Source organism: Elaeis guineensis, unplaced genomic scaffold (genome assembly GCF_000442705.2).
Source record: "Elaeis guineensis isolate ETL-2024a unplaced genomic scaffold, EG11 Super_Scaffold_1000033, whole genome shotgun sequence".
Classification (NCBI taxonomy): domain Eukaryota; kingdom Viridiplantae; phylum Streptophyta; class Magnoliopsida; order Arecales; family Arecaceae; genus Elaeis; species Elaeis guineensis.
In genome coordinates, this window is record NW_027332424.1 from 2,985,861 (window position 1) to 3,057,949 (window position 72,089).

Here is a 72,089-nt window from a genome sequence, read left to right on the forward strand (position 1 = left end):
AAGTTCTTGAATGATGTTTTACAATCTTTCAACCTATCCGGATGTTGGGTATCATTGCTAGATGGTCACTTTGATTGGTATAAGAAGATTATTTTTATACTACCAGCTTAGGTTTGAACCTATGGGGTTACACTCAAAAAAAATTTCTGACTGATCATATGGCTGATCAACGATTAAAAATCATTCTAGGATAAAATAGTCAATTCGATTGATAATTAACCCTATGCAAAAATTATAATAAATTAATTCATTAATTATTGATTAATTATCAAAAGATTGATTAGTAATTAGATTGTTAATTAACTTAATTTGATTGAGCATTGAGTTTTGGATCAAATCTAATTGAATTGGATTCAATCTGATTTGATCCGATTAGGTTATGAGATGATCTAATCGCTAAGGGTGTTCGATTTCTGATATAATCAGGACTTGAGCTCGATTAATTTTTGATTTGATTAAAATTTAATTAAATCTATTTGCTACTTAATTAGATTAGGTTTAGTGGTCTAATTGGGTTTAGTCTAATTTGGTTGAGTTAAGAATCTAATTGGATCAGAAAATAATTCAAATTCGAATCTCTTGCACCTCCTTTCTCTGTGCCCTCTTATTCTTCACGTGAGAAATATTTTTATGTGATTTTTCTCATGCTCAAAAATCTTGTTCACATCTTCATCTGAGTCTTTTTTAAATAGAAATTGGTTGGTTTAAATTTGAGTTCAAATGGGTTTGAATTTGAATGAAAACTTAGAGTCCAAATTGAGTTGGACTCTCCTCTTCATGCCACCACCTTTCTCCACACATAAAGTATATTTGTATGAGAGTTTTTGCACTATTATAATGTTGGTCGATCTTTCTCTGAGTTTATAAGATAAGAATAAAATTTAATTCAAATTTGATTTGAATTGTTAATAAAGATTAATCAATATTTGAATTTGAACCGAAACTACCTCTTTCTTATCCTTATCTTACATGGGACGTCAACCCTAAAAGGAGATCAATTTTATATGAGATTGAGAGTAATTTTTGATATGAGAAACTTGAGAGTGGAGATGTAAAAAGTTGAAAGTGGGTTGGGCTTCCGTACGTGAGAAACAGAGCAAGTGTTCTTCCTCTCGGGCATGAGCTGTGGGTTCTAGGGTTTCAACTCTAGATTTTGTGAGAAGAAAATATAAGAGTGAGTCTTGTCCAATCTTTTACACCACCACCTTCTCGTAAAGCTTCATCTTCTGATCTGAAGAAGTCCGGGAGATCCGAAGAAAGGAATTTGGATCAGCCATCCAAAGCCTTCGATACGAGCTGGCACTCCCGCGAAGGAAGATCTGATTAGGACTTCGAGTGGATGATCTGTAGAGATTGGATAATCTGTGTGACTGTTTGGCATCAGTGAAAGCTTCATACCATACCTACCAACAGCAAAGATCATCGACCCATGAAAAGGTGATGAGTTCTGAACTCAACCAATATGATCTAAAGCTTAGATCAGATTTAGGGCATCGATGTGATCGATGCAGTTTTCTATTTTATATCATATTTTATATATAAATTTTTTATATCATTGATCTTTAATGGTAGTTTAGATCTAATCTAAGATATGTTTAGAAGATTAAAATATTTAATCTTTTATTATTCTGCTATAAAATTTTAAAAATACATGTTTTGAACTATCCATTTTTCTTTCAATGATCTCATCATGAGATTAATTAGTGAGCGTAATCTTTAATATAAAATATTATCATTATTATCAATTAAATTCCTACAATGTGGGGGTTGAATGCTAGTAATAACATTAAAGCGATATATAGGTATTAAGGGTGGTATTCGATGTTAACACATAAGATTATAAGATAATCTCCCATAATTCCATATGTCAAATTTTATTTTTATATTTTTTAAATAAGAAATAAAAATATAAATAGTATGATAAAAAAACTCTATCTATCTATCTATATAATAATAGTAAAGGATACATAGGTATTAGAGATGGTATTCCATGTGGACATGTAAGATTATAGGATAATCTTCCGTAATGTCATATGTCAAATTTTATTTTTTATATATTTTTAAATAAAAAATATAAATATAAATAATATGATAAAAAAATAAAAAATATTTTAAATCTATCTATCTATATAATAATAGTAAATGATATATGGGTATTAGGGGTCATATTCCATGTTGACATGTAATATTATAAGATAATCTTCCACAATATCACATATCAAGTTTTATTTTTTTATTTTTATAATCTAAATAAAAAGTAAAAGTATAAATAATATGATAAAATAATAAAAATATTTTAAATATATCTATATAATAATAGTAAAGCGATACATGGGTATTATGGGTGGCATTCCATATTGACACGTAAGATTATAGAATAATCTCCGCAATGCTACATATCAAGATTTAATTTTTAATTTTTAATATTTTTTAAATAAAAAATAATAATATAAATAATATGATAAAAATAAAAAATATTTTAAATTATTATCTATCTATCTATCTATCTATATAATAATAGTAAAACAATACACGGATATTTATCAAATGCAGCAACCTTCACTGATTTGGGAGGCCATCTTTGGAAAAAACTCTCAGAGATCCTTTTGATCTCATCATGGGATTAATTGGTGAGAGCAACATTTAATATAAAATATTATCATTATTATCCATTAAATTTTTGCAACGCAAGGTTTGAGTGCTAGTTTACAAGTACTATAAATATATTCATAAACACCATGACTAACTCATGATCAATCTTAGACCTGTGTTGCACTATCCCCTAATTTATATGGATCATGAATCGAATCTGCTTTAGTGCCACATGTAACAATCCAAAACATTATTCAAAATAGCTAGCCAGGTAATAGCTTTATTTAATGGTTTTCTTGTCATTTTTCCTGCCAGGCAATGCTTATATGTAGGCAAATTAATTTTGCTTAGTGAGCCAAACAAGCCCTCTCTAGCTACTCTATTCATTCTTTCTTATCCATGTATCCCAATCTAGCATGCCATACATTCTCATCCACATCCAAATTGCTTGTATAGGTAATTAAAAAAAACAACATTCATCATAATTATGCATAGAATATTCAATATCTAATATGATAAAATCATTAGATACATATCTAATACTGTAAAATATAGTATCCTAACAAATACACATACAACCATCATAGAGGTTCAAGCTAAACCCCATATTTAGAAGAACAACTATCAATATTAAATTTCATCAGATCTTAGATGCATAGACGACACCATGCAGGAGTAAGGTTCGGCCACTATGAAGGTTTAATGTATATTGCTTGATCCCTTTAACTTTAATTCTAGCATTATTCTCTACATATATCTATCTTGTCCCTACAAAAATCCGACAAAACCTACATACATACTTCTTTCTTTAGCTATATACTCTATGGCTCTTGAGTTTATAATCCATAAAGGATAAGATTTGGTGAGTAATACAATGCTAGAAATATATACATAATTAAAAGTAGTGTTAAATGCTACCTTCTTTTGCTCGGAGCATTCACAAACAAAATGATCCTTTTTGCTACAATTGTAATATTTCATTTTTGCTTTATCCTTCTTCTTGCCAAAGTGCCTTCCCTTTTTGAACCATTTCTTTTTGTTCTTCTTGGATCCTAATCCATAACCCTTTCCTTTTTTATTCTCTATCAATTCTTCTTGTTATATTTAGAGCCTGAGGTTCCTCTAGAACTAGTTGTAGCAATATGTGCTTATCCAAAAGTTTTAACAATCCCAAGTCATTCATCTTCCAACTCAATATGACGAGCAACATTATCAAAGATCTTGATACTATTATTGTGAGTCAAATTGACCTTCATGTGCACCTAACTATCAGAGAGGGAACGAATTATAGCCTGAACTTGCTATTCCTTTATGAGATAGTGTCCTGTTGATTTCAGCTCCCTAATCATGTTCGACATCTCCCTCAATTGTTGTTTGATGGTATGATTGGAATGTTTCTTACATATGTCAAATTTGATACTTAGTTGTCTCAGTTTGGTGACGGTAGTGCCTCCAAATTTTTTCTTTAAAATAATACACATTTCATTAGCAGTGGGATACTATTGACATTTAGGAATAAAACTGCCATCAATTAAGCTAATCAAAATACCACATGTAGTGGAATCTTTTTTTTCTATGCCTGATAAGCTTTCATATTTCTTTTATGTTGGACAATATTTTCTTGCTCAGGTTCTATCATGACATGGTTGATAGCCTCTAATGCTTCTTGTTTCTTCAGAATATACTGGATCTTAAGATGTCAAATACCATAGTTATCTTCATTCAACTTGTCATATTTGTTTAAGTTAGCAATAATATTTTTTGAAGCCATTGATAGCACCACAAAGAGATGTAATTCAAATCAATGTCTAGCACAACACATATATTCTATTACTCATGATAATTAAATTAATGACAATTTAATAAAAGGCATGGAATCGAAAGTTCACAATATTTTCAGTTATCATCCATTATACTAATGTCTAATTATCATAAATTTATCTTCATAGTGCAAAATTTTAGTTTTAGACATTAATTTTTTGTTACCTTAGATATTCTACTTAATGCAAAATCTTATAATGAGACAAACATGCATAAAATATATCACATAATTTTTACATAAAAAATATTCATACATAATAAGAAACAAATATTCATTAGTTCCTATACAGCTACAATATTTACAACCATCAAGAATAATACTCATTTAATCCTCATTCTTTGGATTTAATTGACTTAAGAACTTTATTCCTAATCCTATCTCCCACTCCTTATGCCAACAGACCATAATTCATCTTATCAAAACTAACATGGCCATAAGATCGGAGCCTACCATCCATAAACAACATAAAATTGTGTTTCACTGCACTAGTCAAACAATGATCTCATTCATTTATAAGCAACAATTTTAAATTTTTATATATCTTGCTTATTTCAACATCTTTCCAAAATTCTTTCATAATTTTAAACCAATCTTATGGTAGAGTTTCTGCCAACACATTCACTTTTATCTTTTGATATTCCTTGTTAGTATTCAATATCCATTTAAATTCATTGTCCAAGTGAGCAATATACTCAATCAAATCAAAATCTGAGACTACCTCTTCTTTTTTACACATGAGAATCAGGTTACATTCAAAAATCCTAATTATACGAGATATTTTAAGAACCTTTTTAGTCATTGTTAGATATGCTATTTATACAAAACAAATTTATATGTATATCAAAGAATTATTAGCAGAATAACTATATTTAAAATCCAAATATGTATGGAGTGTGAAAAGCTGCCAAACAAACATATGGGAATATGAAGCATATAACCAAAATAATTTTTTTTAAAAAATTGAAATATATTTTTCCATTTGTATTTAATCTATTATGACTTTTCAATGAGAAAAATCCCAAGTGGCACATTTGACTCCAGATCAGGAGGTTGCATGTTTGATTCCCCTCGGGTTCAAAATCTTGAACGCACAACGGATCCTTTTTTCTTTAATTCAACAACATTGTAATAGTTTTGCTGAGTCATCTACGATGCCATGGATTTAGGCTCTGGTCCGGGAGGGCATAGGTTCAAATCCCATAGTGGTGTGCAGTGCATCCAATAAGTTTATGTGCCTTCTCAGGGGAGACTCTAACACTAATTACCTTAAATTTTATCAAAAAAATTACCTTAATAAATAAATAAATAAATAAATAAGAAACCATGCTACTAATTGATATGTAGCTAAGACAAACTTACCCCACCAAAGATGTGTTTGATGCGTTCACAAGTCATATGTTTGCCACTATTCTAGATACTTGGATGAATAGATACAGGGTATTTGTTATGGCTAATATGTCTAGCTGAAACCTAATGCCAATGGAACGTTCAAGGCATTATTCAAGTTTTATAGGTTATACAACATATGAAAGCAGAGCACAAGACAAATAATGAAAATTGTCTATTAGTTGGTAACCTTAGGCCATAGCTTCGCAAATTGTGTTCATGTAATCCTTAGAGGCATAGGACAAATGCTTGTTAAACCCAAATCCTGAGTGATTATAAAGGAGGTTCATGTCACGCAATATCCATCTTAAGTTAATGGTAGGAAATAAGATGTTGTGTTTAGTCCAGTTCTTATTTTGAGAAAACAATACAAGAAAAGTTCATGTCCTAAAGTTGATTGTGCATCAAAATGTGTGAATATTCAATTTGAATTTAAGAATCACATTTATCCATAGCATCACTGACATGTATTAGATGTGCTAAATTTCAGTGCTACTACAAGGTTCGCATATGTTGTCCCCATATGAAGGGTAAAAGTCCTATCAACTTAAATGCCCATCATCTACTAAAGTACCTACTTAAGACTAATTATAGACAAATTAACCAGCATAAGTATAATCTATACATAGTTATACTAAATTAAAAGATTGTTTGTATATCGAATGATCTTATTAGTCTAATAAGATTTTCCTAGCGGATCTTCTTTTCACAAAATGCATAGAAAACATAGTGGCCTACTCTTGAGATATACCGAACTAGACTAATGTTTAGCTCATGCAATGAATGAGAAAAGAAGGAATAATTATTGTAATCATATCCAAGGTTTTTATTCAAAAATTTGTATTGATAAATAAGATCATGACTCAATGGCTTATAAGCAATAACTCAAGACCATCTATTTACACCTCATTTAAAATAGCTATGATAAAAAGGCCAATATACCAAGAAAGATGCAGATTGAAACATCAAGGAGGCAAATCGAGTCAATATGATGTCCACCAAAAAGAGCGAGCATTCTCACCCTAGGATGAAGCTTGAGTGGAGTGGAGTCTAGGAATAGTAGTTGGCTGGTGGTCACAATTATCCATATATAGGAAGAGTTGTCAAATTACCTGTCATATATGGAAATACTAGATCAGATGGCATATAATATTGTAGACAAATATATATCTAAGATAAGTAGTAGCATCTTACTAGTTAAGGGGAGCGACTTATAAATATTATATTGTAATGTTAAAAAAAAAAACCTTTAATAATCAATCTAATGAATCTTTTATCTTAGCTTACTCTAGTAATAACTTGTATCGTATAAGTATAATTTAAATCTCTATTATAGCCCAATGTTATAATATTGTAGCCTAGTCCTACGCCTTTTATCCACATTCGAATGGCTATGTGATGGTAGCAAAAGTTTTTGAAAATCAAAACATCTAGACTCACACTTCTTTCTATCCTCCTTTTGATCTCTATGATTATTTTTTTGATTGATCCAACACTGGTAGCATGCTGGTGTAAGCTAACTTTTTTGCTATTGAATGCTCAACACCTTTCTCCGCCAACCAATTGAGTTTCTTAGGATCCCAAGTCCTTGATACTCACCTAGATAGGATAGAAAATAACCAACAATTCTTTTATATCATAGGCGGTGGGATCCTGCAAAGTTGCTATCACGTCATTGCAAAGGAAATCAAATAAGTAGTTCTAGAAAAGTGGCTGATGTGCCACTTTTAAAGCAATATGCAGCATCTTTGGCTCTAATGTTGGAATAGGTTAAGAGATTTATTTTTGTATGGAAAGTTGATATTGTAAGTCTAAGCATGTTCCGATATGTGCAATGGTGTAATTAGCTAATACCATTTCATGGATGAATTAATCTATAAATCTTTACATGAAAATGTTAGAGTCTTTGAGGAATACAACTTTAGGATTTTAGCCTATCTAGAGGAAGAGGCTAAAGAGTATCTTATGAAGTTTTCAAAATCTACAAATTGAGGTAAGAAAGTTCTACAGATGAATGCAGAATTTGATTAGACCAAATAGGTAGTCAACAAGGCTTCAATTAATGTTTGGCCAATATTCGAGCCAACGTGAGCTTCAACCATCATAATTTACAAACAACTATTGGGAGAGATGTTAGTGGAATCATGCTGTCATAGTCATTTTTGCTAGTTGAATGTCTCTAAGTGGCAATAGATGGGGAACAATAGTTCAACCAGCTTGCTCCTATTTCGAGGACTAGAGGCAACCACCTCTATAGATGGTACTACTTTCTCTTTATTAGCAACCATATACATCAAATCTAATGCTAGGAAGCAAGCTATTCGATTGTATCCATTATACCAATAGACTGATGGCAAGCACAATGTATCTTACCTCCAACATGGCTTTTATGGTTTTTACCTATCATTGAAATTTGAATCTCTTCTCTATCAGATTTTTAATGGTCTTCAAATTGGCCAAGTTGAATGATATCAAAGTTCAAGATTAGGCCAATGAATGTGGTGTAAATATATCTCATCACCCTTTTGACCATCAATTGATGGGATGTGGAGACATTATTTATATCATATGTAGACCAATTGCAATCAAAAGGCCAATACATCAAAAGAGGTATAGGTTGGAATACCAAGGGTGCAAACTAAGTGAATATGGTATATTCCCAAGGGGCTAGCATTCTTGGCCTAGGACAAAGCCTTACAGAAGTAGGGTCCAAGAATGGTGGTTGGCCAATGGTTATAACTATTCATATGTGGGAGTTGCCAAACTACCTACATATGTGGAAATAGTAGCTCATGTACACAACAATAACATGCGTCCATAATGATGATGACACTCAATTTCTCACCACACACGATTGTATGGTAATAGTAGGTTAGATGATAAATAGTAGTGAGAACAAGTATTTAAGTTGAGTAGTGGGATCTATTTTATCAGTTAAGAAGAGCCACTTATAAATATTGGATTGTGATACTGAAAAAGGACAGTCGATAATCAATCCAATATATATATATATATATATATATATATTAATCTTAGTTTACTCTATCAGTAGTATTTTTCTAAAATAAAATAAGATCCTTACTATAGCCAAATAACAAATGCTGCATCTCTATCATAGCCCAATGCTAGTACTTATTTTAATCAAGCTTTATATCTATTATCCACCTCTAAACAATAGTATGATGGTGGTGAAAGTTTTTAAAGGTCAAGGTAGTTAGACTAACGTCATTCTTTATCCTCCATGCAATTTTTGTAATTATCTTTTTAGTTGATTCAACTTTGGTGCATGCACACATATATCAACTTCATTACCATTGAAGACTCCATGCATTTTTCCGTCGACCAATTAAGCTTTTGGGAATCCTAAATTTCTTAGCACTCATTCGGATGGGATGAAAAACTATTAACACCTTTTACATTACAGTAAATGAGATAAGATAGTACACAAAGCCTATCTACTAATATTGCAACTAGCATGTCCATCTATATATGGGAGAAATTATTGTACGCACAGCATACACGGCCATGCTGGTGCACACTAGCAATCATTAAGATGCTTGAGCATGAGTTCATTCATCTAGATGTCTAGCATATTACAAATACACCATAGTGATTGATGGCATGCACCAGCATAGTCATGCATGTAGTACACAATAATTTTAATATTTATGGAGCCAAAACACTGATATCAAGGGTAATTTAAGTGCACACATGTTAGCTATAATTGCTTGGGCTACATAGTAGATTCTTTGTAGAGTCAAATAAGTTTTATCCCTTCTTTTCCTAAATTTTTTTTATTAGTCTCTCTTCCTTTCTCTTTTCTTGAATAAAAATCTTCTTGTGCGCATTCCAGAAAATATTATCTAGGGTGGACTCTTTATTTTATCATATTTCTTTAAGTGTCTGTCTAAAAGTGGAAATCTCAAAGTCAAAACAGGATGGAGTTCCTCTGTTAATAGAGTTTGTCAATTCTATGACTTCAAAAAATAAAAAGTCAGATGATACATAGTACACAGTATATGATTAGATGATATACGCATAGCAAATTAATCATCCAACATTTCAATATATACTTCAAGATAATTGATACCTAGTTTCAAGAACATGGTGTTTATAATATATTATATATGGTTAGATGATTTATACCTAGCAAAATAGAATCCAACATCCTAATACATATCTCAAGGTAAATCAACACATAATTTCTAGAATATAGTGTTCACCAATATATATTATATAGATAGGTGATACACATCTAGAAAAATTATCTTGCATCTTAATATATATATCTGAATAAATCGATAAATAATTTTTAGAATATAGTATTCATCAATATACAGTATATAACTACTCATCGATTTTTCAATACATACTATAATTTTTTTGATACACATCCAATAGCAACTCAATAAATCCTCTAAATAAATTGATATACAGTTTCAGAGCATGATGTTTCTCAGAACATGGTACATTATCAGATGATATACCTAGCAAAATAGTCATTTAGTATCCCAATATATATCTCTAGATAAATTGGTATATAATTTTTAAAATATAATATTTACTAGTACATAGTACATTGTCCAAGTGACACACACTTATCGACTTCTTGATACATACTATAAGCTTCTTTAAATTTAAAAAAAAAAAATTTAAAAGAGGAGAGAGATTCACAAAAGAGAAGGAAGGCCTCATAGAGGGGAGAGATGGCTTGCTGAGGAAAACAATAGATGGAGAGTGACTTGACAAGATAGAAGAAAGGATGTGGGTTGATGGCCTCTCTACACACGTGCAATTTTATTTTATTTTATTATTTTTTTAAGATCATAATACTAATTGACTTCATTAATAGCAGGAGTTTCATCCTGACTTGACTTTTAGATTTTCTTCTTAAGATAGGCATTAGATGAAACATGGCAAAATAGAAAGCTCGTCCCATAAATATTCTCTAATGCATGCATTAAAAGAATTTTGTTCTGATTTCCTTTACCATCTAAATGAAATTTGACATTTTTATGTTAGTTAAAAATATATTGTTGAAACTTTATATTAGATGATTTCTGGCACTAAAACTTTATTAACCTATAAGGACAAAACTGAAGACCTCTGTTGGGTATAAAATACCCACAGCCGAAACCCTCGGCGGAATCGACAACAGCACAGCTCCGCCCGGACTCCTACGGGAGCCGGGCTCCGCTGCCGACTTCAGAACAGCTTCGCCCGGACTCCTACGGGAGCCGGGCTCCGCCTCCGACATCATTTGCTGGTAAGCTCCATCCGGACTCCTACGAGAGCTGGACTTCACCTTTAACTTTGATTGCAGAGGACTCCGTCCGGACTCCTGCGGGGGTCGGGCTCCGCCGCCGACATCGACAACAGCACAGCTTCGCCCGGACTCCTACGGGAGCCGGGCTCCGCCGCCGACTTCAGAACAGCTCCGCCCGGACTCCTACGGGAGCCGGGCTCCGCCTCCGACATCATCTGCTGGTAAGCTCCGTCCGGACTCCTACGAGAATCGGACTTCACCCTTAACTTTGATTGCAGCGCAGCTCCGCCCGGACTCCTACGGGAGCCGGGCTCCACCGCCGACAGCAACGCAGCTCCGCCCAGACTCCTACGGGAGCCGGGCTCCGCCACCGACAGCAGCGCAGCTCCGCCCGGACTCCTACGGGAGCCGGGCTCCACCACCGACAGCAACGCAGCTCCTCCCGGACTCCTACGGGAGTCGGGCTCCACCGCCGACAGCAACGCAGCTCCGTAGGAGTCCGGGCTCCACCGCCGACAGCAGCGCAGCTCCGCCCGGACTCCTACGGGAGCCGGGCTCCGCTCTCAGTATCAACTGCTGGTAGGCTACATCCGGGCTCCTACGAGAGCCGGACTTCACCCTTAACTTTGATTGCAGCGCAGCTCCGCCCGGACTCCTACGGGAACCGAGCTCCACCGCCGACAGCAACGCAGCTCCGCCCGGACTCCTACGGGAGCCGGGCTCCACCGCCGACAGCAGCGCAGCTCCGCCCGGACTCCTACGGGAGCCGGGCTCCGCTCTCAGTATCAACTGCTGGCAAGCTCCATCCGGACTCCTACGAGAGCCGGACTTCGCCTTTAATTTTAAATTGCAGGAGGACTTCGCCCGTGCTCTTAAGGGAGCCGAGCTTCATCTTCGACGCCAACGACTACAGCCGCAAGCAGACTCCGTCCGGACTCCTACGAGAGCCGGGTTCCGCCCGCAACTTCGGCTCCGAGAGGGTTCCGCCCGGACTCCCCCGGAAGTCGGGCTCCACCCACGACCCCAACCGCCAGGAGGACCTCTCCCGGACCTCTACAGAAACCGGGCTCCGGCCGCTGCCGAGCTTCAATCGACAGATCCGCGCCCCCTGACAGGCCATCAAAATGGCCACGACCCTGCTCCACTTTCTGTGGCGGACTCCACGCAGTTCCATCATTCCCTGACAGGCCGCAGTAACCATCGCCACCCTGCTCCACTTCCTGTGGCGGATTCCGCACAGCTCCACTATCCCCTGGCAGGCCACAATAACGGCCACGAACCTGCTCCACCTCCTGCGATGGATACCATGCGATTCTCTTATCCACTGGCAAGTCACGACAACGGACGCTGCTCCACCCCTCATAACAGATTTCGCGTGGCGAGCCGCGGTGATGGCCACGTGTCTGCTCCACTATCTTTCGCAATCAATTTCCCTGACTATGGGCGGCCCACTACCAGGCGGTTACAAACGTCGCCATCAATCCGTTGCCTCCTCCGCCTATAAAAGGGGGACCCAGATACGTTATTCTTTAAGCTCATTTCCTTATCTCAAAACTCTGCTAAATTCTCCGTTCGAGCACTCCATTCTTGTTGAGGCAGAGAACTGACTTGAGCGTCGGAGGGTCTTGCCGGAGGAACCCCACCTTCGGTTTAGACTTCCCTTGCAGGTCCCGGTGGCGCCCGCGGCTTCCCCAACTCCAGCTTCTCCGGCGCAAGCAGATTTTTGCACCAACAGGATTGGCGCTAGAAGAAGGGCCTGTGTCTTCGCAGCACCCTTGTTCTTAAAGGAGTGTTCAACGGAGCTGCCTCCGACCGTTTCTCCATCATCCACTCCTAATCCTCCCCCGCGAGATCGACACCCGATGCCTCCGCGCAAGGCGTCCACCCGACGGTCCACGGCCTCCACGGCCAGATCTCAGGCTCCGGCCTCCCCTCCCGTTTCTCAGCCTCCTCCTCCTCCCCCTCCGACGGCGGCGGTCGGCGCGGAGCAGTTTGACTTGCCGGCGCAGCAGGTCAAAGGCCTCGTCGAAGCTGTACAAGCAATGCAGCAGCAGCAACCACAGGCATCGGCGCATCCGGAGGGGGCATCTCCGGAATGCCAGAACCCGACGGTGGGGCGGGCCACCTGGGCCAGCCGCCCTATCCTTCCTGGGAAGGCGAATCCGAGGGTAGAGAGCCCTCAATCGGACCACGACTCCATCCCTGGAAGATCCCTGCCCCCGTTCTGCCAAAGGACCCTCGAGACTCGAAGTCGAGAGGACTTCCTGGACCGGAGGCTCCAAGAGATGAACCGGCGGATCGAAGAACTCCGCCACGCACCTCCCGCTTATGGTGAGGATATTTGCACTGACCCTCCCTTCTCCCAAATGATTATGCAGGAACCGATCCCGCCGAATTTCAAGCTTCCCCAATTCGAAAGCTACGACGGGACGTCGGACCCGGTTGATCATCTGGAGGCCTTCCGAACGATGATGCTGCTTCATGGTGCTCCCGACGCCATCTTGTGCCGGGCTTTCCCGTCTACTTTGAAGGGAGCAGCAAGGAACTGGTACTCGACTCTGAAGCCGGGTACCATATTCTCCTTCGATCAAATGAGCCACCAATTCGTGGCTCATTTTGTCAGCAGCCGACGTCCCCGGAAAGGTTCGGAGTCCCTCATCAACATCAAGCAGAGGGAAGGGGAGTCCATACGGGCCTACGTCAACCGCTTCAACATCGCGGCGTTGGAGGTCCGGAACTTGGACCAGTCAGTTGCCATGGCCGCCCTGAAAGGTGGCCTTCAGAAGAATGATCTCTTGTACTCCCTGGAGAAGAAGTACCCCAGGGATTTTGCTGATCTACTGGCTCGGGCTGAAGGATACGCCCGAGCGGAAGAGGCCTTCAAAATGAAGGATGAAGAGACTACGAGGGAGCGTCAGGCGGGAGATTCTAGTAAGCCCACAGTTGAGAAGAGGCCAAAGGAAGCCCGGCCTCGCTCCCGATCCCCTCCTGGACATAAGCGCGCCCATACTCCCCCCCGGGCACGCAGGCAGAGAAGCCCGGACAACATGTTTCGGCGGGGTTCCCCGTCAGGGAAATTCCGCAACTACGCCCCCCTCAACGCCTCGAAGGCCCAGGTGCTGATGGAGGTCAGGGAGCAGCTCCCTAGGCCGGAGAGGATGCGCACGCACCCCGGGAAGCGCAACCCCAACAAGTTCTGCCTCTACCACTGCGACCACGGCCACGACACCGAAGAATGCATCCAGCTCCAGGACGAAATCGAGGAGCTCATCCGGCGAGGTCGACTCGACAGATTCATCCGCCGCAGGCCTGAGGGTAGAGGAGATCGGCCAAGAGCCCTCCCACCGCCCGAACTGCAGAAAAGGGAGGAGCAGCCCGGGGACCGGCCTCCTATCGGGACCATCGACTCCATCGTCGGAGGGCCTCAAGGAGGAGCGGGAGAACTGTAAATATATCACTTACTATTTCGTTTTGAATCTACTTTTCTTTCTAGCTAACGCGCCCCTCCTACCTAACGTGGATGTATTATGACTGGATATGACCCCTCCAAAAATAATGGCCATGTCAGGAACAGGAGGAGAACCTCGTCCTGACATGAGCAAAGTTAAAGGCCCGGTTCTTTTAGACCAGATGGGGGGAGAGGCCTTACAACGCCCTAATGTGCCCCCACAGCCCTGTTAGGGACAGGAGGAGAACCTCGCCCTAACTTGAGCAAAGTCAAAGGCCCGGTTCTTTTAGACCGGATGGGGGGAGAGGCCTTACAACGCCCTAATGTGCCCCCACAGCCCTGTTAGGGACAAGAGGAGAACCTCGCCCTAACTTGAGCAAAGTCAAAGGCCCGGTTCTTTTAGATCGAATGGGGGGAGAGGCCTTGCAATGCCCTAATGTGCCCCCACAGCCCTGTCAGGAACAGGAGGAGAACCTCGTCCTGACATGAGCAAAGTTGAAGGCCCGGTTCTTTTAGACCGGAGGGGGAGAGGCCCTACAGCGCCCTAACGCGCCCCCACAAGCCAGGCTGGTAACGAGAAGAGAACCTCGCGTCGGTTCGAGCAAAGTGGAAGGTCCGGACTCCTACGGGAGCCGGGTTCCGCCGCCAAGAAGACTTCACCCGGACTCCTACGGGAGTCGGGTTCCGCCGCCAAGAAGACTTCACCCGGACTCCTACGGGAGCCGGGTTCCGCCGCCAAGAAGACTTCACCCGGACTCCTACGGGAGCCGGGTTCCGCCGCAAGGAAGACTTCACCCGGACTCCTACGGGAGCCGGGTTCCGCCGCTAAGGAAGACTTCACCCGGACTCCTACGGGAGCTGGATTCCGCCGCCAAGAAGACTTTGCCTGGACTCCTACGGGAGCCGGGTTCCGCCGTCAAGAAGACTTCACCCGGACTCCTACGGGAGCCGGGTTCTGCCGCCAAGGAAGACTTCGCCCGGACTCCTACGGAAGCCGAGCTCCATTTGCCACTTCTGCAGCAAGGGTTAATAATGGTGGCGAAACTCGGCCACATAACAAGGATGGATGAAAGGGAAGAGCCCCCCCCCCCCCACGACGACATCTACGTCGAACAAGCCAAACGACAAGAAAGGGTCAACAGACGACAATATCGTGTTATGCGTGGACAAGGTAACACAAAGCGCTCTTTTTTCCATTTCCAATATGCGTACTACAGGGCCAGGACGGCCAGGGAAAAAAGGACAAAACGATAAAAAAAAAAAAAGTAATTACATGAAGACAAAAGAGCTCTAAGGAGGTCCTGCTCCCTCCGACCTAGGGTTATCACCTCCATCCCTCAACCAGGACTGCCTCAGGTTCTCCACTGCTTCTTCTAGTTCTTCCTTCTTCCGCAGCATATCCTGGAGCGCCTGACGAAGTTGTCGGCTCTCTGCCTCCGCTTCTCGACGTCGCTTCCACAGAACTTCAGACTCTGCCTCTGCATCCGCGACGGCCTTCCGCTCGAGCGCCAGTTGGATTTTCACTTGTTGAAGTTCGACTGTCTTCTCCCCAAGGGAGACGAAAATCCCTTCGACAGTGCCTCTCAGGGCTAGGAGCTCTTCGGTATCTTGGGCGTTAGTAAGCTACGCCCTAGTAACCAACTGCCTCTGGAGATGAACAACCTCGTCCGCCGTCTGACGGAATCTCCCTTTGTACTCTTTCACTTGCCGGCGCCAGCTGGCCTGCTGCACATCGTGGCTCATCTCAGCATCTTGAAGCTGCTTCTGGAGGTCGGAGACCTTCTGCGACCATTTTTGCTCATCATCAACCCGAGCTGGGAGCCGGGATGAGTTCCCTTCCAGCTGGCCGATCCTCCTCTTCGCAGCTGACAGCTCCATCTTAAGGGCGCTGATCCTGGCTTCTTGAGCCCAAGTTTGGTCGCTGGCGCTCTTCTTACATTCCTCGAGCTCCTTTGTGAAGTTCGCCTTCCTCCGACTGTAATCCATGATTGCCTTCACTTGGAGACTCCTAAAGTGGGCGACCTCAGCGGCGGCCTCGGAATAGCATTTTCTCAACTTACGGAGCTCGCCCTCCGACTTCTTCAACTTCTTCGTCAGGTGGAGGACCTCCTTTTTCAGCCGTTGGATAGTTGACTTCAGCGGGACCCCCAGGGGCAAGGGGAGTGCTTCAGCAGGGCACTGCCATCGGAAGGTGCAAACGTCAAAGACCGACTCATTACAAGAAGAAAGGCAGAAAAGGAGGAGGAGGGGGAAGGAGAGGCCATCCACAATAAGAAATTCGACTTATTGATTAATTTTGAAGACAAACAGAAAGGAAATATGGTGACAAAATAAAGACACAAGATCGGAGGTCTCAGACCTCAGGGGCAGGAGGTGGAGAGCTCGGCGCAGGGGGTGCGACTGCGGTAGCGGCGGATGAAGGGCCGGCCTCATCTTCAGACTCCTCCAGAAAGCCGAGATCGAGGTCGGGGTATCTGCTGGCCACCTTCTCTCGGCAGAGCTCGAACCTCTTTGTGAACGCCTCCAGGCCGAACTGAACGTTCAGTTCCCTCATCTCTGCGGAGGCCTTGAACTCCTCCACCGCAAGGGCCCTGGCCTCCGAGACCAGAACCGGAGTTTGCTCGGCCAAATGGGCGACCTCGGCCTCCGCCTTCCTCACCGACTCCTCCAAGCTTCGTCTCTCCTCCTCCCGGGCTTGTCTCTCCTCTTCCCGGGCTTGCCTCTCTCTCTCCAGGGCCTCCTGGAGGGTGGCTACTTCGGCCGTCTTCGCTTGAAGGTGAGCAACCTCGGCCTGGCAGCGCTCCTCCGCCTGAAGGAGGTCCCTTCTCATGCGGCTTGACGCCTCGACATAGGCGAAGAGCTGGTGCCCAATCTGCAAGGACGGATAGAGAATTACAACAAAGGCCGAGTGACCATGCAAATAAACATCCGCTTACCTCAAGGAAGGACCCCAAAGAATCCCAAGCCCGCTGCTCGGGATCGGCGCGGTCGATCCTCTCCACGACGTCGGACAGAATGCAGCCATCAAGCAGCCGCCTGATCAGGTCCTTGTCGTTGAAGGGGTTCTCTGATCTCCCCTCGGAGCAGACGGACTCGTCTGCAGCAGCTCGGTGGCTGCTCGCCCTGCGAGCCACCGATTTCCTCCTCCTCCCCACGGCGGGCGCCTCCGTGGGGAGAGCCCCCGGAACGGGGGCCCCAGTCGGCGGGCTCCTTGAGGAAGCCCGGGGGGCCACTGGCTCGGCATCCGAAGGAATGTCGATGGCCAGGGTCGCCTGGACGGGCGCAGCCAAGCTCGTCTCCTCCACCCTGACCCTCTTCGCCGATCCGGAGGCCGTCGCGCCCTTCCTCTTCTGAGCTCTCATGGCCTTGGCGAGCATCCGCGTGGCTTCGGCGTCCATTGCTAAAAAAAAAAAAACAATAGGAAAAGAAAAGAAGAAAGGAGAAGCGACACCGATCAGTCCAGAGTCAAAAAAAAAAAAAAAGAAAAAAGAAAAAGAAGAGAGAAGAGAAAAGAAGAGAGAAAGAAAGAGGAAGAAAAGAGCGGGAAGGAAAAATAAAGAGAAGAAGAAGGCAAGAAAAGGAAAGATAAATACTTGCTGGATCCTGAGGGCTCAGGCCGATGTTGAAAAGAAGCTGCTCCCTCAGAAGATTAGGAAGGGAAGGAGCGGGATAACTTAGAAGCTTCTGGGCGGCCTGGAGGTCATCCTCTCCCAGGCTGGGAGCCCGGCGGATGGAATCCCTCAGAGACCCCCAAGGGGCAGGCCCAGTTCCAGGGTCGGGCAGTAGATGAAGAGAAATTTCCCCTTCCAGTTGTGAATCGAAGAAGGGGCACCCTTCAGCAACCCCTTCTTACCAAACTGGGGGGAGAAGTACCACCAGTCCTTCGCTGAAGGATGGCGTTTGAAGGTGTAAAAATGCCTGAACAAGGAGAGGGATGGCTGGACCTCGGCTATGTGGCAGAGAGAGAGAAACCCTATCAAAAACCTAAAGGAATTCGGGGCCACGGAGGCGAGAGAAATGTCTAAGAAGCGAAAGAAGGCGGCAACGAAGACAGGAAGCGGAAGTCGGAGTCCGGCACGAAATGCCTCCTGATACAAACAAAAGCGACCAGGAGGAGGAGCGCTGGCCCGGTCAGAGGGGCCAGGTAGCTCCAGGTCGTACTCCGGAGGAACCCCGTACCGAGCCCTTATCAGAAGGAGTTCATCCGGAGTCGACGAACATGGAATGGCGCCCGGTGCAAAAACCGGGCGAGGCCCTACCCCGGACGCGGGTTCATCCGCAGAGACAGGGACCTGGGGGTTCGAAGCAGAAGAACTCTCAGAACTGACGGGAGCAGAAGAGTCGGAAGACATTTTGAGCAGTTTCGGAGGGAGAACCTAAAGGATCCTAAAAAGGCAGACCGAAAGGGGAACGAGATGCCGAAGGCCAACTCGGAAGAAGACACAAAAGTGATGAAGAGAGGAAAAGCCCCTAGGCGGTGAGAAGAAGGTTGGCACTAACCTATATTGCTCTAGGGACCTGGGGAGCGAGAAACGAGAGGCGCCTACGGCTCGAGAAGACGTTCACTAGAGCAGGCTCTCGAAGAGAAGACAGACACCAGCAAAAAATCAGAAATGGAGTAGGACGCCTGAAGGGGGGAGGACGGGTTTAAATAGACCCTGAGATCCGACGCCATAATGATCGCGAATCCCCCCAGGCCAGTCCGCATCCGACGCGTGTCCCACTCCCCGTGGCAGACGGCTAAAGGCGGCTGACGGTTGGCAGGGTCATAATTGCGCCGTACCTAGGCCAGTGTACCTGCGGGATTTTCGAAGCGTCCCCTCGTACCGCTCCAATTCGAAAAGACTCCAGCACGCGCTCATTTAATGCCAAAATATCTTGGGGCGGCAGTGCGCAGGATTCGAAGGGACGGTTCCGGCTGTACCCATCTCTCTCTCTCTGTGTACTTTCTTCGTTTGAAATTCAAACCCGGATGTAGGGAGACTGGTGTTGGGTATAAAATACCCACAGCCGAAACCCTCGACGGAATCGACAACAGCACAGCTCCTCCCGGACTCCTACGGGAGCCGGGCTCCGCCGTCGACTTCAGAACAGCTCTGCCCGGACTCCTACGGGAGCCGGGCTCCACCTCCGACATCATTTGCTGGTAAGCTCCGTCCGGACTCCTACGAGAGCCGGACTTCACCTTTAACTTTGATTGCAGAGGACTCCGTCCGGACTCCTGCGGGGGCCGGGCTCCGCCGCCGACATCGACAACAGCACAGCTCCGCCCGGACTCCTACGGGAGCCGGGCTCCGTCGCCCACTTCAGAACAGCTCCGCCCGGACTCCTACGGGAGCAGGGCTCCGCCTCCGACATCATCTGCTGGTAAGCTCCGTCCGGACTCCTACGAGAGCCGGACTTCACCCTTAACTTTGATTGCAGAGCAGCTCCGCCCGGACTCCTACGGGAGCCGGGCTCCACCGCCGACAGCAACGCAGCTCCGCCCGGACTCCTACGGGAGCCGGGCTCCGCCGCCGACAGCAACGCAGCTCCGCCCGGACTCCTACGAGAGCCGGGCTCCGCCGCCGACAGCAGCGCAGCTCCGCCCGGACTCCTACGGGAGCCGGGCTCCACCGCCGACAGCAGCGCAGCTCCTCCCGGACTCCTACAGGAGCCGGGCTCCGCCGCCGACAGCAGCGCAGCTCCGCCCGGACTCCTACGGGAGCCGGGCTCCACCGCCGACAGCAGCGCAGCTCCGCCCGGACTCCTACGGGAGCCGGGCTCCACTGCCGACAGCAGCACAGCTCCGTCCGGACTCCTACGGGAGCCGGGCTCCGCTCTCAGTATCAACTGCTGGTAGGCTCCATCCGGACTCCTACGAGAGCCGGACTTCACCCTTAACTTTGATTGCAGCGCAGCTCTGCCCGGACTCCTACGGGAATCGGGCTCCACTGCCGACAGCAACGCAGCTCCGCCCGGACTCCTACGGGAGCCGGGCTCCATCGCCAACAGCAACGCAGCTCTGCCCGGACTCCTACGGGAGCCAGGCTCCACCGCCGACAGCAGCGCAGCTCCGCCCGGACTCCTACGGGAGCCGGGCTCCGCTCTCAGTATCAACTGCTGGCAAGCTCCATCCGGACTCCTACGAGAGCCGGACTTCGCCTTTAATTTTAAATTGCAGGAGGACTTCGCCCGTGCTCTTAAGGGAGCCGAGCTTCATCTTCGACGCCAACGACTACAGCCGCAAGCAGACTCCGCCCGGACTCCTACGAGAGCCGGATTCCGCCCGCAACTTCGGCTCCGAGAGGGTTCCGCCCGGACTCCCCCGGAAGTCGGGCTCCACCCACGACCCCAACCGCCAGGAGGACCTCTCCCGGACCTCTACAGAAACCAGGCTCCGGCCGCTGCCGAGCTTCAATCGACAGATCCGCGCCCCCTGACAGGCCATCAAAACGGCCACGACCCTGCTCCACTTTCTGTGGCGGACTCCGCGCAGTTCCATCATTCCCTGACAGGCCGCAGTAACCATCGCCACCCTGCTCCACTTCCTGTGGCGGATTCCGCACAGCTCCACTATCCCCTGGCAGGCCACAATAACGGCCACGAACCTGCTCCACCTCCTGCGACGGATACCATGCGATTCTCCTATCCGCTGGCAAGTCACGACAACGGACGCTGCTCCACCCCTCATAACAGATTCCGCGTGGCGAGCCGCGGTGATGGCCACGTGTCTGCTCCACTATCTTTCGCAATCAATTCCCCTGACCATGGGCGGCCCACTACCAGGCGGTTACAAACGTCGCCATCAATCCGTTGCCTCCTCCGCCTATAAAAGGGGGACCCAGATACGTTATTCTTTAAGCTCATTTCCTTATCTCAAAACTCTGCTAAATTCTCCGTTCGAGCACTCCATTCTTGTTGAGGCAGAGAACTGACTTGAGCGTCGGAGGGTCTTGCCGGAGCAACCCCACCTCCGGTTTAGACTTCCTTTGCAGGTCCCGGCGGCGCCCGCGGCTTCCCCAACTCCAGCTTCTCCGGCGCAAGCAGATTTTTGCACCAACAACCTCCAAGCCTCATTTTGTTTGTGCTATTAATTTGATTTTACACAAGTGTCTACAATGTGTTTTAGCAACATATTTTTTTCCTAATATTCCTCTCTCTCTCTCTCTCTCTCCACATATATATATATATATATATATATATATATATATATATATATATATATATATATATATATATATATATATATTATGATGAAAGTTTCTTTCAATATTTTAGTATACTTTATTAAAACAACCAAAATTGAAAATAATTCATATCTCTTATTTTTATTTTCCATATGTTGTTCAGAATAAGCATTTTTTCTCATGAGAAATGTGTATTTTTGCTATGATCTTGACATTATGAAAATGTTATGAGGTGTATATATATATATATATATATATATATATATATGACCTTCTAATATTTATGGCATTCTTTACATATATATCCATTTTTGAGAAAACATTTCCGGTTGGTGTTCAATATGATTTTAGTTAGGTATTTTCATGTAGAATTTATAAAAGAACAAAAGGTTAACAAATTATAAGGATCTTGATCTGCTAATATAAACCACGAAAATCAAATTTATTACTATATATTGTGCCGAGGTTTCTCTATGGAGAAAGAAACCACAACAAGAAAGTTAAATAACTATCATAACCAATTATAATACTCGTTGAGTGGTTTAGAAGATCTTCACATCCTCTGAACTTGAAGGCAAGTTTAAAAGCCTCGCATCATGCTCACATTCTCAATTTGACATATATGATCTGAAGATGGAACTCAAAATCCCAAAACTGTGCTCTATTTGAGAGAGTGGAGCGTGAGAGAAAAAGATGGATTTCCGCTTTCAAGAGATAAAAGAGGGAAAAGAACCTGCTTCTTTCTCCCGTGGTTTAGAAGGCAAAGTATTGAGATTGCAATCTCCTTCTCAATGTAACTTACATAGATGAGAAAGAAGTGCCCATTCGCAACATAATCCACGTCTTCCTCTAACAGTCCACCATATATTCGAATGACCTAAATCCTTAGTTGGATGGTAGATCTGTTCAAATGCTGGACGGCCTATGGAGTGTTTTGCATAGGCCCGAGTCTCATTATTATGCCCAGTGGATCAATCTAAGTCTGAAATTTGAGCCCGCTTATTAAATAGGAGGCTAGGCTCGGATGGAGACCCAACCCGAACTTTTATTTATATAATACATATAAATATAAATATATATAAATATATTAAATAGGCTAGGATCCGAATCCAAATATGTGTGCCGTTAGCGGATTCCATTCGCCCCGCTTTCAGCCATGTTTCCGTGAGCACGATCACCACCTCTTTTCCCTCCGCTGGTGGAAATCAAGGAGGAGCCGACTCCGTAGGCGGCCTTATGTTGTGCCGGCTCGCGCCGCGGCCTCTCTCCGCACAACTCCACATCCACCGTCGCCGTGATCCCGTAAGCTCTCTCTCGGCGTCGCTTCTCGAGAGGGAATGGATGCTTCCCTCCCCGGCCACTCCAATCCACAAGATATCCCTCTCCAAGCCCCACCAATCCCAGCTGTCCCATGGGCTCACCCCATCTCAGGTCTCCTACTCAAACGAACCCCGTCCAGCTCTAGGCGCTGAAGCCATCGGCGCGAGAGAACAAACCCCATCCTTCTTCATGGTCCGCGACGACCTCTTGCATCCATTGGTGAATGGCAACAAGGCCAGAAAGCTCGACGCCCTGCTGCCAATTCTCCAACAGTACTCCGCCACCGACATTGTAATTACCTCCCCTGTCTCTCTCTCTCTCTTTTCTTCTCTCTCCTTTTAAAAAAAAAAATTTAATTTCTTATACGAAGTAATGATTTTGCTTGGGTAGGTCACATGTGGAGGATGCCAGAGTGCTCATACAGCAGCTGTTGGTAGGATTATCGGTGTTCATTTATGTTTATTGACATTTTTTCTTTGCGAAAACTTCATTAATGGATTGCTCTGGTGGAAGCTGAATTGGGACCGTTGCAGCTGTCTGCTGTGCGGAGAGGGGAATCAGGTCCCACCTTCTCCTAAGGGGGGAACAGCCAGACGTACCAACAGGCTACAATCTGATATCTTTGATGTATGGTCGCACGAGCTACATAGCGCGACCGCTCTATGCGCGGAGGAAAGAGCTGCTTCTTCAGCATGCCAGTGAGGTAGCAGGAGGCAAGGGTTCTATTGTGTGGGTTGATGATATTCTTGGAAAGGACCGTTATAATTCAAACTTGGAGGGTGCATGTGTTGGGCATTTGGATGGTTTTGGGAGTAGTATAAATCAGGGTGAGGTTGAAGAAGGTTCGAGAAGAGTTGTGATTGTCAATGAAGGTGCAGATAGTGTGGCAGGATTATTAGGTGAGATCATGTATTTAACCTGCTAGACTGCCCAAATATGGTTGTTATCATATTTATCTATGGTCATGCTTGAGTTAGTTTTTGATTGCCCTTGGTTGTTTTCTATATGCATGTGTATATGACCTTATCTTGGTGGCTATATTTCTTTCCTAGGAGTGCTGCACTATGTCGGTTTCTCTATGCAGATCTTGCTTCAGCACCTGCTTCGCTTAGGCATGATATTTTCAAACTATATTCTTCACCGCTGTCCAGTTACTCCACAATCAGGCAATTAAGGACTTCATTAATTAGCAACTAATGAGCTTGATTTCATATGCAATGCATTTTTAAGTTTTGTTTATAAATGCTAATATTTTCTGTTGATCACTAGGAACTAAACCAACATAGTGTTTAGAAAAGGTCAAAGATTCAGCCTAATTTTCACCAGGTATAGATGTCGAAGACCCATCAAAATGTTTCTAAAAGACTAAGAATTAGGCTGACTTGGCCTCTCAAGACAGCATCAACATCCCAACGCAGCAATTTGCTGCATATGACACCTAGGATGACAATTCCATTTCCATTGTTTTTTTTTGGCAAATGAGCCATATTGAAGATTGTGGACAACATAATAGAGGCTCTGAAAGCATAAAACAAAATGAGCGGATTATTTTGAAAAATCTAGAGTTGCAAGGTGAAACTTTAGGAGTATCCCCAATTGTTGTCTGGGTAACTTGATTTTCTATCTTGTGGTTCCTGCAAGATGGAGAGAAGGGATTGGTAGAGGAAAAGATGACGTGAGAGATAGACAGGATGTGAGGTCACAAGAGCACTCAACAGGAGTGAATGAGAACATTGAGTTGAGTGCGGTGGTCTACACAATCTAGGTACCTTTCAGCAACTCCAGTTGCTCTGACCAAGTCAAATGCTGCGGTGAGTATGTTTTGTTACTGCAACCAGGTCAATAAATAGCCTAGACGTAGGAAACAAATGGGCCTTAAGTGTTTGATGCACCCATTTCATAGAACATGTGAAACTCAAAATGCTGGAGTTCTTTGAGAAGATGGATTGCAAGAGGTTTTTAGATTGATTTCCTATCATGAAGTTGTGTTTTTATTGGTGTCTGGTGTCAAGAAGATGGAAAGTTCAACTTGTCACCACGAAGCTGCCGGATGCCATGAATATTCATAATTATTGATTAACTGGTCATTTGGATGATGCTATCAATGTTGGCCTTGAAGTACCTGAACAAGTTAACAAGCTTTAATGTTGCTTTGGCTACCAGGGTTCCCTTGTGTGTTGATTTGTGTTTTAAGGCTGTCTCTGAAACTTTGACATCATTAATTTGCCTAGGTGGTGATATGTCTAGACTTGTCCTGTCCCTTGGTTCCCAGCATCCAGGTGGGAAGCGGGGTGCAGCAGCAGTTTGTCTGCAAGAGTTTAGTGGCACTGTGCTTCGGATGCAGCCATCTGGGCCATGACATTGTGTACCTTTGTAGGGGGCAAGTCGGACAAGATGGTCATGCCTATCAACTTTGTGTTTGAGGACTTGGTTGTGGTGGTGGCTGAGCAACGCTTGATGCTGGTGATGGGTTCATTGTCAGGTAGTGTAATTGCTTCCTTTGTCCTAGTTCGACCAACCTATGGGTTGTGGCAGGTGGCCTGATGGGTCCTCGATTGAACAGGTAATGTAGTTCCAACCACACCTCCTGAGTCATGTCTTGAGTTAACTTAGTGGTTGCATGACTCAGCGGATGGTGTCTAGCCAGCCACAACTTGAAGCAAGGTGGTGCCCTGCCGCCTAACATTGAGCAGGTTTTTGGCATTCAGTCCTTGAGACTACCCATGTTGCTTCCAGGGCTCAACTAGGAAACACAAGGTGAAGCAGTGGAAGCCATGCTTGCATTTGCTGTCTCTTGATTGCGTGGCCAATGTTGACTCCAAGGTCAATAATGCAGCCCGCCCAGCCCCACCTTGTGAGACATCAACACCTCACAAGGGTAGGGTGATTGCGCGTGTCAAGAGGAAAACACTTGCCACTAAAGGAGGCATCTTCTAGTTTGGCACTCCCAAGAAGGCGGACTTTGCCATTGATGACTTGGTCTATTTGGCCTTGCTGCCAAGGCAAATTCCAGTGTTGCCTCTATTGAACAATATCCAACAACTGCGACTCGATCACATGGGTGCAAACAATATGGTGCACTAGTGGCTAGTTGGCTAGCAATCAGATCCTATTGGTGGAAAGGAGCCTATTCCAGCTCTATGAGTGGCTTGTTAGAGATGCAAAAGTTGGACCATAATGCATTGGTCGATAAGGTATAGGCTACCTTCTTGGGATGCCATCTTGTTCACTAGCTATCAACCACTTGATCTCTTGGTGTCTTCGTACTAACTAGCTCCACAATCACTAGATGTTGTTCTACAAGTATCGCTCGTGGATATAGGTGAAATTGATGACTACTTCCCTAGGATGGGTTGGCCCCCTGGGGCCCTTTACTGAATGCTTCCTGTTTCTCCACTCCCAACCATTGAGTCCTTGATGATCTTTGCATTGTAAGTTCCTTGTGCTTATGCATGTTGTGTGCATGGCAACTCATTGAGTGTATTTGGGTTTTTATGGGGTTCCCATGGCTCCATATTAGTCATACTATTTTGGGTACCCTTTGACTGTATGTTGGGTTTGTAATGAGTTCCTATGGCGGCATATGAGCGTGCTATTGAGCTACTTGTACCCTTACTACAGTCATTACTATGTCAATCCTTGTATAAATATTCTACTACTATCAATAGAAACACCTTACTTAGCCAAAAAAAATATTGAAGGATTAATGGAGGTGATGTATTAACATAGAATGAATCAAGATTTTCAATCTTGGACTATAATTGTCCATACTAGGCATGCTATACTAAACTAGTCGGCAATTAGTACTCAGTGACCCCCCATACCAACATTAGGTACTATCTAGTACACTATACTAACCAAGGTATGCTGAACCGATACCGTTGGCCGTTTCGGCCGGCCGGTGGTACGGTTCGGTATGGTTTCATACCGTGCCAAACCGACGATCCGAACCAAAAGAAAAAAAGAGAGAAATAGAGAGAGAAAGAGGAAGGAAAAAAAAAAAGAGGGAGGGAAGGAGCCGGCGGCACCGCCGGATGGCCTCCGACTGGCTGCCGTGGCCGTCGGAGGGCGCAGTCCACGCACGCGGAGCCACAGGGTGAAACAGGGGCATCGCCCTGTTTCGCAAATTTTTTAAAAAAATATGGTTTTAAGTGAAGCGGCAAACGATTTGCCGACTTCACGATTTTTATTTTTTTTAAAAAAAAATTCTTAAGTCGGCAACCCAGTTGCCGACTTCATAAGTTTAAAACAAAAAAAAAAAAATGAAACAGACGTCGTCTATTTCGAAAAAGAAGGGGAGCCACGGGGCTCCGCCCGCTCGACCGCCCTCAGGCTGTCGGCGTCGGCTCGCCGGCCACCGGGAGCCTCGCAACGGAGGCACTGTCCGTCCGATAGGTTCTCCTCCCCCCTCCGAGCGCTTTCTCTCTCTTTTTTGCTCTCTGAAAGCCCTATCGGGCGATACGGGCTCGGAAGCCCTCCGACGGCTGCAGCTGGTCTCCGACGGCTCCCACCTTCTCCCTCCCCTCCCCTCTCTCTCTCTTTCTCACTTTCGTTCTTTTTTCTTCGATACCGCGGTGTACCGATTTTACCGGCCGAATTGTGCGATTCCCCACCAGTCCGATACGAGATGGGGTGTACCGACCGGTTCGACACGGTATGGCAAATCTTAATACTAACACTTGGTACACTCATAGAAATTAAGTGTTGGTACAACTTTCGCACTGGTACTTTAAACCTCAAAAGAAATATTCTATTTTAGAATTCGATATTTGCCACAAAGTACGAACTTTCCTTAATAATTAGGTCCCAATTTGTATTTGGATAGGATATTGTTGACTTTTGATGATTACACATGGAAAAGTTATGAGTTGTTCATGCAACTGGGGTGTATGAAAATGATAATCTGATGGTGGCAAGATATAATGATCGGCCTTGGCTTGACACGACTTGTTAGATTTCAACTTTTATGCCATAAAGGGACCGACCAAATTATGCTAGAAATTAGGAGAAACATGAAATTGGCAGTTCATTTTTAGGCTTTTAGTATCATCCTCAAAGCTATGAACTATATTAATTAATAAGCAATTCAATAGCAAAGTAGAAAAAAAAAAGATGAAAAGCCTGTATTTCAAATCACTTCTTTGTATTGGTGCATCCATTGACTTACATTGTACCTGTAGAGTTGCAAATGGGTTGGGTTGGATCGGGTCTGAGTGACCCTAACTCGACACGGTTCCTTGATTGGGTCCTAATGTTGGACCCAAGCCCAACCCAATAGAAGATTGGGTTGGGTCAGGTCGGGTCTATGGTAAAAAATTTTGTCCCAACGGATTGTTGGGTTGGGTCAAGTCCATGTATAACCTAGCCTTAACCTGAAAAATTTGGGTGTCGGTTTGGGTTTCGTATTTTGGTACTCGAGTGACCCCAAAGAAAAATAGAACGGATCCTACTAGCATGAAAAATAAGCAGATAAACTATAATAGAGAGTGGCCTCGTATTTAGACACTTGAGTGACCTTAGCATAACTTATAAGAGCATCCTGTAGAATGATATAGTTTGTTCTGTTGTCACAAGTAGCACAACCTTGAAGAAAATTGGATTGAAGCATCATATGATGAGCCAAGTAATCGATTATGGGATAGAGAAATGGGCTTTGATGGAGACTACCAGAGTCTATAATCCAATGGAACTACTTGATACCAAGGTGGGATGGAAAGTGCTCTGTTGCCTGATGAGAATGGTGTTGAAATCTTGTTTGCACACATGGTCGTGCACTCTTAAAATAAAACAGGTTAGAATGTTGTAAATTGCAAGAACAGTATTCTATTAGATCTTCCACCGATAGCTTTTAACTATCTAGAACCCAAAGTAACTAGCTTGGGTTAGGTCAGGTTGGGTCGACTCAGGTCATAGAGCATCAGATCTACATTAACCTAGAAAACTAAGTGGATTGGGTCCGGTCCGGTCGGGTCAAAATTCAGTAAACTCAGATTTAACTCAGAAAATGAAACAGGTCCAATTTTAGAACCTGACCCGGCTCCATGGGTCCATTAAAGTGGGTTGAATCAGGTCTAAGCGGGTTGGATTGGATCGAATCACGGGTCAACCCGACCCATTTGCAGCTTTATGTACATGTCCAAACTATCTAAGCCATTTTTTTCTTAATTTGTCCTTAATTGGTGCCTTTTTTTGAATGATTTTATTTCTTCTTCTATTTTTCTTATATTACCATGCATCCATCTCAACATTCTCATTTTGGCCACGCTAATCTTGTCCATATTTTCTAATTGCAGAACATTCTATAATATAAAGCAAGGTCTACAGTACCAACACTAGCACCTATATTGGTAGGCTTATAGTATGATATGGTATGGTGTTGTGCCATGAAACCAACGAGAGAGAGAGAGAGAGAGAGAGAGAGAGGGAGGAGGAGAGAGAGAGAGGGAGAGGGCAGTGGAGAGAGAGAGATAGGTAGAGGGAGGGGATAGCGAGGGCTTTCGAAAGTCCTCTTTTTTTTTTTTGAACTTTTTTAAAGTGGAGTCGGTAGTCCATGTTTTGAAATTTTTATGGTCGGGAAATAGGTTTTCGCCCCTATTATGGTGATGTGGAAGAAATGGGCCTTCGAAAGTCTTCTCTCCCCTTTCTCTGCCTCTCTCCCTTTTCCTCTCTCTCCCTCACCCCCTCTCTCTCTTCCTCTCTTTCCTTCTCCCTCTCCCCCTTTGTTGTTGGTTTCTTGAACGGAGGCCAGTTTTGCCCTCAGCACAGCTTATATGCTTCAAACTGGGCATTTGGGGTAGTACAGCCTTTCTTACTATAAAATATAGCTGCTTATATGGCTGTCCTATGGATTTTTTTTTTTCAACTTGGCAAGGATGCTGTGATTATATAATATGTCAGTTGTACATCTCCATTTTATCAAATCTACTTTAATCCCATGGATAACATCCTCTTCAATCTCCCCTTATGAACAATCATCCTAAATATAAAAAATGCTTACTTTTAGGAGCTTCATGATCCTCAATTTTCATTCCACCTCTTCTCTATTTCTAATTTTCCTAGAACTACATTCCATCCATGTATCCTATCTTTATCTCACTTGACCTAAAATCCTTAGATTCTAGTGTACTCTTCCATAATTACAACTTACAATTAACCTTGATCTTAATTTCATCAACTATGACTATATCATCTATAAATAGCATACATCAAGGAATATCGTTTTGAATATGCTGATGAAGCTCATTCATAATTAGCATAAAAATGTAAAAACTTAAAATGGATCCTTGGTGTAAACTATTGCGAGTTGGAAACCTAACTTTTGCAGTTCTAGTACCATGTTTCCAACTTCCCTTCAAGTTATCGTAGAATATATCAGCGTTGATGACCATAACTGAAAGTTTTCGACAGAGTTATGTGTAACCTACACTTGAATATGTGCAACCTTTTAGGAGCTACAATTCTATTGGATTCTAGGTGTGTCCTTGGTCTTTACAACATTAGAACCAACATAACCATCCTTGAAATGTTTGTGTCCTGTCTATTAGATGTAAGTTTCATACTGTCCAATTATTTAATCTATATCTAGCTCAATTCCATTAATCATCCATGTCTTATTTAAATAATTCTCCATCAGTTGATACTTGTCTACCTGATTATTTATTTCTTCTCTGAATTGTCACAAACCCCATTTTTAGATATGGATAACATTCAATTGAATGTTCCTTGTACTCTTGGGAATCACTTTTTATGTTATGTCTTGAGCAACAATTTACTGATCTGTAAGTTATATTATTTAAATTACTGGCATCTATTCTAATTTTTGTCTTCAGGTGTCATGCGGCTTGTGAGATACCTTTCTCAAACACATTTATTTGGAGCAAAGCAGCAAATTAGAATTGTTGTAGATGCTGGCACTGGAACAACAGCTGTTGGTTTAGCCTTGGGAGTCACATTGTTAGGGTGTGTCTCAAAATCTAGTGAGCATTCTTTTTCCTGAGCAGCTCCTTGGTTTGAGATTTTATTTGTGCAAAGTACATGATGGGCTATTTAAAATAAGAATCTTTATCACCAGTTATGATCTAGAAAACTGAAAACAAAAAAGTATATGATTTTCAGATTATCAATGCGTCAAGTGGCCACAAAATTGACAATGTTCAGTATCAAGAGTAATGACTTGATCTAATTTATGATTGCTACGTATTGAACCGGCTGCATTTGGTCTGTACATGTTTTCAGATGTGTCAATCATGGTGATATAGATTGTTGATTCTCACTAGTAGTATTTTCCATTTTGTCTATTCGAAAGCAGAAGAGCAGATCCTTCCAAAACATTAATTTTTAGATTTTAGGTATTTGAAATGCTCTAGACAATTATCTTCATTTGAAAACCATTATATTGGTGAAATTTTTATCTTGACTCTCTTGACCCCTCATGCACACAAACAAACATTGCTAATGCTTGATCATACACATACATGTACACACATATGCTTGATCATACCCCCACCTCCACACACACACACACACACACTCACACTCATAACTGCACTACAATGAAGTCTCAAAAATGCTCGAGCATTTTTTGGAAAATGCTTTTGGCATCTATGAATATTTAGCTGCATATATTGCCTCATTTTGTCAATCAAAATATACAGGTTATCAAAGATTACATGCAAGTTGTCAGAGATTTCGTAATTAGGATTGTGCTGCTCTACAGGGTTGGTTGTGCTAGGTTGTGCCATTTTAATTGATGTTGTTTGCCCTACTCTTTTTCCTTCACACAACTGGAAGTCTTAGGGAAGAACCGACCTGTAGTTTTGATACAACAGGTGGTAACTTCACCTATTTTGTGTGTTTGACCTTAAAGAAAGCTAAGATTAGAATTGGTATTGTATACTATGATGCTTCTGAGGTTCTCTATTGTTCCTATTAGCCCCATTGTCTCTCATACTGGACCTAATGGTTCTGATGAATCTTGGTACCAGGTCTATAATCTTGATAGAGTAAGTTGTGAAACCTAGCCTATGTGCTTGAAAGAGTAACTGAGAGAGAAAAGGTAAAGGATGAGATGGCCTCTTTCACGAGACCCTTCCTAAGCATGGTGAAGTGAAACCTAAAATGAGAAATCAAAGCAGCAAAAGAGAGATTTCCATTGTATCCAACATGGATTCTAGGAGCTGAACATGGGTTTCCAGTTCACACGGAGGATTTCAACTGTTTGGAGCTAAGCTTCAAGGAGGACTGGTTGCGATTGAATTTGGCCACAATCCAGACCTGATCTATATCTTAATTGTCTTTAGAGAATTAATGGAGGAGGCTCAATCTAGTCACTCATGAGGCTGGGCCAAATTTTAAGTTTGATGGAGGGATGTGAACTTGGATGGTTCTTATTGTATCAAAATTTGCAATTTCCGTTTGGAGGGAAGTTCTGTTAGTTCCGGTGGCAAGTGTGGCTTTCTTCATCAGATCAATTGTGTTTAGGATATGTTTGGAGGCAAGGAAGGCTGAATTGATACCGGTACCCATATTGGTCGACGACAATATCGTATTGACACTCGATACAACGGGCATGTTGATTTGATCGACATGTCATTTTTTTTTAATTTCTAAGATATTTAATCAATTTTTATGATTTTTGAATGATTTTAAGCCTAAATTGATGCTTGTTAATGTTGTTTGACATTTGTATCACTCTAGTACACCTGCGATTAAGTGTGTGATGCGGAAACTGAATCTAACGTGATATTATGTCAAAGGGGAACAACATTACAAGTTTCAATATGTAGCTTAGGGATAGCCTTACAAGGACTAGATATTATTGAATCCTAAAATACTCAATCAATTTAAAAATATAAAAAATAAATAATTAATATATATCAAGATTTAGAATCTCATTGAGCGCCGATGTCGTTTATAAATATCTGGATCATTTACATAATTAGAAGAAACATCAATCTACCCTCTAACTATACAGTAATATAGTCCTCTGCGCTTATCCTGTTAGATAGTTATGCTAGATTGTAACTTGTCCCAGATCTCTTGCTGAAACTCTGATTTTGAAAGATATCCTCAGATTGATAGTAGTAGTACAGCTGTGGAGGGATCTATTTGAATATGCCGACAGTAAAATCTGATCTGTAAGATTCTCCAGGTTGCATAATATAGTAGTCTTTGAAAAACGATGCTTCGGATGTACCATACCTATATTCGTATAGATTATAAGCTATTCGTGGCTGTGAGTAAGAGGATCCAGAATACGATGCTGAATTTGATACGTTCATGGATCCAACTCTATGTACGAGGTCATCTATAGCTGTATAGTATCTTGAATTCCTCAAGAAGCCCATCGCCTGTACACAATTGTATTCTTGCGGCCTTTATCAGCTCGTACACTGTGGTCCCTATCACGTGGCATGCATAAATTAAGAATCATCAGTGAATTGAATATCAATTTGCTGCTGCATCTCAAACGATGATCTCTCGTCCTCTGTTCTCTTCCTGATTATCAAATCCATGACGGTCAGAAGAACTATTATCACCATTCTACATGGTCTTTGAATCTAAGTGAACTGGATCAATTGACTACTCCATCTCTATCAGGGTTGCAACTGTATTTTTTTTCCTTTATCTCTGCATTGAGTAGCTGCCTACCCTCTCATCATGCCTCACTTTACCTGGCTATGTTGCGAAGATGGATGTTGTGGCTGATCAATTGGAAGCCTTTGTGGGATGTGGCTGGTTGTCCATTGCTCAGCTTCCATTCCAATCTCGCTAGCTACGAAATGGTTAGTAGTAGAGGCGATTCTGACTCATTAGGCTCCGGCTTCTATTGTGGGCCCACAAGTCATCCAGTCATCGGATCTTCTTCATCATTGACAAAGTCATTCACAGTCGGATTCGAGCACTTCAGCTCAATTTTCTCTTGAATGTATTTGAGCCTCAACCTCACACTGTAATAAATATATATAAGGTTGTTGAGGTATTTCTGTGTCAGACGGTTTCTCTACTTGCTGTAGATAAGGGTGAAAGTCATTCAATTGTGCTCATAGCCATTCAGAAAACTATATGAAAGAGGATCCAGATGGCAAGTCGCTTCAAATTTTTTGCTGCAATCCAAAATAATCCATTATTCTACTATAAAAGCATTAAGATTGAACAAAATTAAAAATAAGATTGTGTTATATTAAACTTATTAGTAGTTAGATAAGGTCAAATAAGAGTTGTCGTCATTCATATATATTCTATTTGGATTGATCTTTTTTTTTAGCTTACGATCGCCCATCAGCTCCAAAGATTTTGGTGCCCTCCTTAAATATTTTTTGTCAGTAAAAAAAAATATTTGTTATAATATGTTACTGGTTGAAAATATCACTAATTAACAAAAATGCTTAACCTAACTCTAGTCATATAGCTACTATTTCTGGATTGGGCTCCATTTTATATATCATATTTCATAAGACCGTTAGAAGCTTGTCATCCATGCCTAACTCAGGTTCCATATATCGGAATCTTGGATTCAGATAGTAAGCTGCAGATAAATTTTAGAATTGATTGAGTATATTGGTGCAAATACAAGAGCAGCAAATTTTCAGTGTTTTTGATTTGTTGCTTATCTATTAGATATAAATTCTATCCATCTGATAGTCCATCGATGCTTAATAATTTGGATATACTCATAGGCATGTTTCGGATCTGCCAACCTGATTTGATCGTTTGTCCTCTCCATTATGTGATACAAGAATCCATCTGGGGGTATTCTTCGTTGTCCACAGCCGAAGCACCTTATATAAAGGTTTGATAGCTTTCATAATATTTTCGGCCTGCTGCCAGAATGTTTGTCTCATCACTAAGTTCTCCACATTGTTCCCCAATGTCTACCCAAGCATATGTACTCTTTTGCCACTTAGAACTGACAAACATCTAATGTAGGGGTACTTTTTATCAATAAAGTTATCAAATGCTATCAATTTATAGCAAACCGTATGACATCTGGTCTCAATTTGTTTCCCCCTGTATACCTCGCATCAATGATAGCATCTATGTATGATTGTAGATGAATCTATTAATAGTCTGCGCTAAGTCTACTACCTTCTGCACCTATTAAGCTTTCCAACATCAATCAACATCAGATCGATACAATGTGCAGCACATATATCCAAAATATATATGACTGTCACTGCATCAGAATCTCCTTTGCAGTCTTATACTGTGGCCTATTATCGGTGATAACTTGCATGATATTTTGCTCTCCTATCTGATCAATCATGTTCTCTATTAATCTGAGGATACATATGGTATCGTTCATCTGATTTGAAGCATCAATGGATTTCTAAAAAAAGTATTTTTCATCAAATATATCAGAAAGTTGATAATTCTCCATCTGATAGGACTAGTCCAACCATTACACATTACCTTTAGTCATACATCAGCCACTTATTCTGATATGATGCAATATATTTTTGTAGCTCCTCCTTATTGGTATCAAGAAGCTCGTTGTAGATGTCCTTCGGTCCTGGAGGATCTACATCTAGACTGGCAGCCTGTATGAATACAACAACAGAACGATAATATGTGTTGCCTTCCACGTGCTAGGATGTAGTTGAAATGAAATCAGGATGCAGTAGCTCACCACATATCCTTCTTTTTGTCCTTCTTTAGCATATTGTCAACCCACTGTTGTTTGGAATTCTTGCTAGGAAAAACGTATAGATCCAAGTCATGGATAGTCGCTCCAGTCGGAATCTTTCTAAATGATTTCTTTTTGCTGCCAAAAGCTCCCAACTTTGAAGCCATTCTGTCTAAGGAACTACCTTTTTTCTTTAGGTGCCCTTGCCTACCTAGCTCTGCTGTTGTTTGATCACATCCACCATTCTGAGTAGATGGGGTATTGTGGTGGCTTCTTCTCAACATTTCTCTATCAAATATCTGGGAGGATGTCTTGGATATGAAGCCTAGAATAATCTGCTCCCCCAATCTTTGTGGATGCTCAGTTGGATGTAAGCATGGCATGTGTCATTCTGTCTATTATTTTGCAGCTAAACCAACCATCCTTTCTACGAAATTGATTGGTCGAGGAGGTGATCCTAGTGCATCTAGCTCTAGCTACTGCGATCCATCCTCAAACTAATCAATTATCGGATCCTCTTCATCATGTACAAAATCATTATGAAGTGGACAATTGTATTTCAGCTCTACTTCCTCTCTTCAATACACTTCAATATGTGATAGAGATTTTAGTGAATATATACAAGATCATTCAGGCATTTCTACATAAACAATTCCTCTGTTTGCTATAGATAAAGGTGAAGGTAGATTAGTTATGCTCACAACCACTAGAGGAGATCGTTTGTGGGAGGATCTGGATCACCAACCTCCAGTTTTCTATATGATTAGGTAGAATCACCATTCAGCTATAACTAAAATCAAGAAAATTGCTTATTTGATGGTATTAATAATAAAGGTAAATTACAGTGACACTCTAACTTTTTACGATTTGCACTTATTCTCTAAAAGTTCTAGTTTTTCTATTAGATCCCAAAATTTAGATTTTTGTTGCAATGCAGCCCAGCCATCTAGCAGAGGTCTCATACTATTATGGCAGTTGTCAAATTACTATATATCCTCTTGTTTTAAAATTAGAAAAAAAATGATAGAAAATTATAGGGACATCCTTTCAATGTTTCATAATTTTCATGTGCATCTCAAAACTTTCAAAAAGTTATACTTGGCCATCTCAGGACTGCTATATCTACAGTCAAGGTTTAAAATCCTAGTGTGATAGGTGGCATCCTAGCCATCCATCCCGTTCCTATGAAAAAATGGAACTAGGATGGGGTCGGGACTTCGAAACTCATCCATGAAGGAGAGAAGAAGAAAGAGAAAAAAAAAGGATGGAAAGATGAAAAGGAAAAGGTGAAAGGAAAGAAAAAAGAAAAAAAGGAAAGAAAAAAAAGGAAGAAGAAAGAAAGAAATGAAGGAAAGAAGGAAGGAGAAAGAAGAAGAAAAAGGAAAAAAGAAATCAAGGGACTAAGAAAAGAAAGAAGACAGAAAAAAATGAATGGTAAAAGAAAATTAAAGGAAAGAAAGAAGTACAAGAAAGAAAGAAAGGAAAAAAGAAGGAAAGAGACATGGTGGATATCTACCGGCATACATGACCGGGACTACCATCGGGATAGAGTGGGATAGTGGGGCATCCCGTGCCATGGTGCAATTGGGGCACCCTCATCCGTGGGATTTAGAATTTTGTCTACAGCTGCTTATGGGGTGAACCCTTTACATTAATCCTCCCATCCCACTTTCCAATGCTCTATTTTAGTGCCAACAAACATTTTGTGGCTATATTCAAGAGATTTATGAGAGATCTTGCTTAGAAAAGATGTTAAAAACAATATCCTTTTCTTACCTATATATGGAGCACCCAAAGAATTGGCACCCGAGATTTACTATGTTCTGTTAGGTCTTCAATGGAGCCCTCAATCTACAGTTGTAGAAAATGGGAAGAAGCCGATGGGAGCTTTGGTCGGAGTTTTGGAAAGAGCTTTGGAAGGGGTTTTGGGCAAAGCTATATTTGAAGCCATGAGCTTACAGGTTCCTCTCTTCTCCATCTGCTCTCTCTCTCTTCTCGCTTCGATCTCTTCCCACTCTTTCTCCTTTCGCTCCCTCTCCTCTCTCTTTTCCTTGGACTAAAACCAGATTTCTAAAGCCTCTGTTTGGTAAAGAAAAAAAATGAAAGGGGTCACATGATCCTATGTGAATTCCTTTCGTTCCTGTCAAAACACATAACATTCATGTAATCTAGCCAACAAGGGTATTATTGGTGTTTCCCATCTTAAGTTATCTCATGTGGCTGTCATGTGTTAATGAATTCTGACAGAGATGGACAACCAGCTACATTGCAATAAAAACCTAAGTTTTGCAATCTAATGAAAAAAACTTTTGGAGGGTAAGTGCAAATCACAAAAAATTGAAGGGGTGTTGCTATTATTTATCCGAATAATAAAACATCATACCAAGTATAGTCAATGTTTGAAAATACTGGATTCATGTTTTCTTTGCTTACCACAGCTGTCTTGTTGCTAAAGCTATAGGAACCCTCCCTAAATGCTTTGGTCTATAAAACAGATATATATTATATAATGTCAATAATTTACATGAGTTGGCAAAGTTATGGCCTTGCATGACATTCAAAATAACTTACCTCTTCTAGACATTGGGTGGTAACTATTGGATCAGGTTCCATCTTATATTACATTGTGCAAGGCATTAAAAGTTCCTGTCCATATCTATTTGCTAGGATATTGTATTGGAACTTCAAGTTGAGGTACTAAGATATTAATAGATTTTGCAATTGAATTAGTTAATGAACAAATGATCGGCACATGTATTAATGAACAAGTATACGAAATTATGAATGAACAAAACATTATCCACGACTTATAATTCTCTACTCATTTGATAATTCCACTTTTGCTCCACGATGTCAATGTATTCCTGCATGTGCTTCAGGTCTAGTTGCTTGATCTAGGCCTCAACAATCATCATATAGGAGTTATCTATTAGGATATATTAAAGAGTTTCAAAGTTTAAATCTGTGCATTATGAGCCTAGAAGCTGAATCCAAGTCCACAAGCAAAATGCTTCATTCTAAGAAAATTTCAAAATTAAACAAGGATAATGTGGCAATGAAATACTTTCATGAGTCCATTATGTTTTCATGTATATAATCTAATTTAATCACATAAACACATAATATGGATCAACAACTGTATAGAAAGTATATTCAATGAAAAATAAATGGTGGTGTGTCATAAGCATTTAAAGATGCACAAGATGCTCAAAAGCTCTTTATTCAACCCTAAAGTCACTTAAAACCATGTTTAAGAACTACCTAGACTAAGTGCATGTTTGGGGGTGCATTTGTACTCGTCAAAAGTGATTTCGGATCTAAAAGCAGAATTTTGATGTTTGGCTACCATTCAAAAGTAATTCTGGATTATGTTTAAGATCCCTCAAAATGTGGTTTATGTAAATTTGACTTCTTTCTGTGGATGCAGTACCACAAGCTAAATATCACGTTTGCGGAAAATTTTTTTTAAGAGAAATTATATGTTACCCTCTCAATACCTCTTGCATATCCTTTTTTCTCATTTTGTTGTCTATGAGGACTATTTCTTTCTTCAGATAAATCTCATCTCATCTCCATCCACATCATCATTAATCTCCTCCCATCTCCATCTGTCCTTTTTTTTTTTGACTTTCAGGATTATTAATCTCCTCTCATCTCTATCTATATCTCTTTTTGTCCGACTTTCTTGTTTATCAGGACTCTTTTTTTAATCAGAGCAATCTCATCACATCTCCATCCACATTTCTGATTATTCTTCTCTCATCTCCATCTACATCCCTTTTTATGCAACTTCTAGGATTATTAATCTCCTCTCATCTCTCCTCTTTTGTCCGACTTTGTTGCCTATCAGGATTGTTTCTTTCTTCATATTAATCTCATCTCATCTCCATCCACATCTCCATCCATGTCACGTCCCTTTTTTGTTGACACCCTTGTGACTCTTTCTTTGATTAACCTTCTCTCATCTCCATCCCTACCTAATGACACGAAGGTAATTTGGAAAAAAAATAAAAAAGCTAGTCGATAACTTTAAACAAAATGTACAAAAAGAAAGATGAGAAGAAATAAAATAGAGAATTTATATCCAAATAATTTTAGAATCATTTTAGATATTTATCCCTTTTGCTCATTTTATCATTCAAAAGCAGCTTTTGAGTCTATTAATCAAACATATAGCAAATTATTTCTATAACTTCAGAACAGTTTTAGGATGTTAATAGCCAAACAAAAAATAGCTTTGTCCTAAAATAGCTTTTGACATCAAAATGCAGCTTTTACTAAAATTTACCTTTTAGCCAAAAGCTATAGCATCCCTAAGCAGATCCTAAGTATGTTCCCAATTTGTAATATAACCCCTCTTTACAGTTTTTTATGAAAGGTCTTCTAAGGTCCAAAAAAATCTCTATTTTGATCTTAAATAGTTCCTAAATTTTTTGGGCATTCAAGGCAAAACATGGAACACAATCACTAGTACTCTAAAATTGCAATCCATGGCAAGCAGAGAAAGATTGCTACAAAAAATTGACTCAGACTGGAATTTTTAAGTTGTCATTAAACTTTGAAATACTCCACACATGTATTTCATCAAATCCCAAAAGTTTGAGCCCAAAATTGCAATAGGTTAGGTTAAAAAATCCTAAATTCAGCCTTACAGGCAAATTCCACTCTTTTGGGCTACCTGTTGCTCCCCTTAAAATGGAGTTAAAGCTTGATACTTTCTACATAAGAGATCTATTGATTTATTTTACTTGGACACTTCTTTTTTAAGCTATCTAGAAGTGTCAACACTTTTGGACAGTTGGCTATGGCATGATGCAGCACAATATGGCTAGACACCCCACTTTGTAGTGTCTTGCTAATATCAGCAAGAAGTGTTGACACTTGGCACCTTTTTTAAGTGTCATGCTAAGGACTCTTAGTTTCAAGTGTTGGACACTTTAAATGAGGTGCAAGGTTTTGTGAGGACTTCGAGCAAAGTTTCTTTATGTTTTTAATATAAAGTTATCAATAAGGTTTGCACAACCATTACCGCTATTGTATTGGTCAAGAACCATGATAGTATGGTACCAAATCATGGTATGCATGGTGGTGCTTGCCCGCTATTTGTAGCGTTAAATCGGGGCTCTCTCTGCCATTGACTCTTCTCCACATCCATTGCCACCATGATTTGTTTTGGTGAATCTCCGCTTTCACACTTGGCCTTGACATCATTGCTCTCTACACCCGAAAATGGAGAGAGATGAAGAAGACAAGGAGCGGAGTGTGGAGGACAAGACTCTAACCCTAGTGCAGATTGAGAGAGAGAGAGAGAGGAAAACCCATGGAATGGTGGAAGAGAGTCAAGGAGATGATCATGATCGAGAACCCTAATTTGAAGAGCCCTTTTTATTTGGGAATGATTGGTGTTATGTTTAGGTTGAGGCAAATCGGGTAAAACGATTTGAACCGCCTAGAACCAAGTGAAACTGATCATTTCCGCTCAATGTTAGGCATTTCACAGTGGTTTTACCGCTATCCCAAACCAACACGCAAAATTAGCTAGGTTCTGCTTGAGTTTGATATGGTATGTTCCAAGTCGGGCAGTTCGTGTTGATTCTATAGACCTTGGTTATCAATATAGTATGGATACTCAAACCAAAGTGTCACTATATTTTTCATATAAAGTCATCACAAGTATATAAAACTTTACAAAATGTGTTTGTTTTTCTAATCTTAAAGTATCAAGATTAATTATCAATTTAAGTATCTTTCATGGTTTAATTAACTTTAAATGAAAATAACAAATAGATTAAACTTGCTATCTAATAGCTATTTCAGCAAAAGTACCAAAGCATCATTTATGCATGTTATGCCATCTCCCCATGCCCTGATTCTTGGAAGTTGTTGTGTCCGACACTGAGGACACTTGGATACTTGGCATCCATGCCAAGTATTTAGATAACTTTGCTATTGATTGACCTATTACACATAAAAGATCGTGCTAAACTTAAACCTTGTGTCAAGGTACACAAGGGTCCAAGCAAATTCATTCAGCTTTGCTTGTAATAAGTATCGACCAGGATAAGTGGAACCAGCCAGTTTGGACTTTGGAGCATACCAAGTGGATAGATTAGTCACTGGCATGGTTCAACTGGTTGGAACAGGTTATCAAAGGCCTTGTTGAAAGCCCTCGATCTAGTTTGAAGCCTTCTATCCTCATTCGAATCTCTTGGTCCCTATCGAGCTTGTTTGAAGCCCTCAGCCTTGGTCGATGATGACACAATCAAATGATGACCTCTCTCTCTCTCTCTCAGCCCCCCTTTCCATCGATCCCTATCACTAGATCTAGGGCTTTTGAAGCTCTCAAAGCCTTCTCTTCCCCTCTTTCTCCTCTCCCACCTCTTTGAGCCTCTATCCCTTGCAAAGCCATCATCAGATGCCTTGGCCTTGGTCTCTCTCTCTCTTAGGTGAGGCCGAAGGCCTTGACCTCTCTCTCCCACTCTCTTTTTCTTTCTCTCCCCTCTTTCCCCCTCCCTCCCCCGTCTCCTTCTCCCTGATCCCCCACCCTCTCCCTATTTAGTATGCTTTGGTACAATGCAGACCTATACCACACTGAACTGGTCGTTGGCCAAATACGAGCTCCAATACTAGTATAGTAGATCTTGATCAACTCAATTCCCACTTCAAATGATTGAATCCCCAAATTTTTAAATGATAATTTGCAAAAAGTCCTTTGTTTGGCTTGCCATTTCATGTCCAGTCCCTGTTGACCGAAATTCATTACACTCCATTATTTTAGTGCTGTTTGATTTTTAATTCTTAGTCTTATATGCACTCATGCAAACTTTATCCAAAATAAATGTAAGTATGTACAAAACAACTGTAAGCATGTGCAGAGTGAGTCTTAGTCCGTAGATACCACCAGTATGAGTGTACACCGGATCAAACATTGAATGCCAAGTGTTAAGGACCAGTGCAGAATGCTACTAAACTTAAAGGCTGGGTGGTAGTAAATCTTAAACTGATGCATATCTTTATGTCTGGAACTTTCTAAGGGATTTCCATGTAGATTCTTAGGTCAAAATTGCTTTTGAATGGTTGTTTGTCTATAAATCTTAAAAACCCTATTTCCTTCTTTATCTCTTTCGAATGATGATTTACTCTTTTCTTTTCTTTAAAAGATCACAATAAATTATCAATCATATAGGGTCTTTCTCTAGCAAAAAAATTGTCCATGTATTCAAGCTTTGTGCCTTCTTAAGACTAACCCTTTAAGACTGCCAAACCAAGACTCTGCAATTGGCCCAACTTCAAATGACAATATCTCACTCATTTCTAAGCTTTGGAAGTCTACTTTTAAATGGAATTTGTTTAATTCAAAAATTCACAGCAGCTTTTACAATATTGCTTTTCGAAGGACAGTGAGTCATTCTTAATGCATGTTTCGCCAGTTCTTTAACTCTTATCTAATTACATTAGTTTCTTAATGACCCTAATAAGCACAACTTAAGGCGCACCTGCACGGGAATATGTATACATGGCATAAATAAAAATGAAATTAAGCTTAGGAATGTGCATTTTTTTGACAACCGTAGTAAGCACAATATAAAGTACGCATATAGAAATAGCAATTTACATGCAGCATTAGTAAAAAGTGAAATTAAAGCTAGTGATGTACCAAGTTTTTTATATCATCTTTAGTTTGTATATCATCTTTATGCCTTTCATCTCCCTTCGTTGTTCCCTCTTTGCTGATTGCCTCTCTCCTCCATTTCTGTCTTCCATCAACCTCCTTTGCCAATCTCCTCCTATGTGCCCCTTCACCTTCACCATGGCCTCCCTCTTTCGTCTTCTCTCTTATCACTGCTCTCCTGTATCTATGCCCTAGCTTTACCTCCCATCCTTGCTCCATTTTTTCTGTAGTTATATTCTGCATCTGTTTCATGGCTAGAGGGGGTGAGAGGAACAAGTTGTGAGGGGGAGGTGATAAGAGATGAGGGATGGAGTGGGAGGCGGGAAAGGAGGGCTAAGATGTATTCTTTTCCCTACATTGACCTATTTCTTTGACTTAAACTAGAGGTCAGAACATAAGATGAGAGGATTTCTCCTAAGAGGAGCATTGTAAATGTTTTCATTTTTGTAAAAGGATATAGAAGGATAACTAAATCATTGGCATCAATGTATGTGCTAATGTGGGAATATGGTCAAAATTTTGCTAATTTGATTTTCCAAAGTCATTATGCTTATCTAGATAAATGACTTGATACCCATGTCCATTTCTTCACTTCTACCCCATCTTGTGCTGTGTAGGAACCTTTATAATGAGAATCTGTTTGTTCGCTAAAGCAGACCTGAATTTATAACAATCTTACTTGATCTACATGATTTCCATGGAAAGTAACATCTTGTGCAGGGTAGGAAGCTTAATAACAAAAATATGTTGTGCAGACTTGAATTTACACCAATCTTTATCTAACAGACTTCCATGGAAAGTAACTGCGGTCATGCTTGCTGATCCCATTGAAAGGTATAAGGAACGGGAAAGATGCCTAACATCCAATTTCAAAAGGTTTGTTCCTGTGAAATTTTCTGAAACATCAACAGATGGAGTTGGTGATGGTACTCTGCAATGGGTTGAACGTACTCACCCAAGAAAGTAAGTTGAATCTCTAAATCTTCACAATATTCTGTATTTATCTTTTTCATGTAGGTTCTTTTGGTTCCAAATAAGTCTGCAGCATATGTATCTGTCATTGAAATTGTGATTTGTATCTCCTAATAGCTTCTTCATGCATTGCTTATATAAAATTTAAACAATGAGTCTTGAAACTTACACTCAATGATGCATATCATACCCACAATGGCCTAGTTGACACAGTAGGCATGCTGGTAATGACTTTCTAATGGGGCAGGGGTCCATAGCTTGATCTTTTTCCAATCAAAGAAGGTTTATCACAATGAGTGCTGAATCACAGGAACCACTCATCAGCTGAATAGGTGCTGATAATCAAATCGTAGTGTGAGATGTCAGTGTATTTGATATTGTTGAAGTTATGTGGTTTGAGTGTTAACTCCCAATGAAAAATCAGGATGGTTCAGGGTAGGCATATACCCCTCAAAACACTGGAGCGATGCATGAACACAGTGCTTCTGGTTGTTTATTCTCATCATTCTGATTCCTTTACATTTGGCTATACTTCTGTATGGCTAGGAATGTAGATGGATGGATACTAATTCTTTAAGACCGGGAGCTGGATTTAGTTGATGTAAGGAAAATATTTAGTGTACTTACTTGGAGAAGAAATCTGCAGTAATGTTAGATAACAGTAACAGCAACTACATTGAATCATGGTGGAAACTCAAAGTAATGCAGGCATGTGAGAATGGGAATTGGGACGAGGGTGGGACTCTGAAATCCATTTAGATGAGGAAAGAAGAAGAAAAAGCATAGAAAGGAAAGTAAGAGAAAAAGAAAGGAAACAAAGAAATGAAGGAAAGAAGAGAAGGAAAGAAAGGAAAGCATAAGGAAATGGAAAGGGAGGGAAAGAGGAAACAATAAGAAAGGAAGGAGGGAAGTAAGAATGAAAGAAAGAAGAACAAAAAGGAAAGAAACGAGGAAGGGAGAAGGAAAAAAAGGAAGAAAGAAGGAAAGGGGAAAGAAGGAATAAAAAAGAAGGAAGAAGAAAAAGAGAGGAAGGAAAGAAAGAAAAAAAGGAAACAAATAGAGAAAGAAAGAAATAAAGGAACTTAAGGAAATAAGGGGAGAGAGGCAAAGAGTACCTAAGAAGATGTTGGACCAGGATGGGACAGATAATGAGGCATCCTGTTCTATCGAGAAACTAGGACACTGCCATCTCATGGATTTAAAATCTTGATGGAAAGGCTGGTCCTTGAGCTTCTGGCCAATCATATGGCTTTTGTTAATTGGAAATCATTTTTTGAGTTTCCACAAAACCGCCATCTAACATAATAACAAAAAATACCTTCATGATTAAGACATATGGTTGTGGGCAGGCATCTGCATCTCCAAATTGATACATCAGTAGCTTCATAGCTTCTTCTATTTTTAATAAAGGCACTCCATTCAGTTGAGATCATGCTCTAAGGGGAAGAAGAAATGGAAGTGCACCGGCTAAAAATGGGGAGGCATTTATCAAGGTATGTATATGGTGGAAGAAATCTTTAATTGGACAGGAGTGATCATAGCCATCATGTTTCCTCTCATGTACATTGCATGTGCTCGGATCTAGTTTGATCAATGTCAGTCCTTGGTGATTCAACCTATGGTCAAGTTTGTCTTTGTCAACAGCTATAGATGAGGTGATCCAAATGATAGATCATGAGAATTTAGTCATCTACGGTAGATGTGAGTCCAAAGGTTCATAACCTAGAGTTAGCCATAACAATGAACAAGGTGGAAAAAAAAATGAAATTAGTAGAGCAGAAGCAGATCTAACCTAAGAATAAATACATTGGAAAACATGTATTAAAAGAACTAAACAATGAAAATGTAAAAGATGGGAATGTCATGATAGGTGGTTTCTCATGAGTCATAGATCTAAGATAGAGTATTCATAAATGGAGCTTCAGATTTGCACATCAATATTTTATAAATAGTTACTGCATATAATGTCGTAGACCCATAGTTAGTTTTAATATAGTATACTGTGATACCCCAATTCTTAATCTTAGCAATTTCACAGATCTTAAATCATGGAACTAAAAAACATTGAGATTGGGCCAGCATGTGTTGGAATTAGTGTGGAAGGAGGGAAACGCGTGGAAGAACTCCCGAAGGAGTTCTTCTCCGTTCCAAAACCTAGAATCACTAGGAAATAGAGTTTGAATCAAATCCTATTTCTTCCCCTCAGATATCTATTTGAAGACCTCAAATCTCTCGATTTTTCTCATCAGAAATCACCAAGTTCGCCGTCCATTCTTCCCTTCTCTTCCTCTTGATTACTAGCAGGTTAGTTTGGATTTGGCCGTCAGAAATCCGACTAATTTGCATCAAAAAATCAAGTAAACCTCTTCTATCATCTTCCTTCAATCTCCTGTGCATTTTAAGCTTGAATTTTTGATGATTTTCTATCAGAGAACTCTGGAAATCCGATTGCCAAAGTTCTCCTGTTTGTCTTCATTTTGTTTTTGTTTTTCCCACTACCAATTGTCATCGCGGATCGCTAGATCTAACTCGTCAGTCACCGCTGTGGTCTAATCTTCCAACCACGAGTGTTGTCGGCGGGAAGGAGGCCCTCCTAGTTTGGGAACAAGGGGAGGAAGAGCTCCCCTGTTCTGTGAAAGAAGAATGAACAAAAAGAGGACGCGCGGGTCCTTTGTTCCATGAAGAAAAAAAAAAAAGAAAAAAAAGCAAAAAAAATAGAGAAGATGAGAGAGAATTTCTCTCTTCCTTCTCTCCCTTCTTTCTTTCTAGACTTCCACTTTCTCTTTAGAAAATTCAACTTTCTCTCTCTATGATTTCTCTCTCTAAATTATCTCTCTCTATGGCATTTTCTCTCTCTATTGTTGATTCAATAAAAGATTTTTTTTAATGATTTTTATCTAATTCCAGTAAAGAGAATCCTAATCCCGATCGTCGGATGGTGTGCCGGTGTCCTCTTAACATAATCTGGATATCATTAGATTCGATTATCTATAATTTTTATTGGATCATTTATACATTAATTCATCTATGACTTGATTGAATCATCTTGATTAGATCGATTGGGAGTTGGGTAATGTCGTCTGACCGATCATGTTCAATCTTATCGATTTTCTCTCCTCTGATATTCTTTCTTTACGTGATTTATGAATTCAGTGAATCCATCAGATACACCTAATTTTTGATTCAATCCTAAGTGGGATTTTGATTTGGAATTTTATTCTGATTTAATTATGAATTAAAATTAATGTAAGAATATAATTTTGAATAATAGGTTTGAAGAATTCCCTCAAGGTTAATAATCTGTTCTTTCAGTCTTCTGTAAAAGATAAGTAATGAGCCGTCTTCTGAGATATTTCATAATTATTTTAAAGTAAATAATTATGCATGATTTATGGATTTATTATTGAATATATATGGAATTATGACATATATGTTATGTTGCAAAAGTGCTTTGACATGGATCGGATTTTATGCTCTCAACCTAACCATGTTCTGGACCATGCTAGTGGGGATTGTGCATTGGATTCTGACCTTACTAATGGGGGTTATGTATTGGTACTTAGTGTGCTCCATCAATGGGGATTATACGTTGGTACTCAGTGGATCCTATCAGTAGAGGTTGTGTGTTGGTATTTAATGGATCTGTCAGTGGGGGTGTATGCTGGTATTTAGTGGATCCTGTCAATGGGGTTATACGTTGGCATTCAGTGGATCCCGTCAATGGGGTTAAACATTGGTCATAGTCAAAGATTGTTGAGTTATATGTATTTTTGATTCGAATTGAATTTATGATTACGCATGCATATGAGTATTAAGATTATTTGACTTATTTAAGTAAGCATGAACTATGTTCGTAGGTTTATTCATGGCATTATTTTTTAACATTATATCTTATGATAATATTTAAAATGCTAGTTGAGATATTCATTACTTACTGAGCTATCAAGTCATTACTCTTTCTTTTATTTTTCATATTCAGATTCTTAATTGCAGACATGGTACTATTTTGTGAGTAAGCTAAAAGCGAGAGTTGACAACATAGATTTATATTTTTACAGAATTTTTATTTGAGGTATAATTGATATAAGATCTTTGAATATGATTGAAATTTTGTAAGAGACTAAAGTTGATTTTGGTTAGTTAAATTTTGGACTAAATTTATTATAAATTTCACTATGGTGCATTGATATCATATTTGGAATGCCTTGCATGTTTGTGGAAAGAGTTCTCCTTAAGTATGCGGCGGTTGCCATGATCCTCACTCATAATCTCAGATCAGGGGGTGACATATACAATACCAAACTATCCAATCATATCATACCATACGGTCCATACCTTATGAACCTTGATGATTTGTGGTCTTAGTGTAGTATTTTGCTTGAACTGGTGTTAAGCAGTCCTTACCGGCAGAACCGCCCAGAATTGCTCAATTACAAGGGATTGACCCATGAGGGTCCTATATCAGTTTGGGGCCTCAATGGTTGAGGGAGAAAGGGCCCGACACCCTTTTCTCTCTCAGTTTTATGGTAAGAGAGGAGAAAGGGGAAGGGAGGAGAAGAGAAATAAATGGAGAGAGTGGAACGGTATGCGAGAGGTTTGATCTATGTGTTTCCCTCTTCCTTTTTCTTTTCCTGTTGCATCCCATAAAAGACCGGAAATTGAAAAATATGTTAACTAATGCCAAACTTTTGTATGTTGGCATGATTTTGTTACATATCATAGATCTTACTTAGATCAATGTAATGGTGTAACATTTTTTTTTCTTGATGTTTATTTTATTAAAATATTGTTAGATATGAAATTAATAGAAAAAACTAAAGCAGATGTTAGATTCCAAATTAGTATTATTCATGATCCAAACGAGTATGAGGGACATCGACACTCGAATTGGAATGGACAGATGCATGTCTGTTGCATTTTCTTTTTTGTCAACATTATACTTAATTAATTTAACATAGTTAATTTAACATTTATTATATAGGCACACCATTCTTTAGGCATGCATATAAAAAATTAAAATATATTATATTTGAACATAAAAAAATCCTATTTTCCATCAAAACCAAATAAATGAAGCTTAAAGACCTTGCAAATAAAAAAAAGTACAAAATTATATTTTCTGGTGTACCAATACAGGTTGCTATGGTACAATACAATATCGTTACTATACCATACCGATAATCTCCTACTAGTATGTAGTCCATTGTCAGGATTGTGAACCTTAGTTTTAATGTTTAACCTAGCTAGACCTCCCTTAGAACCAAATATTTCATTTAAGACAAGCTTTTTCTCCCTCTAAAATGCATTTTAAGCTGATAAATTCTCATCATTTTTTATTTTATTTTTAACCAATGCCATTTAGTAGAAGAATCCACAAATATATAGTTCTAGAGCATTAGAATAATATTTAAAATGTTATAAAAAGGAACAAGAAAATATTTGTATCCACAAGTTGATAATTATCCATTTGTTTTTGTTGGGTGATTTCAATATTCTATGACTATATTTGCATGTTTTTGTTGATGCATTATTATAGATGGAAAAACTTGTTTCTCTGATAAAATACTATAGTACATTGTTCTTGATTACCTATGAATTTAAGAACATTAGTTGTTTAACTTGGATTTGAACATGAAATTATTTATTTATTACTTGTTTAACTTGGATATTTAATTATATAACTTGATTATCTGTTTATGGTTAATCTTTCATTAATTTGACTTCTATTTTGATTTATAAAGATTATAATACATACTTTAACATCATATGACAATATTCACTGGGTTTGATAGTCCTAAACATCACATACACCAACTCTTGTGGTTAGTTTCTTGTTGGTGATGCTTTGTGCCATAGACTTCACTTATTGCATAAGTTTTGTATCCATTGGTGATCTTAGATTTGCAGATAATCATGTAGAGATGCAACACAACATTTAAGTGATATGAAAATCTAGTAGGTTTTTGTCTTCACTACTACTTGGGAACAAGGATGGAAGCGGGATAGATTATCGAGTTTGCACTATCCTATCCTTCTATTTTCACATAATATGAATTGCAGCAAGAAAGTATATATGATTTTACTAATGTAGAGATTTTTATTGGAGCAAGGTTTGCACTCTTGGTATTGGACCTTTTATAGGTAACCGACTAGTACATCCATACTGAATGTCAGTATGGTACATAACTTGACACCAACACTCTGTTCAAGGGACATAGGGAGTCTCGCTACCCTGCTGGTACAGAATAACATGCTCAATAATGGGCAGTATAATCTGGTACAGCAAATGATGCTTTGGGTCATATAGTTAGGACAATACTAGACAAGATAGCTTGCAAGCCATGCAATGGAATGCAAATAATTGTAGGTGATGGAGAGAGGACTTTTAAGAGAGATGAGATCAATATGTCATCATAGACTAATGACTTTTTGTGCCATATGTGGGCAAGGTGAAGAGCGTGGTGGATTGTGTCTCCAACAGTTTATGCTCCGGTTTTCATATCATACTGTTAGCAACCAAAGTCCTTAAATGATTTAAGAATCATGGGTATGTCTGACACCATTGAAGTTCTTTGGCTTGTTCATTATACGCATTAAAAAATCAATGTATAGCTAAAACCTTATTCAGGTTTCATGTTATGTCCCTTGAAAGCTATAATTGCTATTAAATACGAAAGAAGAATAACCAAAGTATATTGTATATTTAAGACTTCATTCATCTTCAAACTGTAACTAATCCTATGCTGCATGAGTTCCATATGTAGTAGACATATGTAACTCCACCTTGTTAACCATTTCCCACACTTTGAGTTTCAGGTAGTTATTAATGTTTGCAACATACACTATGTTCTTTACTTTTCCATGGTGTCAAAGCTCCAGTCCTAGACATTGGTAAATGATCTCAACATATGCAGACACAGATTAGGTGTGATCCACAGCATCTGTGCAGGTGGTCAGGAAAAAGCAGAGGTTAAATATGAAAGCAAGATAGGAGGAAAGGAATATAGAGGGAGAGATAGAATAGAATGGGAATGAAGGAACCTTTTTGATCTATTCTGTCAAGATTGTGTGCCTATTAGGTGGACAAAAACACTGGCTGAGTTCCAACTATTTATTTAGCATTTCCCGAGCAACTCCATACACCTGATTCTCAAAACATTCACAACTCAGGCCCATACAATATATAATATTTCTTATCCAATAGTTTTTGTATTTGTTGATTCTTGTTTATTTTTATTTATTTTTATTTTGTTTTGTCATGTTTTAAGATCCAATAACAAATTGCTAATCAAGATGAAAATGATAGAAAAAATCAAATAAGTAGACTTTTGCTTATTTGTAATCTTATATGTTCCTAGGTGCTCCTCCATCATATTTTTTTATAGGATCAGATCCCTGATCTTATAACAGCTCCGAATTCATTACTTAAGTAATATTGAGAGACTTGAACCCATGTATACCGTTATTTCATTTTAGTTTATTTAATTTCTTGTATGCAATACATGCATTAGTGGATTATATTAAAATGGCCCCATAATAAATGTAATTTTGAGGACATGGCCTTAAATGTTAATGCTTATAAGTACAGCTTTAGTGGAAATGTATGTGGTGCAGAAGACTCAATTATTACTAGGTAACATTAGATTATTTTATTTAGCATTGAATGTAAAGTAAGTAAACCTTGTTGAAGTTTGGTTGATAAAATTCAAGCTTTGATTTGTCTTCAAGGTTGGTGGTGTGCATTCAAAAAGATGTGTAATTTTATTTTTTGAAGTTACATTTCCTTTTTATGTTGAATATACAACCAATTTTATTCATTTGAATTTGATGTAGGACATCCAGAACATTGAGAAGTATTGATGATTCACTCATTCCACATGAAGATAATTCTTCTGTACTAAGGATTATGATGCATAATAAATAAATCTGATTCATTGAATTCATGTATAGGAAAAGCTAAGGACCAACATGATATGTATAGGACTGGGATATTTTAATTATTGGTGTATTTTGGGTATAAGTTTCACATGCGAATTTACTTAAGCTTGTATGCGGTGTTATAACATACACACACAAATATTTAAATTGAGAGGATTCAGACCTTAATCCTATCATGCAGTTTTTTTGATGAATCATTTAAATATAGAAATTAAAAACCCTAAAGGCAATCAAATATAGGAATTAAAAACCCTAAATACAACAAATGTGTTGAAGATCTCTTACCTATAGGTTGTACAGTTCTAAAACGAACATAAGCTTCTGTGCCTGGTTAAGAAAGTGAACTTCTGGGGCATAGGTACTAAGCATCCACACTATTGATCATGATCGGCATTTTTCATCACATGCAAACCAGATATATGATGTGAATGGTCGATTCTAAGCTGTAAACTATATCCATATATTGCATGTTGCTATGGAAACCATCAAGTTAGATGACACATTATGTAGACCGCACTGTAGGATTAAAGATTTTAATCCCTGTACTATATCCTCTCTCTCTCTCTTTCTCAACCATAGAGGGGTAATACCTTGGTGGGTTTGTAGATTTTCTCCGGTAAATATACTTGATCCTTAATTTTTTCCTTTGGCATTTGATTTAGGAGATGGGCAAGGAAAATACTGCATCTAGATGAGTTTATTAATTGTATTTTTTTTTTTTTTTGGCACCTGCTAAGTCATTTTTTTGGGCTTTCATTGCATTAGTCAGGAGTAGGAACATGAGGCATGAGGATTTGGAGTGACCGATTTGGAGTCTGTAACATATGTTTAAAGATTCAATTTTCTTGAACTTCACAGAAAAGCTAGTGATCAAGAGCAAGGGACATTTAGGAAAGGGACATTTTAGTTATATTGCATAGATGTGAAAGTTCCTGCATGGCACTATGACTAATATATTTAAGCATTTTTCTAGTGTTCCATGCATGTGTACCACACATATTTTAAGTTAAATTCTACCAAGAGGATTGAAGCCTCAATCTTAATAGGGCAAGTTACATGATTTATCATTAAAATTTAGAATCTATTCCTTAGTCATGATCTTGAACATTTAAAATTTGTGAAAAAAAAATCAAATATATTGAGGTTTGTTATCCATGGTCTATACAGTTATGAAACAATAATAATAGTCACAATGAATGCAGAACTGTCTTGAACCACCTAGTTCGGCGCATATCATGCAATGCCGGTGGTGGATCAGGATTGTTCTGGTTGGAGGGGGAGGGAGAAGGAAAGAGAGGAAAGGAGAGAGAAAGGGGAGAGGGAGGGTCGTGAAGGCCATTGGAGGGTTGAAGGGAGGTGCTCTTCCCTCCGAATGATCAAATAGGGCAAAATAGGGGTCCATCGGCCCCTTTTTTTTATTTTGTGATTTTTAAGTGAAGTTGGGTGGAGTGTTTTCTCTGGCCTTTTGTGGCCCTCCAGTAGCCTCAAGGCCCTTTGGTAGTCCTCCCTCTATTTCCCTCTCTCTCTCTCTCTTTTACTCTCTCATGTTCTTCCTCTCTCCCACCCTCTCTGCCATGTCAGCTGTGCTCCATCGGCCTCTATTGGGCTTCACCATCTCTCTCCATCCCCTTTTCCCTCTCCCTCTCCTCTCTCCCCCCTCTTTATCTCTTCCTCCTCTCTCCCCCCACCTCTCTATTGTGTCGATACGGACCCAACATGGAAAGGCATGGGGGTGTACTGAATCGTGCCATCGATTGACCAGTCCAGCCCTGGTATAGGCATAGCAAATCTTGAGTAGTTGTGGTAGGTTAAAAGAAGTGAAAGAAATAACGTATTGAGAAGTTACACCATGTATCATGGTCTTATTATTGAACTCATAAACCAAAATTCAGTGTGGTTGAGTGCTTCATGAGCCATAAATAAATTCCAAATGTTGTATCTTGGTGTTGAAATAGTTCATTCATGACTGCATAAGAAAGTTAAAAATCTCAGAAGATATTTGTTATCCTTTTTTCGGGCATTTTAAGTGATATATTAGAGATTTGAAATTTATTTAAGATGGCAGAATATGTGTATAGCATTGATTGAATTGGGGCTTTGAGCCTCCTCTCTCTCTCTCTCTCTCTTTCTTCAGTATATGCAATACAAGCATGCACACAGAGGCACATTCCTACATGGATACTATTTTGTAGTTAATCTGTAATCAACCTTTTAACATTTTGTTAAGTTTTTCGCTCACAAGACTGGTGAGAAAAATGAAGCATCTACATGAGTGGATTAATTGTGATAATAATTGGATTATTATATAACTGACAAGTTGATTTTTTTAGGGCTTTCACTACATCAAGATTAATGTTGGCTGGCTCCATGATTTTATAGATATGCCGATAAAGGGTCTAATATTTGATTCTTACTTTGATGTCACTTCCTTTCTATAGGTTACTATTCTGCTAATTTCAGTAACATTGGAACCTTCACAAACATTGTTTGATGAAATTCATTATATGTTTAGTCAAATAATCCGTTAGTCATATGTAGGAGGCGACAATGGGGATCATAATTCTGTCTTTTTCTAGTCTTCCCAATCTTGACCAAATGCTCTGCATGTCTCCAGATTTGGAAAGGTTTGGGAAGGGGAAATTGAGGCATGTCGACAAATTGCACAACAAACTGGTATACTTGTGGATCCTGTCTATACCTTGGCTGCCTGGGAGCAGGCTGTTCTTCATTCACTTGAAGAAATTGAGAAGGATGTCAAAGTGGTGATGCTCCATACTGGTGGCACACTTGGCATGTTTGGATTGGCCCAAAGATACAAACCTTACTTCATTACTTCTGAACAACTTACTGTGCATTCTTTACCTTAAGCAATTAGAGATCCATTTGGCAAATGTGTAAAAGCTTATAGAATGACACTAGTTGCAGGTATATCATCTTGGTAAAATGTGGAAAAATTTTCACACAACAATGTCATGTGATTGTAAGTAATTTGTTGGGGGATGCAATGTGTAAAACATAAGTAAAATACTGGCGGACCACAAGGAAAGAGGATGTAGGCCACATTTAGCTTGTGTACCATTTTATTCTGTTTAGTACAGTATAATTTATTGCAAAGAAAGCAGCTTCAATCAAGAAGCAGGAGTTATTCTTGATTGAAATCTGACATGGTTACGTTCTTTGGCATAGTTTTATGTGGTGAAGCTGAAAGTGTAGCACTTTTAAAGTGCTGATGAACAACTATTTTTTATGGGCATCAAATATACTGATGGTCCAGGGAAATCAGGTTATGGTTTCATAACCTGCTCAGTGATGTTTAATGAATTCGCAGTAGAGACAAATGAAGCTTTTGATGTATCAATGTTGGTGTTTTACAAGTAAAGCTGGGACCAGAAGTGATGACAGGTCATGGAGTCCTCTTTGAGAAGCCATCAGGTAATCCTGGCATTACTGATGCAACCCACATGTTCTGGAGTATATTTTCAGCAAGATTGTGTTGCTGATCTTATCACTAGCATGCAGATCTCCATAAAACAGTCCAAGAGAAAGTAGAATGTTCCAAGGTATAGAGTATAATAAAAGCCCAAGATTATGCAGTTCTCAGGAAAAACATCAGCCAATTACCAGTACTGCAAGACCTTCCAGAAGCAACAGTAACAGGTCAGGATGAGGCACATTATCAGTGATAATTGCTTGCATAAAATGTAATAGGTCTGGGTGTACTGCATGGAATATTTAATGGATCATACTTGTTTACTGGAGCATTTTGGTCCAATTTCTGACTAGAAGAAAATTCTGTTTTAAAATCGCATGTCACGGCATTGCAGAAATCCCCTCTGAATTTGCAGGGTCAAAACATTACTTTCTCTAGAGGAGAATAACTGCAGATTTGTGGTCTTATATTTTGTCAATTTTATTCAGTTGCGTTCCAAAGCTAATGCTAGGGGTTAATGCGTGTGATAGGTTGATTAGCATGAAGCTCATGATTGTATATACTAGTTCTCCGCATTTGTACTGACAAAGAATTGAAGAAAAAGTAAATGGCAATTCAAAAATAAATTAAAAATGGTGTTGATGTTGGGGTTTGGAGCTGGATCTCTAAGCATTCAGGGTGGATGGTACAAATCTTTGTAGGATCTCATTTTTTTGGGTACATACGGGTGATTATATCACTCTAGTGTGAGTACAATCTAAAAAGTCAAAAAATAAAAGATTTTATAGGGTCTATGGGCAAGTCTTGTGCTGTCGTCAGGTCTAATCTTCGGCATACTTAGTAATGTATGAAGCAACTCAATCTATCGTGCTGTTCGTCTTTCAGAAGACATGCACAACAAACATCGCGATAGAATTACAAAAGAAAATCTAAATGTCACAAAAGAGCGAATGGGCCTTCAACAGCTTCATGTCATTTTGGATCCATTCGATAATGGTGGTAGAGTCTCTCTCTATAAAAATTTTCTCCATTCGTAGCTCATATTTAGTACAAATGATATCCACTCAGATGGCTTGAAGTACAACTCTCGGAACAAAAAGCTCAAATAGATATGTCTTTACTGCCAGCAACCTGGTGTTTAGACCTCAAATGACATAGTCAGCATGATTGTTGCCATCTCTAATATTACCATTAAAGTTAATCTTAACAAATTTCAAAAAAAGGGGCTCTTAGAAAATAAAAATAATCCTTTCTATCACTACAGGAATAGCATAGGAGTCTTAGAAATTCGAGACATCAAAGGATAGGCTAGTGTGCAGGCATCACCTTGGCTTCAAAGATTAAGCTACTCCTAGATAGTCAGATCTGATAGACGATATACGCTATCTTACCCCCTACGTATAGGTGGACACTTCGGTTGTACTCCAATGGATCACGTCCAGAAAGGGGTCCAACTAAGGACTGTTGTTCACCTCTCAAGACTAACCAGCCCCCATCCTCCAAATCAACCTCGCTTTTGGACAATGTAGGAGGGCATGCTCCATCGATGCGTCTTCCAACATACAAACCAGGCAACAAACTAGAAGCTTCATGCCCTATCCCTGAGTAATGTATGCATCGAAAGCCAATCCTTGGGATGAGTAGCCACTCTCCAGATTCGAGCAGCCTCGATCCTCCTATCTGATGAAAGTCTATACATCTCGGAGAGGTCTCTCATGGGAGCCTTTGGACAACATATTGAGCCCCACACCCTCAAGTCCTGACTCTAATGGATGCGAATTAGAATGACGAGAATCTGATCAATGAGTATACCACCAAAAAGATGAGTAACATCCTATACTTTCCAGCCCCTGTCGTCGATAGTGAACAAGTCATAGACCCATAGATGGTCATCCACCTCCATGATAACGTAAGTCAGCTAACAGGAGAGGGGCAAGCTGAAAATTCAAGCATCTTGGCTCACATTATCCGATGTCCTATCCCCAATCAACTATTTGACTTGGGCCAACATTCTTGGGGCATGGGCACAAATCTCATTTCAGATGGAGCAGCCACGATTAGTCTATATCTGGGACCCTTGACTCCATATCCCATACTAAGTCCTTATCGTCCTACTCCATAAACAATTAGACTGGATGAGAAATCTAGCTGCATGTCTAGTAATCATATCCTCTCTTGTAACCAACAGAGATTGAATCCTCAGGACTCCCGTCCCTCATAGCCTGGCAGACCACCTCCTAGAATAACAGATGGAGCCCACGATCATCATGCCTTGAGCCTTAAAAGAAGTTTCAGAATAGTTGCTCCAACCCCTGAGATGAGCTCGGTATAATTGTATTCACCAAGAGGTAGATCAGAATGAAGCTTTGGACCGATCTTACGAGGGTCATCTTGCCCATCATGAAAAGGGTGTTGGCTTGCTAGCTGTTGAGGCGGTCCTGGATCCGTTGGTCCATGGGCTTGCGGTCGGCCCTCTGAAGTCTCTGCCTTGTGATAGGAACCCCCAGATAGGTTAGAATCCTAGTTTGCTCCAGAATCTCTAGCCTATCCTAAATCATCTGCTTGATTTAGACCTTTATCTTGGGGCTAAAGATAACCGTAGACTTCTGCAAGTTCACTAGCTGGCCAGATGCTTGGCAGTAGGTCTCAACAATGGTCACAAAGCACATCATATTACAAACCAAGGTCCGACTAAAAAATAGGCAGCCATCTGCCAAAAGAAGATGCGAAAGTAGCTGAGCCCCAAGAGCGAGCCAATAAGGCTCCAACTTCGACTCTTGAATTGCCACCCTCAATGCATGGGACAAAGCATCAATGCACAAAATTAATAGTAGGGGAAAAAGGACAACCTTGGTGAAGCTCGATCATCGAGTGAAAGAAATCCATCGAAGCACCGTTGATCAGAATGGCAAAGCTCAGGTTTTCCACACAATCCATTACCTATTCGATCCACCTATCCTAGAAGCCAATCTCCTATAGCATCCGATGCAGGAAATATTAGCTCATCTAGTTATAAGTCCACTCTATATCCAGCTTGATTGCTATTGCACTCTGATGAATGGAGGCTTACCACGAATCATGCATGAACTTCTAGGCGAGCAAAATATTGTTGGTGATGTAGCGATCATGGACAAAAGCATCCTACTTTAGACTGATCAGACGAGGCATAATCGATTTCAATCGTCTGACCAAGACTCTAGCATGCAATTATAGAGAGTGGTATAAAGACTGATCAGTCTGAAATGCCTCAGGGTAGACGCATCACATCCCTTTGGGATAAGGGTGATTAGTGTCTTCTTTCACTCTAGAAGATCTTTGGAATCAAAGATCATTTGTATCGCCTCCACCACCTCCCTCCTGACAATAGGTCAGTATTGACGAAAGAAGAGGGGGGAACCCATTCGGGGCCTTATCCTTCCCAAGAGATCAGAGGGCCTCGCACACATTTACAATAGACACTGGATGAGTCAGGGTCTTATTCTCCTGATTGGAGATGTGGTTAGGACCCTTGGAGGGGGTATCGCTGTCCAAAAGCACGATCCATCACGATATGAAAAATTGGAGAATTTATCCTCTGATCTTATCACTATCATCCACCACTCTACCATCTCTCTCCCTCAGCTGTTTGATGTGATTGACAGACCTCCGGATCATAGTAGATTGGTAAAAGAATCTGGTGTTTCAGTCAACCTTCTTGTTTCACTATATCTTAGACTTTTGCCTCCACAGCATCTCCTACCGTGTTAGCAAAGAGTGGTGCATCGAGAGCTTGTGATGAAGCTCCCATAAGTCAGGCTCCCGGAGGCCCCCCTCCTAATCCTCTCTCATCTTCAACTTTGCAATATCTGCCTCCACCCTCTCAATCTATCTAAAGATGTCACCAACCTTAAGATGGTTCCATTGAAGGAGTCTGCACCTAGCTAGCTCCAGCTCTGATATCACCCGATATCTTGCATCCCTAGAGACCGACATTCTCCACACCTCTCTAATCAGATCTCGCAATACTGGATAGAAAGTCTAGAACTTCTCAAATCTGAATGGAGCCCGAGCCTGCATGAGCCATCAATGATGATGAGAATCAGGCAATGATTCGACGTGATCCTTGGGACGTGCTGAACCTGTGCCCTTGAAAGCACTGGAATCAATTTGCGATGGCTAGCATCCAATCAATCCTCTCCCAAACCCTCACCGCCTCCTATTGGTTGTTGCACTAGGTGAACCTAGATCCAGAATAGCCAAGATGAATTAGGCTCATGTTGCTGATGAACTCTCTGAACTCTTTAAACTCAATGCTATCCACATATTACCTATAGTTCATCTTTTCGTGGGACCCTATAATGTAATTGAAGTCCACAACGACAAGAGAAGGCAAGCTGTGGGATACCATCCTAAAAATCTCAGGCCAAAGCACTCTCTGGTCCCTATACTCGGTGCTTGTGTGCACTCTAGATGAAGCAAAGTTCTCTGGTTTGCTCCGAGATGACTCAAGCAACCTACTGCTCGCATTTATGGAAAGCATCCATCCTAACGAAGCCGTTGTTAGAATTTGATGCCTTGAGATTCAGCCCATATTGAGCCCACAGCGAGATTCGCGGCGAAAAATGGAGTCCAACGAGACCAAGATCACCCAAAACGGAGCTCGAATGGAGGAGATACGAGCTTTTGAAGTCGGCACGAGATTCGAGGCAGCGGAGGACCACCGGCGACCGGAGGCGAGCGGCAGTGGCAGCGGCGCAGCCGCAGGCGGCGGCGTGCGGGACGCGCGACCCAGGCCCGCGTGGGATGCGCGACCCACACGGGCGGACGGCCCAGGCACGCGCAGGCCCGCACGCGGGAGTGGGCCGGCCTAGGCCCAGCGGCCTGCTGGCCCTTTGCCCCGGTCCACGGCTGGGCCTGTGGACCATGCGGGCATTTCCCATGCATTTCACGCGGTCCACGGCACTATTCTGTGGACCGATCATGATCGGAGGGCGTGGGTTGATCTGTTTTTTGATCCGACGGTTTAGAACATGATTTGGGTTGATTAAGGACTCTTAAACCTAATCTAATTAGGTTTTAATCCTTTAAAAGGGCCTGTGGACGAACAGTAAGGTGAGGGTTCGGGTTTTCTCGCCGTACAGAAGCCGTATGAACCAGAGAGAAGAGAGAGGCGAAAGCGCTGAGAGGAGCAGGAGGCTCCTGGACAGCGGTCGCCAGGCACTTCAGGGGTTCAGGGTGTCTTCCAAGAGAGAGAGAGAGCTTTTGTGAGGGAAACTTCTAGTGAGAGAGAATTGGGTGTACAAGGGTTGAGGGTGAGGTCTCCTCTTGTAAAATTTTTTTTTTCTTAGTGAAGTTTGCATGCCCCATGGAAGCGAGCCCTTTTGTGGCTGATCCATATATTTTGATTGTTTTTCCTTTTATTTTGTTTCTTCTTTCTTCCTGCTGCATCGCGTGGTACTGAAAAGGTCTTGGGAGGTGGTGTCCTGACCAGACATCCACCCAACAAGTGGTATCAGAGCAAGGCGGTACAAGGATGCAGATTACAGCGGTGGTGAGCAAGATTGAAGATGGAGAAGACAGGAACAATCAAGATGGAGATCAACAAGTTTGATGGTAAGAGCAATTTCTCCTTGTGGCAGGCAAGGGTGAAGGACGTGCTCATCCAACAGAGGTTGATCGATGCTCTCTTGTGCGATGAGAAGCCGACCACCATGGAGGTGCGGGATTGGAAACGGCTACAGATGCAGGCGGTGAGTACCATCTGCATGTACCTGACGGATGAGGTGGTGATCCATGTGCTGAGCGAGACTTTCCCAACAGTGCTGTGGTCGAAGCTCGAGGAGTTGTACATGGCGAAGTCTCTCACCAACACACTTTTTCTCTGGAGGCAGTTTTACCAACTGCGGATGACTGAGGGACAGAGCGTGCAGGAGCATTTGAGCTACTTCCAGAAGATCCTCACCGACCTCCTCAGCATTGGCGAGAATGTTGAGGAGAAGACTAGGGCACTGGTTTTGCTGGCGTCGCTTCCCCCTTCGTACGAGTCCTTGGTGACTGCTCTTCTAGTGGGGAAGAGCACTATCAAGATGGACGAGGTCACCACGGCGATACTCCAGAACGAGGTTCTCAGGAGGGAGAATCCAGCTTCGAACTCAGGTGGCGGTAGCTCAGCTTTGGTGGCTTCTGGAGGAGCAGGAGGCGGTAGACGGAGCAACAGGAGATCGCAACGAGGGTGATCTAAGTCCAGAAGGGACTTGAGCAAAATCAGGTGTTACCGGTGTGAGTTGGGGCATCTAGCCAGAGATTGCCCTCAACTGAAAAATCGGACGGTGGCTGCTGTAGCGACGGCCGGCAGCGATTCAGATGGAGATGTCCTGGAGATATCTGACGAGGTATCTACTTCTTCCCAGCAGTGGATATTAGATTCTGCATGCCCCTATCATGTATGTTGCAGAGAGGAGCAGCTTGACTCCCTAGAGAACAGTGAGGGCACTGTATATTTGCCGGATGGATCGAGCTGTGCGATCAGAGGCATTGGGACGGTCAGCTGGAGGACACATGATGGTGCAGTGAGGAGATTGGAGGAGGTCCGATACATACCCGATTTCAGACGGAATCTTATCTCACTTAGCAGACTGGATTCGAGAGGCTACAGGACGGTAGCTGGTGGAGGAATCCTGAGGGTGTTACGCGGCGATAGGATTATGCTGGAGGGGAAGAAGGGGAGCAGAGGACATTATTACCTGGCGGGGAGCCCAATGCGAGGTGGAGCTTCGGGAGCCAGGTGGAGCCCAGAGCGAGGTGGAGCTCCAAGAGACGGATCGGGCACGAGACAGGAGACTCAGGAGGACGAGAGGCGACGTCGCAAGGTGAGATTCCTATTGCCGCAGGATGATGCCCCGAGCAGGTCTCAGGTCAGGAGGAGCACAGCATACGATGGAGATGGGATCGAGCAGCCTGGCTCGACTCCCATGTTTGTCCATCCATGATCAGTAGGCGATTGCCCCAGAGCATGGGGGTGAGGAGATCTAGAAGCTCTCGGAATTTGAAGGAGGCCGAATATCGAGTCGAGGTGGAGATTGTTAGGATTTGACGCCTCGAGATTCAGCCCACATTGAATCCACAGCGAGGTTCGCGGTAAAAAATAGAGTCCAACGAGACCAAGATCATCCAAAATGGAGCTCGGATGGAGGAGATACGAGCTTTTGAAGTCGGCACGAGATTCGAGGCAGTGGAGGACCACCGGCGACCGACGGCGGGCGGCAGCGGTGCAGCCGCAGGCGGTGGTGCACGAGACGCGCGACCCAGGCCCGCACAGGACGTGCGACCCACGCGGGTGGGCGGCCCAGGCGTGCGCAGGCCCACGCGCGGGAGCGGGCCGGTCCAGGCCCAGCGGCCTGCTGGCCCTTTGCCCCGGTCCACGGTTGGGCCTGTGGACCGCACAGGCGTTTCCCATGCATTTCACGCGGTCCACGGCACTATTCCATGGACTGGTCACGATCGGAGGGCGTGGGTTGATCTGTTTTTTGATCCGACGATTTAGAACCTGATTTGGGTTGATTAAGGACTCTTAAACCTAATCTAATTAGGTTTTAACCCTTTAAAAGGGCCTATGGACGAACAGTAAGGTGAGGGTTCAGGTTTTCTCGCCGTACAGAAGCCATACGAACCAGAGAGAAGAGAGAGGCGGAAGCGCTGAGAGGAGCAGGAGGCTCCTGGACAGCGGTCGCCAGACACTTCAGGGGTTCAGGGGGTCTTCCAAGAGAGAGAGAGCTTTTGTGAGGGAAACTTCTAATGAGAGAGAATTGGGTGTACAAGGGTTGAGAGTGAGGTCTCCTCTTGTAAATTTTTTTTTTCATAGTGAAGTTTGCATGCCCAGTGGAAGCGAGCTCTTTTGTGGCTGATCCACGTATTTTGATTGTTTTTCCTTTTGTTTTATTTCTTCTTTCTTCCTGTTGCATCGCGTGGTACTGAAAAGGTCTTGGGAGGTGGTGTCCTGGCCAGACATACACCCAACAGCCGTGCCTCCACATCACCATGATCCACCCTGATAGACCCCTTGACTCTACTGTATAGGTGTTCCAGACCACCATAATCCATCATCTAGCATAGGCAAGACTAGCCCCTAAAGCTGGGATCGAGTAGGATACAAATGTTAGGATAATGATGCTAGATATTTTTTTTAAACATCATCCGAAATGAGGGCTTCTCCGCCCATGGGGTGTTCTAGATCAGCAACCTCATTATGATAACTAGCGGGGAAGGGGGTCTGCACCAATATCTCCCTCAGCCTAAACATCAACCTCAGTCTTAGCTACCACCGAGTCCATTGCTGATGGACTCTCCTCTACCCCCTGAATGGCCTGCCTTAGTCGGACTACTGTATCCTCATGCTTCATGTTTTGACCTCCCACCGATGCATCCATATGCACCGGATCCTCTCCCTTGAGAGGCACAAAGTCACGCTCCATCAAGGGCTCTAGCCCCTGCTCAAAATGCATTTCCTCAGTTGAGGCACTAGGATCAATCGCCAACTCTTCCATCTGAAATGGTGCCTTTTCCTCCTCCACCAAGGTCCTGGTTGCAAAGATAATGACCCCAAGGTCTGCATTGACAGCAGCCAACTCCATTTGGGCTTTTAGGAGAGCCAAGACCTTGCCTTTGGCCCTATTCTTCTTCATTAACCCTCTTCTGGACCCACCTGGCCCTATTTCCCATCCACTGGGCCTCACAAGCACCAAGCTTGCATCAAAATCAAGGGGCTGGGCATGCTTGGGTTGGGCTGCACTTGCTCCTAATGTCCCCACTGACCCACCTCCAAACAGACTGTTGCCTGCATCCCAACCCAACACCAGCGGGCCGAACTTGTTGGCAAGCCATGCCACGTCTGGGCTCAAGGCCAAATCACCCTCAGCACTAATCTTGACATCCCCATCGCTCAATCCAGCCATTGATTAAGGCTTGGATCGGAGAGGTGATCGTCGCTATGCGATCTTGGCCAGCTTGATCTAATTGTCAGATTCAGCCATCAGGTCAATCCGATGCGAGTCCACCTGAGTTGGCTTCTTTTCGACTCGACTCATCCTGAGCTTTGACTTAGTGAGCTGAGTCAACTTGACCTCCTTCTCCAAATCAGCCAGTGCCTTCAGCCCGGGCTGCCACCACGAACAGCCACCAACCATGGCCCTAGGCACGATCCATCTGCTGCCGCTCCCATCTCCTCTCCTCCGGTCCGAACAATATTCTTTAAGCATAGTCTGATCGCCAAGCCTCCTCCTCCCCCTCTGGCCAAGCACGCCTCCTCCGGAAGGTGGAAGCGACCACATCAGAGACTAATGCTATTGAGGTTCTTATACATGAATTTTTGCCAAAAAGAGCCCTCTGCACCCCTGATTAGCACTCTAGTCTTAGTATCTGAAAACGGTCAATCTTCACACACTCCTAAGCAAAATCGAGTCTTCTCTACTCCACAATACATTCATCTACCAACAAAAGCTCTCCAACCAAATGAAGGATTCCCTAGGTTGCTGTCTCTCCCCAAAACTTCATTGAGAGCTGTGACAATCGGACCCAAATCAGGGCCGATTGAATGGCCATCTCTGATAGGAAGAAACCAGGCCATCATGGCTCTGCTGCAAGTGCTTAGCCAGCGACTACCCACGATCGATGGAATACCAGATCTCTCTCCCTGGTCCCCTTGAATCGGAAGAAAAGCAAGCTCTTCTCTAACCCATATCCCACCACCTCCTCTTTCAACCCAGCCTGTAGCCAGAAATTCCTTGCCACCACTTCCACTGCCACTCTCTAATCGAGGCTCCTCACCACCACCACCACTAAGCCACCCAACCCTCCGAGGATCTCTTTCGGTATAATATTTTATAAGGTTTAAATATATTTTCCATTTGATACCTTACAGTCCTTTTGACCCTCCGTAATACTATGTCATGCTTTGAACCCAACACCTAGGTCAGTCACGTGATAGCCACACACCCTTTAGGACAATGCTCTAAAGAATATGCAAGGGCTTAAAATTTGCTATAATCTCAAAATTTCATGAATACTATTGATCTCAATTCATAATAAATATTTCATATTAAAAAATATTAATCTTTATACAATTTATAAAATTCGATCATCCAACTGATATTGATGATGTTCTATCTAATCAATCCTTTCAAATCGAGATTAAAACTTTAGCCAAATACAAGCATCCTGTAGTTCTGAAAAAAGAAAAAAAATGAGTTATAAGTTTTACAACCCATCAAGAATCTCTGCATATCTACACCAAATAATAATATAATTTGAGAAAAGCAATAAGTAATATCAAAGTGAATGAAATTTTATATCAAATATCCAGGATAACTCAAATATCCATATAAATATGTATTAAATATCTATCTTCTCAAAAGATATATATTTCAATATGCCAATAAGCAAACTCTTTTTTCAGCATTAAATTCATGTGTCCTGTCATCTATTTTTCTTATCATAATTTTAGCTTTTTTAGCTTTATTCTTTTTGGCTTTGGACTGACCAAGATCATGTTTGGTCCATGACTGATAAATTTTCACACGCAAGCCTGTGGCGGCTATCCCAAATATAAGCTCTTAGAGGCTATCCTATGTGTAAGCTTATGGAGATTGTTCTAGGTATAAGCTTCTGACTGACTATCTCATGCATAAATCCATTATGGCTGTCCCGAGTATAAGCTTCCGACTGGCTATCCACTTGGTGAGGTTAGTCGAAATCATATCTTTTCCATCCAATTATCATATATTAATTCAATACATCAATTCTGAATTATAGTATGATCCAGATGAGCATATCATAAGCATATAACTATATCATCAATTACTGGTATATAAATATAGTCAATACATAATGTCCTCATGTCGAAAAATTATATAGGAATAGTAGTATCTCATACAAGATAAATCTATCAATACAAATCTAATGATACAAAACCGACAATACAAATCCAACGATACAAATAGTATATCTAATGGTGATCATATCTAGAGAATCTTACCTCTACTAATGACAAACTTTAGAATAGGGTTACTAGTCCACGATTAGTATGCCCACTCAATGACATAATTTTCAATACATCCTTGATCAACCATCAATATAAGAAAAATAAATTATCATTAAATTTTTATTTTTAAAGCTTTAATATTCGAATTACTTTTAATCCTAAATTTCTCGATGCTATCTAAAATATGACTATGTAATAAATAAATACCTAAAAATTTATTTTGATTTAGAGATTAGAATGTAAATCTTTCTACTCAATATTTCCTTATCTAGTTGATCATTCCTATACATAACCAAAATCAAAAACTAAAGAAAATCATAAAGTGACTGGATTATGGTGGAAAGATTAGAAAAGAGAAAGGACATGACTATTCGGATGATGATGTCTTTGGTATATCAGATCCTGATGACTTGATTGGTTGATCAAAAAAATCCAATAAGTTCAAATCTATAAAAACCAAAATGGAGATCAATGCAAGGGAAGATCATTGCGATTTCAATCTAGGACCCTGTACTGGGTTCAACTTAAAATTCATAAGCAAAATCTCTGACTCTCCACTGGTGTACACCAAGGTCTTCTACCAAATCTCCTGAACCCCTCTTGCACAAGTTCTTCGATCAATGTAGAGAGAGGAAAGAGCGAGGTAGAGAAGAGAAAGAGGGAAAAGAGAGATAGGAGAGAGAAAAGAGAAGAGAGATGAAAGACTCTCTTTTCCTCCTCTTCAAATGGACATGTGCTGCCCCCTTCTCTCCCTTCCTCTCCAATACATCTCTGTGCTAGTTACGTTTTCTTTTTATTGCTCAAATAAAATTTGATTGTTTAATTATATAGATCATATGGTTTTCAAATTTTTATTTAGATGTTCTAGTTCTTTATTTGTAATGTCATACATCTATCTCTCTCTAACTTTTCAGATAATATATTCTATTGATCAAGTGCTATTCAACTTTTAAAATTTTATTGATTGTTTAGATTTCAAATTAGAACTTGAACCATGATTTCTATGTCAAAAATTTGTTCTTTGTACTTCAAATGTTATCAAAGCTTACATTTTTTAACTTAAGATTTGCCACTCTGCCATAAATTAGTTCACAAATCCTCTTACTTCTCTAGTGGTTATCCTAAAAGATTGAAGAGTTTTTTATTATGGTAGGTGGAATTCCCAGGTTTATTTTGTTTTCAGAAATTCTTCTTAGGGTTTAATGTTTCTTACTGATTAAATGCTCATATTTATTTATAAATTAGAATTGAGCTTTATTTTGGAAATTCTATCTCAATTGTACCATATAATTATTATTAAGGGGAGCAATGATGAGGTCTCATGAATCAGTGATTGTGAGATAGGTGAGAAAGAAGGTAAGATAGAAGAGGGGTGGGGTAGTGCTGGTGGTAGTGAAGTAGGGTTGAGGTTAGAGAGAGAGAGGAGCAGACAAAGATGGAGGTGCAATGGTGGTACAATCATGTGATGGCTATCTACAAGGTGGAAGAAAAGAGGCAATAAAGAAAGATAAAGACTAATGTCCTAAAGAAAAGAAAAACAAATGGAGGGAGCTATAGAGTTTTGCTTCATGCAATTTGAGGTGAACAAGTAGGATTTTGTGGACTGATCTTTTAAAAAAAATGTTTACCGATTAATCACTTGAATATTGAAATTTGTATATTAGTCCCCATTTTTTTTTGAAGACTTAATCCCTAAAGTTACATTTTTATGTTTACACATTATCATGACCCAAGTTGTAAACTGACCTTATAACTTATCTATTATTCAAACTAAGAAAGGGTTGTAGTTATCTTCCTTTTTTTTTTATCTTTCTTTTTCCAAATTCAAGACTTTCCTTAGTAGGGCTCTGAATTTTTCTTCTTAATCTCTCATTCTCTTCATCTTTAACTTTTTATATTACCCCCTAAAACTATGCATGCTAGATAATAGTTCTTCTATATTTACCTTACCCCAAGTTGTAGACTAACCAATATACTTTTGTGCTAAAGGAGAGCTATTAAGTTAGTGATCTAGGAGGATCACCAGATCTATTCTAGATTACTCTAGTCATCCTAGATAGATCAAGGTAGGATTTTGGAGTATTTTAAAGTAAAATATGCCACATGCAGGACTTGATTACAAACCCCAATTCTCAAACGCTATAGCTTTCTCTTCTAGTATCCATTTCCGATATGCTTGGCACTAAAACAAAGCTTTATATGTATACTATGACAATATATCCATCTTTAAAGGGTTTGATACACTTAGTGATTGAAGGTGTATGATGATATTTGGATCTCAAAATAAGAGATTTTTTATCCATTTACTGTTATTTTTAAAATTATTTATCGAAATAATATTTCTTAAAAAATATTTACCAAACTATTGCCCACAAAAAAATCGTTCTATGGTAGGGCGACTTTAAGTGCCATCTGGATCCCCCTCCATGCCATGTGGGAGGGTGTGGGGTGGTGAGTCAGTCGATAATATCAGTGTTTGAGAGGACGACTTTCATAGTCACTGGATGGAAGGGTGACTTTTATAGTCGCCTTATGGAAGGGCAACTATATAATCGTCCTCCCACACGATGACTATAAAAGTCGTCGTTCCAATCGCCAAATCTTAAGGGACTTACCCAAAAAAATAAAAACCACAGTGGCCTCTCTCTTTCTGTGACAAACCAATTGGTCCCCCCTCCTCCCGGTGACACTCGGCTTCCCCTCCAACAACACTCGTCCCCCCTCCTCTTTGCGACACTGGGTCCCCCCTCCTCCTCCCCGCATGATCTCTCCCTCTCGATCCCCTCCACCTTGTGTGATCTCTCCCTCTCGTCCCCCCTCCTCCTCGCGTGATCCCCGCCGCTCAGTGCTCCCCTCCTCGTGCGATCTCTCCTTTTGGTTCCCCCTCCTCCCCATGTGAACCCCGTCGCTCCTCTCGGTCTCCGATGCAAATGCCCCACCTCAGTCCCCTACGGCCGTCCCCCTCCTCCTCTCTGGTGGCCCTCCCTCCTCTTGGCACGAGAACCTCGATCTCCTCCTCCTCCCGATGTACCTCTCCATACTGTCGCCGACATTCCTCAAGAATAATTTTTTTTCACACACATGCTTGAATACAGATGTAATACGAGATCATCCACAGTTGATGCATACATGATTGTCGATGTCATTAGAGGATCAGTTAGAGCAGAGATATCCATATCCATATCAGCTTGCTAGGCTTATATACGTAATGCATAGCAGTACGAGATATCTTATAGAAAGACGTAGATAGCTAAACCACTTATTATGGGTGAGCTATTTGGAGATTGGACAGATTCTATAATGCATTGGGTCATTGGCTAGCTGCAGTTCATCATGCCAATGAGGAGATCGTAGTAGATTTTGCAAAATTTTCTACAACAGAGGCAAATACATAGGTGTTCCATCGAATTTTTTGGGCATTTAGTCCATGCATTCAGGACTTCCAGTTCTATCGCCCATTGATTAGTATCGATGCGAATATCTGTATGGTCGATATAAGGATACCCTCATGATAGCTGTGGGAAGAGATGAAAATGGGAGTATCTATCCTCTAGCATTGCTATTTATGAAGGCAAAAATCATAGTAGTTGGTCAGGTTTTTATGGCATTTGTGCTATTATATGGTACGTGATCGTATGGAGATTGACGTAATTTCAGACCAGCATAAAGAAATATTAGCTACTATTTTAGATCAATCTGTTGGATGGACAGCACCATATGGATATCATAGATTATGTCTTCGACATATTGAGGCTAACTTAAATGGTTTATTTCATGATGCTGCATTTTTAGCTTATTTCTATCAAACTACAAAGCAAAATCAACTCTGAAGTTTGATCGAAGCATGTAACATATTGATTTTGCTACCTCTGTCTAATTTTATTGACTGTTACTCCATAATATTTAAAAATATGGATTAAAATCATGCATAAAGTAGGATATTTATGCTCTACCCATCGCTTCTTGCATAGCCTTGATGATCATTTTTGGAAGGTTGAATAGGATACATTGTTAGAAGGTTGAGTGAGATGTATTGAACTATATGATACATAATTGCTAAGTCTCTCTCTGTTACAGTATCAAATCTTTCTCTACGTTGTATAATCCAGCAAACAATGATATGGAGGAGCCTCATTTCAATATTTAAGTATCGCCCATAAATTTTATAAAATTGACCGTGATCATCTATCCTAAGAATAGTTTCTATTCTTGCACTTCTATCTCCTCTATTGTCCTGTAGGTCACTACAGTTAAAGTTTCAAAATTTATCCTAGTATTTCATCGTCAAAATAATTTTTTTTTCTTTCACCAAAGATGATATAGTTTTTTCTTCAAATAAATATTCTCATAAAACTCTCTAACTAACTTCATAAATATTGAGGCTTCAGTTGTGCAGATGAATTCCATCCCATACTCTAATTAAGTTTATAATCTCGAATCTCTCTGAGTCTAAAAAATTCATATCAACAATACGGCCTGAGAGAATATTTTTGTCACTTACTGGAGTTTTTAGAGGAGGTGATCTTGAAGGAGGTGATAAAGCTGGTGCTTCGCTTGCTCCTCTTCTCCTACTTTCTTCACTTCTGGTTGCTCTTTGGCATTGGGAAAGATGCATCTTCAGAGCCATCAGGTTGAAGGTTGGCTGAGAAGGAGATGGGAAGGAGGTTTTTTGTTTGAGAAGGAGATGGAAAGAAGATTTTTAGTTTGAGATTTAAGATGTGAGTGAAGATGGTATGATGGTTGTAGAGACGGAGAGCTAGAATTTTGAGGGAAAGAACAGAAAGTCGATATTTTGAACTAGTTCAGTGACTTAGGTTGGATCCAATGAATATAAAAGCGGTGAAAGGAAGGAACCTAAAATCGGACCCAATATAGTGGATGTAGGCACCTACATTTAGGATGATGTAGGCGCCTACATCTGTGTCCCTATTCCTTTCTTTTTTTTGTGTCTTATTTATATTTTTTATTTTAAGTTAATAGCTTCATTTATTTTATCTTCATTAACTTTAAAATATAAATATAAATAAGCAAATATCTCTCTATTTAGAATCAATAAAAATATCAAAAAAATTAAAATTCTTAAGAATAAGAAGTCAAAATTTGAGTTTTAGTTCAATTTTTTTCCAAATCCAAATTTTTAAAATTTTTTTCTTCAGAATGAATAGGTTAAAGGATCTTAAAATTTATTAAAATTATTTTGTGACTCACTAACATTCAAAGATCAATTACCATCAATTTTAGTTTTAAAAAAATATATACTTTATATAGCCCTCCATATAGGTGCTAGTTTTCTGACTTAGAAAATTTTCAAGAATCGTAACGGTAGATAGTCATAAATTGTGTCCAACTGGCTTCAACAAATTTTTACAAGATAAGTTTAATTCAAACTACTTTGAATCAAAGATTAAATTATAAACTACTTTGAATTAAACTTA

At 40.9% G+C, this 72,089-nt stretch overlaps 1 protein-coding gene across 4 annotated transcripts; it reads left to right on the top strand.

Moving 5' to 3' along the window:
* The first annotated feature begins 22,820 nt into the window (after positions 1 to 22,820).
* On the top strand, positions 22,821 to 55,375 carry LOC105035661 (putative D-cysteine desulfhydrase 2, mitochondrial). 4 transcript variants are annotated; one of them, XM_073250481.1, is made up of 6 exons: positions 22,821 to 23,294; positions 23,394 to 23,436; positions 23,537 to 23,902; positions 30,833 to 30,979; positions 44,056 to 44,263; positions 54,825 to 55,375. In XM_073250481.1, the coding sequence occupies exons 1-6, from the start codon at positions 22,920 to 22,922 to the stop codon at positions 55,075 to 55,077; spliced, it is 1,392 nt and encodes a 463-aa protein (XP_073106582.1). In that variant the 5' UTR covers positions 22,821 to 22,919; the 3' UTR covers positions 55,078 to 55,375. The 4 variants fall into 4 exon arrangements, with proteins under 4 accessions (XP_073106582.1, XP_010909598.2, XP_029117845.1 ...); XM_010911296.4 differs by having other exon boundaries at positions 30,833 to 30,962; positions 44,087 to 44,263; XM_029262012.2 differs by lacking the exon at positions 44,056 to 44,263.
* Positions 55,376 to 72,089: the final 16,714 nt, after the last annotated feature.

Excerpts from the sequence above, each read along its gene's own strand:
- LOC105035661 (XM_073250481.1), top strand. The coding sequence starts at position 22,920 with ATGTTGTGCCGGCTCGCGCCGCGGCCTCTCTCCGCACAACTCCACATC. Across the intron at positions 23,437-23,536 it reads TGCTCATACAGCAGCTGTTG|CTGTCTGCTGTGCGGAGAGG; the intron begins GTAGGATTATCG and ends GGACCGTTGCAG. Across the intron at positions 44,264-54,824 it reads GAACGTACTCACCCAAGAAA|ATTTGGAAAGGTTTGGGAAG; the intron begins GTAAGTTGAATC and ends GCATGTCTCCAG.